Raw genomic sequence first — 69,967 nt, 5'->3', positions numbered from 1 at the left:
TTGAAAGGGAACTCTGGCAGTATGTGGGAGACAAGCATATCTTGAAGGTGTAAGGGAAGGAGAGCAGAAGAGTGGAGTCAGGTCTGTTCAGGTGGTGAGTCAGGGTTGCAGTGAACATGTCCGTTCATTCTGTTGTACTGTACTCTCCTAAACATTTAGTCCAGTGCTCTACACAGAGTAAGCACTCAGTAAACACCACTGATTAATTGCAGGAAGGAAGTGACTCTTGGAATTTCCACAGTCACAGAGAAAGACTGGAGCACAAAGAAGCAGTTTGAGTGGCCAAGAAGCCTTCTGAAATGGAGTGTTAGGCCCTTCACCCCATTATCCACTTCCCTCAAAGGAGTGAATAAGGTCAGGAAAGGGGAAAGATTATACCTCCACAAAACACCCTGCCAAGGACACCTTTAAGGAAATTACCTGGCCCAGAAGAGCCCCTAGTAAGCAAGCCAGAAAGCAGACTGAAAGTTACCCCAAACTCCACACCTCCTTCACCCACAAAACGTTCCTCTTATCCTCTTAAAATCCACAGCCCCTCACATTAAAGCCAACACACTCAACTCCAAATAGCCTCAAACTCTTCTGGTTTATATAGGGTGGGGGAAGAGACCGGGGCGGGGCCCGGCCTGACGTCAGTAATCCACCTGATTGGAAACAGCTGATTTAGAGATCAGGTGTCCCGGGAGGGAGCCCTAGCAGCTTACTGAAAGAGGGGATGGCTTTGGGAAAGATAGGGTAGGATGGGATAGGGGATCCAGGATAAGATTAGATTGAATCTCTAGCATGAAAGGATTTGTGCAAGGAAACTCCAATTCGAAACAGCTCTCCAAGGGGGGTCTCATCTCTGGTCTGACCCCCACCCCACCTTTCTTTCCTGTCTGAGTTCCCTCCTCCCAGTCCCCACATCCGACCTGTCAACACTGGACCCCAGGAGTAGTCAGATCAGTCTGGGCCTGTAAAGCAGAAAAACCATCACTCTCCCCCCGTTCAGAGCCCTCCTAAAATCACATCTCCTCCAAGAAGTCTTCGCCAACTAAGCCCTCATTTCTGCTATTTGACACACAAGAGAGTGACAGAACGAAACCGGAACGAAACGGTTCCGGGCCCAACCAGCAAGGCAAAGTTTGCCCGGCCCAAACAGTAATGAGAGGGGTTTGGGGCCAAACCTGCAATGCAAAGGCTGCAGGGCTCAAACTGGAACCAAATGGGTTCGGGATCAAACCTGCAAAGCAAAGGCTGGGAGGGTGGGGGCAAACCTGCAAGGCAAAGAAAGCTGGGCCCAAACCTGAACGAAAAGGGTTCTGGGCCAAAACTCCATGTTAAACTCTAGGGGTCCCAACAGGAATGAAATGATTTTGGGACCAAACCTGCAAGGGAAAGGCTGCGGGGCCCAAACTGGTACTAAAAAGGTTAGGGGAAAATGTGCAAAGCAATGGATGGGGCGGGGGCAAATCTGCAAGGTAAAGCCTGCCTGGCCCAAAATGGAACAAGAAGGGTTCGGGGCCCAAACTGCAGGGCAAAGGCTTTGGGACCCATACTGGAAAAAAAGGGTTGGGGGCCATACTTGCAAGGCAAAGGCTGTGGGGCTCAAAATAGAACCAAAAGAGTTCAGGGCCAATCCTGTAAGGCAAACTCTAGGGAGTCCTAACTGGAACGAGAAGGGTATGGGGTCAAACCTGCAAGGCAAAGGCTGCCTGGCCAAAACTGGAACAAGATGGCTTGGGGCCAACCCTGCAAGGCAAAGGCTGCGGGCCCAAATCTGAACGAAAAGCATTCGGGAGCTAACCTGCAAGGTAAACTTTAGGGGGCCCAAACTGGAACCAAAGGGTTCAGGGCCAAACTGGAATCAAAAGTGTTCACGGTCAAAACTGCAAAGCAACGAATAGGGGGGCAAAGCTGCATGGCAAAGGTGCGTGGCCCAAAAGGGTTCTGGGCCCATCCTGTAAAAGGCAAAGTTTGAGGGACCCAAAGTGGAACCAAAACAAAACCTGCAAGGCAAAGACTGTGAGCCCCAAACCTGAAAGAAAATGGTTGGGGGCCAAACCTACAAGACAAACTCTATGGGGCCCAAACTGGATACAAAAGGCTTTGGGGCCAAACCTGCAAGACAAAGGCTACGGGGCCTAAATTGGGATGGTGCAGGACCCCAACTGGAACCAAAGGGCTAGGGGTCAAAGCTACAAGGCAAAGGATGGTGGGGGCAAACCTGCAAGGCAAAGTCTGCAGGGCCCAAAGTGAAACCAAAATGATTCCGGGCCCAACCTGCAAGGCAAATTCTGCGGGGCCTAAACAGGGACGAAAAGTGTTCCTGGCCAAAACTGCAAGGCAAAGCCTGAAGGGTCCAAACCTGAACGAAAAGCATTTGGGACCAAACCTGCATGGTAAACTCTAGGGGGCCCAATCTGGAACCAAAAGGGTTCAGGCCAAAACTGCAAGGCAAACTCTGAAGGGGGCAAAGTGGTACCAAAAGAGTTCGGGGCCAAACCTGCAAGGAAAAGCCTGCAGGACCCAAACTTAAACGAAAAGCATTCATGGAGAAACCTGGACGGCAAACTCTGAGTGGGCCAAACTGGAACAAAAAGGGTTGGGAGCCAAACCTACAAGATAAAGGCTGCGGGACCCAAACCTGACAAAAAGAGCTCGGGGCCAAACCTCCATGGCAAGCTCCAGGGCCCCAAACGGGAACCAAATGGGATCGGGGCCAGACCTGCAAGGCAAAGCCTACGGGACCTAAACTGGAACCAAAAGCGTTCGGTGAACAACCTGCAAAGCAAAGACTGGGGGGCCCAAACTGAAACAGAAAGTGTTCGGGACCAAACCTGCAAGGTAAAGGCTGCCTGGCCCAAACTGGAACGAGAAGGGTTAGGGGCCAAAGCTGCAAGGCAAAGACTGCGGTGTCCAAACCTGAACGAAAAGGGGTCGGGGCGAAACTTGCAAGGCATGGGGTGCGAACTGGTACCAAAAGGGTTGAGGACCAAACATGCAAAGGCTGCAGGGTTCAAACTGGAAAGAAAAGGGTATGGGGCCAAACGTGCAAGGCAAATGCTGCGGGGTTCAAACCTAAGCGAAAAACATTCTGGGCCAAGCCTGCTTGGCAAACTCTAGGGGGCCCAAACTGGAATGAAAACTGTTCATGGCCAAGCCTGCATGGAAAACTCTAGGGGGCCCAAACTGGAATGAAAACTGTTCATGGCCAAACCTGCAAGACAAACGCCAGTGAGCCCAAACTGGAACCAAAAGGGTTTGGGGCCAAACCTGCAAGTCAAAAGCTGTGGGACCCAAACTGAAATGAAACGGGGTTGGGGCCAATCCTGCCAGGCAAACTCTGTGGGGGCTAAACTGGAAGAAAAGTGGTTGGGGACCATACCTGCAAGGCAAAGGCTGTGGGGCCCAACCTGTACGAAAAACATTCGGGGCCAAACCTGTAAGGGAAAGGCTGCCTGGCCCAAACTGGAATGAGAAGTGTTTGGGGCCCAACTTTCAAGGCAAAGTCTGTGGGCCCATGAATGGAATGAAAAGGGTTCAGGGCCAAACCTGCCAGGCAAAGACTGTGGGGCCCAAACCAGGAAGAAAAGCATTCGGGGCCTAATCTGCAAGGCAAACTCGAGAGGGCCCAAACTGGAACCAAAAGGGTTTGGGGCCCAACCAGCAAGGCAAAGTCTGAGGGACTCAAACTGGAACGAAAAGTGTTCGGGGCCAAACTGACAAGGCAAAGGCTGCCTGGACCAAACTGGAAGGAATATGGTTTGGGCCAAACCAGCAAGGCAAAGGCGGCCTGGACCAAACTGGAACAAGAAGAGTTTGGGGTCCAAATTGGAACAAAAAGGGTTAGGGGCCAGACCTGCAAGGCAAAGGCTGTGGGGCCCAAACCTGAACGAATAAGGTTCTGAGCCAAACCTACAAGGGAAACTCTAGTGGGCCCAAACTGGAAACAAACGGGTTAGGACCAAACCTGCAAGGCAAACTCTGGGAGGGCCAAACTGGTACCAAAGGTGTTTGGGGCTAAACCTGCCAAGCAAAGGTTGCAGGACTCAAACTGAAATGAATATGGTTCGGGGACAAACATGAAAGGCAAACTGGAGCAAAGAGTTGGGAGCCAAACCTGCAAGGCAAAGGCTGCGGAGCCCAAATCTGAACGAAAACGATTCAGGGCCAAACCTGCAAGGCAAAGACCAGGGGCCCAAAATTGGAACCAAAAGTGTTTGGGGCCAAAGCTGCAATGCAAAGGCTGTGGTGCCCAAACCTGAATGAAAAGGGTTAGGGGCCAAACCTGCAAGGCAAACTCTAGGGCATCCAATCTGGTACAAAAAGGATTCAGGGCCAAACCTGCAAGGCAAAGGAGCAGGAACCAAACTGAAAGGAAATGGGTTGGAGCCAAACCTTCAAGGCAAACTTTAGGGGTCCCAAACTGGAACCCAAAGGATTTGGGTCCAAATTTGCAAGGAATAGGCTACTGGGGCCCAAAGTGGAACCAAAAGGGTTTCGGGCCAAACTGCAAGGCTAAGGCTGAGGGGCCCAGACTAGTACCAAATGTGTTCGGGGCCAAACCTGTAGGGCAAACTCGAAGGGGCCCAAACTGGAACCAAAATAGTTGGGGCCAAACCTGCAAAGTGAACTCTGGGGACCTAAACTGGTACCAAAAGTGTTTGGGGCCAAACTTGCAAGGCAAAGATTGGCGGGGGCAAACCTCCAAGGCAAAGGGTGCAGGGTCCAAACTCGAACACAAAGGGTTTGGGGCCAAACCTGCAAGGCCACAGCAGGGGGGCCCAAACTGGTACAAAAAGGGTTCGGGGCCAAATCTGCAAGGCAAAGGCTGCGAGTCCCAAACTGGAACCAAAAGGGTTCAAGGGCCAAACCTGCAAGGCAAACTCCAGCTCACCCAAACTGGAACCAAAAGCGTTCTGTGCCCAACCTGCAAGCCAAAGTGTGCGGGACCCAAACTGGAACGAAAAGCGTTCGGGGTCAAACCTGCAAGGCAAAGGCTGCCTGGCCCAAACTGGAATGAAAAGGCTTTGGGGCCCAACCTGCAAGGCAAAGGCTGCCTGGCCCAAAAAGGAATAAAAAGTGTTCGGGGCCAAACTTGCAAGGCAAATGCTGCAGGGCCACAACTGAAAGCAACAGGGTTTGGGGCCAGAGCCTGCAAGGCAAAGGCTGCTGGGCCCAAACTGGAACCAGAAGGGTCTGGGGCCAAATCTGCAAGGCAAAGGCTGTGGGGCCGAATCTGGAACCAAAAGAGTTCAGTGCCAAACCAGCAAAGCAAAGGCTGCAGGGCCCAAACCTGAACAAAAAGGGTTCGGGGCCAAACCTGCAAGGCAACTCTAGGGGGTCCCAAACTTGAACCAAAAGGGTTTGGGGCATTAACTGCAAGGTAAACTCTTGGGGGGGCAAGCTGGTACCAGAAGGGTTTGGTAGAAGTCAAAGAATGCAGGACCCAGACAGAAACAAAACGGGTTCGAGGCCAAACCTGCAAGGCAAAGGTTGCAGGACTCAAACTGGAACCAAGAGCGTTTGGAGCCAAACCTGCAAGGCAAACTCTTAGGGTGCCCATCTGGAACCAAAAGGCTTCAGGGCCAAATCTGCAAGGAAAACGATAGGGGGCCCAAATTGGAACCAAAGGGGTTCGGGGCCAAACCTGCAATGCAAATGCTGCAGGGCTCAAACTGGAACAAAAAGTGTTCAGGGATTTATCTGCAAGGTAAACTCTCAGGGGGACAAGCTGGTAGCAAAAGGGTTCGGGTCCAGACCTTCAAGTCAAAGTCTACAGGATTCAAATTGAAACTAAACGGGTTTGGGGCCAAACCTGCAAGGCAAAGTTTGCAGGACCCAAACTGGAACCAAAAGTGTTCCGGGCCTACCTGCATGGCAGAGTCTGTGGGACCCAAACTGGAATGAAAAGGGTTCAAGGCCAAACCTGCAAGGTAAACTCTAGGGGGCCCAAACTGGAACGAAAAGGGTTCAGGGTCAAAGCTGCAAGGCAAATGCTGCCTGGTCCAAACAGGAACGAGACGGGTTCGGGGCCCCACCTGAAAGTTAATGTCTGCAGGGCCAAAACTGGAACAAAAAGGGTTCGGGGCCAAAGCTGCAAGGCATAGGTTGAGGGGCCCAAACTGGAACAAAAAGGTTTCGGGGCCAAACCTGCAAGGCAAAGGCTGGGGGGACAAACCTGCTATGCAAAGGTTGTGGGTCCCAAACTGGAACCAAAATTGTTCGGGGCCAAACCTGCAAGACAAATCTGTGGGAACCAAACCTGAACAAAAATGACTATGAGGCCAGGCCGGGAAGGCAAAGGCGAGGGAGCCAAACATGGAACACGAAGGCTTGGGGGCCGCGAAGTGTTTGGGGCCAAAACTGGAAAGTAAAGGTGAGGGAGAGAGACCTGGAACAAGAAGGGTTCAGGGCCAGGCCTGGAAGGCAAAGGCTGGGTGGAGACAAACCTGGAATGAGAAGGGTTCGGGGCCAGACCTGGAAATCAAAGGCCGGGGTGCCCAACCTGGAACAAGAAAGGCTCGGGGACAGGCCTGGAAGGCAAAGGTCGGGGGGTGGGGGCAGCAAACCTGAAACAAGAAGAGTTCAGGGCCAAACCTGGAACAAGAAGTCTTCACGGCCAGGCCAGGAAGGCAAAGGCACTGGGGGCAAACTTGGAATGAGAAGGATTAGGGACCAGGCCAAGAAGGCAAAGGTGGGAGGGGCCCAACAAGGAATGAGAAGGGATTGGGATCATGACTAGAAGAAAAAGGTGGGGGATTCCAACCTGGAAGGCAAAGGAAGGGGAGCCAAATCTGGAACGAGAAGGATTCGGGGCCAGGCCTGGAAGACAAATGCAGGGGGACCCAACCTGAAACGAGAAGGTGTCGTGGCCAGGCCTGGAAGGAAAAGGCCCGGGGGTCCAACCTGGAAAGCAAAGGGCCGGGGGGGGCCCAAAACTGAAAGGCAAAGGCGGGGGGACCCATCCTGGAACTAGAGAGGTTTGGGGCCAGAGAGGGAAGGCAAAGGAGGTGTTGCCCAACCGCAAAAGAGAAGTGCTTGTGGCCAGACCGGGAAGGCAAAAGTGGCAGGGCCAAACCTGGAACAAGAAGCCTTTAGGGCCAGGCCTGGAAGGCAAAGGCTGGGTGGTCCAACCTGGAACAAGAGGGGGTCAGGACCTGGCTAGGAAGGCAAAGGCTGGGGGGTCCAACCTGGCAGGCAAAGGTGGGGGAGCCAAATCTGGAATGCGAAGGCCTGGGGGCCAGGCTAGGAAGGCATAGGTTAGGCAAGAGTTAAATTTAGGTTAGGGGAAACGTTAGGCTAGGGAAAAGGATAGGCCGGGGACAAGGTTAGGCCATGGGAAAAGTTTAAGTCAGGGAAAAGGTTATGCTAGGGGAAAAGGTTAGGCCAGGGGGAAAGGTTAGGAAAGTCAAGCCTTTGGGAAAGGGTTAGGCGAAGTGTAAAGGTTAGGTTAGGGGAAAAGCAGGTTAGGCTAAGTGTAAAGATTAGGGAAAAAGCTTAGGCTAGGGGAAAGGGTTAGGCTAAGGAAAAAGATTAGGCTAGGGGAAAAGATTAAGCTAGGGGAGAGGTTTAAGCTAGGGGAAAAGGTTAGGCCGGGGAAAAACTTAGGTCATGGAAAAGCTTAAGCCAGGAGAAAAGGTTAGGGCAGGGAAAAGGAAAGCCGGGGGAAAGCTTAAGCTAGGAAAAAAGACTAGGCCGGGGAAAAGGATAGGCTAGAGGAAATGATTAGGTGAGAGGAAAGGTTAGGCTATGGGAAAAGGTTAGGCTACCAGAAAAGGTTAGGCTAGGGCAAAAGGTTAGGCCAGGTGTAAAATTTAGGTAAGGAGTAAGGTTAGGCTAGGAAAAAGGATAGGTAAGGTATAAAATTTAGGTTAGGAGAAAGGTTAGGCTAGGGAAAGGGATAGGTTAGGGGAAAAGATTAAGCTAGGGGAAAGGTTTAGGTTAAGGAAAAAGGTTAGGCCAGGGAAAAACTTAGGTCATGTAAAAGGCCAGAAGAAAAGGTTAGGGCAGGGAAAAGGAAAGGTCAGGGGGAAAGCTTAGGCTAGGAGAAAAGATTAGGCTAGGGGAAAGGTTAGGCTAGTGGAAATGGTTAGGTGAGAGGAAAGGTTAGGCAATGGGAAAAGGTTAGGCTACCAGATAAAGTTAGGCTAGGGCAAAAGGTTGAGCAAGGGGAAAGGTTAGGCTATGGGAAAAGGTTAGGCAAGGTGCAAAGTTTAGGTTAGGAGAAAGGTTAGGCTAGAGAAAAATTTAGGCCATGGGAAAAGTTGAAGTCGGGGAATAGGTTACGCTAGGGGAAAAGGTTAGGCCAGGGAGATAGGTTAGGCCAGGGGGATAGGTTAGGCCAGGGGGTGGTTAAGCCTTCGGGAAAAGGTTGTAAAGGTTAGGTTAGGGGAAAAGCTTAGGCTAAGGGAAAGGCTTATGCTAGGGTAAAAGGTTAGGCAGGAGGAAAGATTAGGCTAAGGGAGAGGTTTAGGCTAGGGGAAAAGGTAAGGCTGGGGAAGAGGTTAGGCCACGGGAAAAGGTTAGGCCAGGGGGAAAGGTTAAGCTAGGGGAAACGGTTAGGCTATGGGAAATAGGCTATGGGAAATAGCTACGGGAAAAAGGTTAGGCTACAGGAAATGGTGAGGCTACGGGAAGTGGTTAGACCTGGGGAAAACGTTAGGCAAGAGGATAGGTTAGGCCATGGGAAAAGGTTAGGCCAGGGGGAAGGTTAGGCTAAGTGAAGAGGTTATGCTAGGGGAAATGGTTAGGTTAAGGGAAAAAGTTAGGACAGGGTAAAAGGGGAGGCCACGGGAAGAGTTTAGGCCACGGGACAAGGTTAGGCCAGAGGCAAAGGTTAGGCTAGAGGAAGACATTAGGCAAAAGAAAAATGTTAGGCCAGGGGAAAATTTTAGGCTAGGGGAAAAGATTAGACCTGGGGAATAGGTTAGACCAGGGGAAAAGGTTACACCAGGGGAATAGGTCAGGCCAAAGGAATAGGTTAGGCCAGAGGAAAAGGTAAAGCTAAGGGAAAAGGTTAGGCTAAGGGAAAAAGTGAGGCCAGAAGAAATGGTTAGGCTAGGGTAAGACATTAGGTAAAAGAAAAAGGCTAGGCCAGGTGAAAAGTTTAGGCTAGGGGAAGAGGTTAGTCTAAGGGAAATGGTTAGGCCAGGGGGAATAGGTTAGGCTAAGGGAAAAGATTATGCCAAGGAAAAGTTTAGGCCAGGGAAAAGGATAGGTCAGGGAGAAGGTTATGCCAGGGAGAAGTTTAGGTTAGCAGAAAAGGATAGGCTAGGCATAAAGGTTAAGCCACAGGAAATGGTTAGGGTAGGGGAAACAGGTTAAGGGAAAAAGTTAGGGCAGGGGAAAAGGTTAGGGCAGGGGAAAGTATAGGCCAGGGAGACAGGGAGAAGTTTAGGATAACTAGAAAAGATAGGCTAAGTAAAAAGGTTAGGCTAGGGGAAACTGTTAGTCTAAGGGAAAAAGTTAGGCCATGGGAAATGATTAGCCAAGGGGAAGAGGTTAGGCTAGGGGAAAAGTTTAAGGTAGGGGAAAAGTTTAAGGTAGGGGAAAAGTTTAGGGTAGGGGAAACAGGCTAACGGAAAAAACTTAGGTGACGATGGGAAAAGGTTAGGCTTTGGGAAAAGGTTAGGACAGGGGAAAGAATAGGCCAAGGGAAACGTTTGGCAAGCGGGAAGAGTTAGGCTAGGATAAAGGTTTGGCTACGGGAAAAGGTTAGGCTGGGGAAATGGTTAGCCTTAGGGAAAACATTAGGCTAGGGAAAAAATTAGGGCTAGGGGAAAAGATTAGGCTAGGGAAAACGTTTGGAAAGGGGAAAGGTTAGGCTAGTTGTAAACGTTGGGTTAAGAGAAAATCTTAGGCTAGGAGAAAGAGTTGGGCTGGGGGGAAAGGTTAGGCTAAGGGGAAAAGGTTAGGCCTTGGGAAAAGGTTAGGCAAGGGTAAAATGTTACATGAGGGGAAAAGGTTAGGCCGGAGAAAACATTAGGTTATGGGAAATGGTTAAGTTAGGGGAAAAGATTAGGCTAGGGGAAAAGGTTAGGCAAGGGGAATCGGTTAGGCCTGGGAATAGCTTAGGCCAGGGGAAATGGTTAGGCAGGGGAAAAGGTTAGGCCAAAGGAATGGTTTGGGCTAGGGGAAAAGGTTAGGCCAGGGGAAAGATTAGGCTAGAGGAAATGTTAGGCTAAGGGAAAACATTAGGCAAGGAGAAAAGGTTAGGCTAGGGGAAAAGACTAGGTTATGGGAAATGCTTAGGTTTGGGGAAAAGGTGAAGTTAGGGGAAAAGTTTAGCTTTGGGGAAAATGTTTGGCTAGGGGAAAAGGTTAAGCTAAGGCAACAGGTTAGGATAGGGGAAAAGGCTAGGCCCGGGAGAAGGTTAGGCAAGGTAGAAGTTTAGGCTAACAGAAAAGGTTAGTCTAGGTGAAGAGGTAAGGCAATGGCAAATTGTTAGACAAGGGGAAAAGGTTTAGCTAAGGGAAAAAATTAGGCCCGGGGAAAAGAGTAGGCCAGGGAAAAAGGTTACACTAGGAAAAATGGTTAGGCTAGAGGAAAAGGTTAGGCTAGGGGAAAAGGTAAGCTGAGGGGAAAAGGTTAGGCAAGGAGAAAGTTTAGGCGAGGAATACCATTGGGTGAGGGGAAAGGTTAGGCTATGGGAAAAGGTTAGGCTAGGTGTTAAGGCTAGTTTAAGGGGAAAGGTTTAAGCTATGGAAAGTGGTTAGATTAGGGGAAAGGTTAGGCTAGGTGAAAAGGTTAGGGTAGGGGAAAAGATTAGGCTAAGGGAAAAGGTTAAGCCAGGGAAAAGGCTAGCCAAGGGAAAATTTAGTTTAGACTGGAACACTTTTGGTTCCAGTTTGGGCCCCACAGCCTTTGCCTTGCCTGTTTATCCCCCCCAAACTTTGCCTTGTAAATTTGGCCCCGAACCCTTTCTTTCACGTTTGGGCTCCTCAGCCTTTGCCTTTCAGGTTTGGACCCAAATGCTTTAGTTTCCAGTTTAGTCCCCATAACCTTTGCCTTGCAGGTTGAGCTCCGAACCATTTTGTTTCCAGTTTGGGCACCAAGTCTTTGCCCTACAGGTTTGGCCCTGAACTCCTTTCCTTCAGGATTGGACCCCAAAGCCTCCTTTACCTTGCAAGTTTGGCTCCCAACACTTTTTTTTTCCAGTTTGGTCCCCCCAGAGATTGCCTTACAGGTTTGTCCCCAAACTCTTTTAGTTCAGGTTTGGGCCCCATGTCCTTTGTTGGCAGCTAATGCCCCCGAATCCTTTTCATTTCAGTTTGGGCCCCACAGCTTTTGCCTTGTAGGTTTGGCTCCAACCTCTTTTGGTTCCAGTTTGGGCCCGGCAGCCTTTGCCTTGCAGGTTTGGTCCTGAACCCTTTTGGTTCCAGTTTGATCCCTGCAGCTTTTGCCTGGCAGGTTGGTCCCCCCAGCCTTTGCCTTTCAGGTTTGGCCCCTAACCCTTTGGGCTTCTGTTTCAGCCCAGGAAACTTTGCCCTGCAGCTTTATCCTGCCAGCCTTTGCCTTGCAGGTTTGGCCCCGAACACTTTTCATTTAGGTTCGGGTCCCGCAGCCTTAGCCTTGCAGGTTTGGCTCCCACTCCTTTTTGTTCCAGTTTGGCCCCTCCAGAGTTTGCCTTGAAGGTTTGTCCCTGATCCCTTTTCATTCAGGTTTGGGCCTCACAGCCTTTGCATTGCAGATTTGGACCTGAATCCTTTTGTTTAAGGTGGGGCCCTGCAGCCTTTGCCTTGCAGGTTTGGCCCCAAACCCTTTTGTTTCCTGTTTGGGTCCCGCAGCCTTTGCCTTGCAGGTTGGGTCTCAAACCCTTTTGGTTCTAGTTTATGCCCCACAGCCTTTGCCTTGCAGATTTGTCCATGAACCCTTTTGCTTGCAGTTTGGGCACCCTAGAGTTTGCCTTGCAGGTTTGGCCCCAAACCTGTTTTGTCAGGTTAGCACCCCACAGCCTTTGCCTTGCAGGTTTGGCCCCCAGTTTTTGCCTTGCAGCTTTGGTCCCAAATGATTTGGTTCCACTTTGGGCCTCGCAGCCTTTGCCTTGCAGGTTTGCCCTGCACCAATCTTTGGCTTGCATGTTTGGCCCTGAACCCTTTTATTTCCAGTTTGGGCCTCCCAGCTTTTGCCTTGCATGTTTGGGGAGTGATGACACCCTCTTTTTCACCTTCCCTCTCCCCTTACCCAGCCTCAGGGTCTCTAGAGGAATGTGACTCCCATGGCCTGGAGGGTCTCAGATTTCTCCCTGCCCCTATGTGCTTTCGTGAACAGAGCTAGAGCAGAAGGCAGGACCCTCTAGGCCCAAGAGACAGAGAGGGGGTAGAATGGGTTGGAGGCGGGCAGGGGCTCAGATTGTCCCAGGTTCCACTACCCAGTCAGTCTAGTGAATCAATCCCTCATATTGAAGTGACCCAAGTGACTTGCTGTGTGACTTAGTGGTATGTCTCAATCTTTCTGGGTCTCTGCTTCCCCTCCCCCTTTTCTAATAATAATAAGCACAACAATTGTAGTATTAAGTGCTTAAGAGCCAGGATGTCCATCCTTAATTTTTATTCATGTCCGTCTCCCCCTCCAGGCTGTAAGCTCCATGTGGGCAAGGAATGTGTCTACTAACTCGGTTTTTAACAGCAATAGTAATAATAATAATTGTGGTATTGGTTAAGTGGTTAGCATGTCAGGCACTGCAGCAAGAGCTTGGTTAAAGACACAGATATTGGGATTGGTCACAGTCCCTGTCCCATACAGGGCACCCAATCTCTAACCCCATTTTACAGATGAGGCAAATGAGGCCCAAAAAGTTGTCAGCTGCCCAAGATCACACGGTAGACAAATGGCAGAGTTGGGATTAATTGTGGTATTGAAGTGCCCATGATGTGCCAGGCACTACACCAAGTGGTGGGGAGGGCGGGGTGGAACACAAACAATTCAGGTTGGACACAGTCCCTGTCCCAGATGGGGCTCTCTGTCTTAATTGTCATTTTACAGATGAGAAAAGACCCAGTGAAGTGACTTGCCCAAGGCCACACAGCAGCCAAGGGTTAGAGTTGGGATTAGAACCCCTGACCTGATTCCCAGGCCCATGACAGGGAATTTTCACAAGGCGCACACACACAGGGAAAGGAGACAGCATAAGTGGGCATATGCGTAGGCAAGCACCCCAAAACAGAGAACTCAAAATACACAAGTACACACCCATGCAGAGATAGCGCTCAAGAACACACGTGTGTGGATGCTTGCTCACACACAAATGCACTTGTGCCCCAGAAATCCTGCTTACCTGTAATTTTCTTTTCCTGTCTGCCTCCCCCACTAACATGTATGATGCTCGAAGGCAGGGATCTTGTCACCCGATCCGTTAAACTTTCCCAAGCGCTTGGTAAATTGGTCTGCATAAATTTGATTCCTTAATTTTTACTGAGCGCTTACTGTGAACGAGGACTTTACTAAGGGCTTGGGAGGTACAATATAGCAGTAAAGAGAGACAATTTCTACCCACCACAGGCTCACAGTGTGTGTGTGTGTGTGTTAGGGGGGCGAGGGGCAAACATCAATACCAGTAAGTAGACATCAATAAATGTAAATAAAATTATAGATATATTCATAAGGGCTGAGGGGCAGGAAGGGGGGAAAGAGCAAAGTTGCTCCAGTCATGGTGACACAGAAGGGAGTGGGAGCTGAGGAAAAGTGGGGCTTCATCTTGGAAGGCCTGTTGGAGGAGGTGCACCTTCAGTAGGGCTTTGAAGGGAGGAAGAGAGATTGGCAGTTTTGAGGAGGGAAGCCCAAATCAATCAAGTGAATCAATTGGTCATATTGAAGCATTCCAGGAGGGGGTTAAGACGTGGGCTAGGGGATCGGCGGCAAGACAGGAGAGATGGAGGCACAGTGAGAATTAGCACCATAGGAGCAGAGTGTGTGGGCTAGGATGTAGAAGGAGAGAAGAGAGGTGAGGTAGGAAGGGTCAAGGTGTTGGAGAGCTTTCAAGTCAATAGTGAGAAGTTTTTGTTTGATATGGAAATGGATAGGCAACCACTGAAGATTTTTGAGGATGGAGGTGACGTGTCCAGAACGTTTCTGTAGAAAAATAAACCCTATTGGTTAATCCTGCATGTGGCCTCTTTGTCCAGGTACAGTCTGTGGAGTCAAACCACACTCCTCTACTTTACAAAGCAGGGGAAGGAGAGAGAGGACAAAAATCTGTTGAGAAACCAGCTGGCTCCCAACCCCACCTGCACAATAATAATTGTGGTGGCATTTGTTAAATGCCCACTATGTGCCCAGCACTGTACCAAGCCCTGGGTAGATTCAAGATTATCAGGTCAGGCTCAGTCTCTGTCCCACATGGAACTCACAGTATAAAAAGAAGGAGGAAGAGGTATTGAATTACCATTTTATTATTATTATTATTATTTTCATTATTAATAACAAGGGCATTAGTTACACACTTACTATGTGCCAAGCACTATATCAGGAGGTGGGGTGGAAATAAGCAAATCGAGTTGGACACAGGCCCTGTCCCATGTGGAGCTAATACCATGACTTCAGATAACTTTTACTTTTTCCAATTTTGAATGGAAAAATATCCTTATCATAGTCACTTATTTGGATGCTTATATTTCTGGATGCTGCAGGGAGTCTATCCAAATCTTTGTGGAAGTGTTATAATTGTTATGAAATCACAATAAGTTCACAATCAATCAAAGGTATCGAGAGTTTACTGTGTGCAGAGCACTGTACGAAGCACTTGGGGGAGTCCAATACATCTTAGTTGGAAACAGGTTCCCCGCTCACAACGAGCTTACAGTCTAGATGGGGAGACTGACATTAATATAAATTATAGAGAGCTGATAATAATAGAATGGACTCATAATTGATGACTTGAAGATACTGTACGGAACGAAAAAGCTTTTCTCACTCTCAAGCGGCGGATGATTGGGGAGATGAATTTGGGAGTCATTCATACTGACGTGGTAGCTGAAGCCATATCATTCTTGTTATTATAATGGCATTGAAGTGCTAAGCAGTGTGGCCTAATGGAGAGAATCTGGGCCCGGGGGGCTTCTGATCCCAGCTTTGCTACTTGTCTGCTGTGTGACCTTGAGCAAGTCCCTTCACTTCCCTCTATCTCGGTCACCTCATTTGTAAAATGGGGATAAGGATTGTCAGCTCCACGTGGGACATGGACTGTATACAACCTGATTAGCTTGTATCTACTTCTGTGCTTAAAACAGTGTATGGTACATGGTAAGCACTTAACATATACCATTACCACTACAGAACTAAATGCAGGGGTAGACACTGGTTAATCCAGTCCTGTATTCCCTGCCCTCAACGATCTTAAAATAGGGATTAAGATCGTGAGCCCCATGTGGGACATGGACTTTGTCCAACCTGATCAGCTTATATCTGCCCCAGCACTTAAAACAGTGTCAGGCACATAATAAGGGGCTTAACAAATACCACTGGAACAAAAGGAACATTCAGAAAGGTGGAACGAGAGTCTTACTTCTCACTGAAGAGAACTTCCAAATCATGTCTCATCCTTTTTTCTGCTACAAACATCCGGGTAAGCGCATTGTGGGCAGGGAACATGTCTACTGACTATTGCATTGCTCTCTCCCTTGCGCTCAGTCCAATGCTCAGCACACAGTAACCTCTCAATAAGTTCGGCTGATTGACTCTAGACCATCCCTCTAAGCTGTAAGCTTATTGTGGGCAGGGAACATATCTACCGACTCTGTTCTACTGTCCTCTCCCTAGCTCTTAGTCCACTGCTCTGCACACATTATGCACCCAGTAAATTCCAACGATTTGATTGATCAAGTGGTTAAAGTCTGGGGGAATTGTGTGTCTGTTGGACTCTCTGAGTGGAGCTCATCACCGATTAATTCACGGGAGGAGTCTTTTGACATCATCACCTGGTCGCCTGCTCCGTGAACCTGATGCCAAAGGACTTTTCCTGATGTTCATGGCTTGTTTGCTGCAGAGTCAGGGCCTGTTTGACTGATGTTTCCCAACTCAGCTCCTGTCAGCAGAAGCGTCCAAAACAGCAGAATAGAAATACCCGATGACCTGCTAAGTGCAGTGCAGGGGGAAATTAACTGGCTTAATTAATTAGCTGGATGGATGGTTCCAGTGTTGCGTCTCTCCCATAAGACTGAGGATCTTCTCCCCCATCTTCAGAGGAGGCATTTATGGTGAGTTCCAAGACCCCTGATCCTGGGCCCAATTGGCTCTAAGCCTTGGGAGAAGGAAAGCCCCACAGATCTTCTCCAGAACTCTGCAGGTTGGGGCTGGATGACCAAGAGTAGAATCCAACAGACTACTGCTCCCTCTGCAGTTGCAGCTCATCACAACTCTCCACCCTTGAAGTTTATCCCCCTGCTCTTGGGCAGTTACATCAATTCCCAAATGCACCCCACCATTGAAAGATGGAGCTCTGCAATTCAGCCCCAATCAAAGGAGAGTGTGTGTGCATGTGTGCTTGCATGCATGAAAGATGGGGTTAGCATTGGGGAGAGTAATGAGGAGGGGGCTGCCACTGTCAGCAGGAAAGCTGGTTCTGGACACGTGAACTGGGGCTCAGTGCAGGGAGTTGGCTTTGGCTTGACCAACTGAGCAGACCTGGAGCCCTGCACACCCCTGCTGACAACTGGGGAGCCCCTCCACGTGTGATAGTGGTAGCTCCTATCAAATTGGAGACCCCCTCCCTATCCATCACAATGCATTTTCCAACTCTAATCCTCATGGAGTGATGGAGCCAGGAACGGTGCCGCCACCTCAAAGGGAAGGTCTTGGTGAATATGTTTCTGTTTGAATTTCCATGCTTCCAAGTTCATCTCTGGAGGAGGAGAAGAGAAAGAGGAGGGGGCTGCCACCCCCAGCACAGAGGCTGGTACTAGAAATGGGACCTGGGATTCTGTACAGGGAACTGGTTCTTTCTGACCCGACTGTGGAACGGAGAAGACCCGGAGCCCTTAATTCTCTAGATGGATTAAACCTCCCATTGCCCTCAGTCCTGTCTGCAGACTCAACTGGCATAGCTTCAAGCCCAGAGAAGGGGTATTTGTGGCCTTGCCAGTGGTAGCTTCTAGGGGTTGTGGGGAGGGAGAGATCTAGTGTCAGGAGTAGGACAGGGTGGCATTAGCATGTCACCCCTGTTCCTCTTTGAATTCTATCTAATGTATATGCAGTTCTGCACCTTCAGTCAATCAATTGGATTGATGGAGTGCCTCCTGTATGCAGAGTGTACCCAAGCCCATTCCCAGCCCATAACAAGCTAACAGTCTAGAGGGGGAGGCAGACATCAATTTAAATCAATCAATCAATCAATCAATAAAGGCACTTAGTGAGGTGGTCTGCCTTTAAACCTCACCTTTCTAGATGATAGGTTTAATGTTTGGTGGAGGAGAGGGAAAATGGTGTCTGCCAAAGAAACCTATGTTGTCTGCAATCTCCTACCCCCTCCGGCTCCAGCTATGAGTCAGCAGAATCAGCAGAAGACTGAAGGGTTTGGCCACAGAAGCAGAGGGCAGGACAAAGGGCAGGGTGAGGGAACTTGACCCCTCACTAATCTACATGTGTCACTTAAGGTCAGGTTCCTCAACTCCAGATGTGTCTCAGTCAGGACTGGTGGAGAAGCTGCAGTGACATTTTGCTTCCATTAAACCCAAACTCTACTGCCTCCTACCCAGAGGAGAGCTCTGCACTGAGTCCTGTGTTTTGGAGGGAGCAGGAGGTGGATGAGGGGGAGATGGGGAGCACGGGTCTGTCCTGTTGGCTCAGACATAGAAACAGTGTTTTCCTCCCACCCCCCTCAAAAAAAACTAAGTGGTCTGCAATCTTCTATGCCTCCTTCTCCAGCTCTGAGAATGACTAGAGACAGACATGTTCAGGGCAGTGAAACATCAAAGCACAACACACATGCACAAAATAAAACCCAAATCAGCTCTTTTCTTCTTCTCTCACTCCCTTAGGTGTCAAATAGCAGAAATGAGGGCTAGATTGGGGAAAACATCTTGGAGGTGATGTGATTTTAGGAGGGCTCTGAAGGTGGGGAGGAGAGTGATGGTTTTTCTGCTTTACAGGGCCAGACTGCTCTGACTACTCCTTGAGTCCAGTGTCAGCAGGTCGGATGTGGGGGCTGTGAGGAGGGAACTCAGACAGGAAAGAAAGTTAGGGTGGGGGTCAGGCCAGAGATGAGACCCCCTGGAGAACTGTTTGTAATTTGTGGTTTCCTGGACAAATCCTTTCATGCTAGTAGAGATTCAATCCAATCCTAGTCCTTTTCCCCTATCCCATCCTACCCTATCGTTCCCAAAGCCATTCCCTTTTCCAATGAAGCTGCTAGGGCTTCCTCCCGGGACACCTGATCTCTAACCCAGCCGTTTCCAATCAGGTGGATTACTGACGTCAGGCTGGGCCTCACCCCCTTTCCCTCCCCTGGCCTATATAAGCCTCCAGAGCATGAGACTATTTGGATGTGTTGGTTTTAAACGTTAGGGGCTGTGGAGTTTAGGAGGATAAGAGGAACGCTTTGGAGATGAAGGAAGTGTGGAGTTCGGGGTAACTTTGAATCTGCTTTCTGGATTGCTTATTAGGGGCTCTTTTGGGCCAGGTAATTTCCTTAAAGGTGTCCTTGGCAGGCTATGTGAAGGTATAATCTTCCCCCTTTCCCAACTGTATTCGTGTCTGTGAGGGAAGTGGGTAGTGGGGTGAAGGGCCTAACATTCCCTTTCAGAAAGCTTCTGGCTACTCAAACTGCATCTTTGTTCTCCAGCCTTTCTCTGTGACTGTGGAAATTCCAAGAGACACTTCCTGCCTGCAATTAATCAGTGGTGTTTACTGAGTGCTTACTATGTGTAAAGCACTGTACTACATGGTTAGGAGAGTACAGTACAACAGCTCTGCAGCTGCAGCCCTGACTCATCACCTGAACAGACCTAACCCCACTTTTCTGCTTTCCTTCCCTTACACCTTCAAAATATGCTTGTCTCCCCCATACTTCCAGAGTTCCCTTTCAATCTCATAGGTCCAGATGAATGGGGAGGACCCAATTAATACAGTGCAGGTAAAGTAAGGATCTAAGTTGAAGGATATATAACTAATTATTGTGGAGTGTATAGTTCACTGCTCGGTGGGTGTGCCTAAGTGCATGGGTGAGTTGAAAGGGTAAATAAAGTGTGTGTGTATGTGTGTGTATATGTCCTGGGGCTGGGCCTGGGGAGGATGTGAGTTTTAGTCAGGGAAGGGTTACTGAAGAAGAAACAATTTCAGTAGGGCTCTTTAAGTTCTGGAAGACCACTGGTATGTCCACTATGTAGGTGGGAGGCTGTGTGGGGATGAGTTGAGATGGATGTGGTCTACATGAGACATGGTGAGCAGGATGGATCTTACAGGAGCTTCCTAAACTCAATTCAGAGCCATCTGGAGGTGGATGTCTAAGGGGTCATGGTGATGGGAAGAGAGGGACCAGCCACTTTGCCTCCCAGAAGCTTCTTATACTACCTGGCTGTGAAGACTCTTCTTCCTCCAGGGAGGGTGCAGAGAAGCTGAGTTTCCACCTCTAAGGGAAGGTGATGGGGGCATATGTGGATGATTGAAGATGATTAGAGAAGAGCATGGGCTTGGGAGTCAGAGATCGTGGGTTCGAATCCCCACTCTGACACCTGTCAGCTGTGTGACTGTGCGCAAGTCACTTAACTTCTCTGTGCCTCAGTTACCTCGTCTGTAAAATGGGGATTAACTGTGAGCCTCACGTGGGACAACCTGATTACTCTGTATCTACCCGAGCACTTAGAACAGTGCTCTGTACATAGTAAGCGCTTAACAAATACCAACATTATTTGAGAAGCACCGTAGCTCAGTGGAAAGAGGCCGGGTTCGGGAGTCAGAGGTCATGGGTTCTAATCTTGTCTCCACCGCTTGTCACCTGTGTGACTTTGGGCAAGTCACTTCAGTTCTCTGGGCCTCAGTTACCTCATCTGTAAAATGGGGATAGAGACTAGGAGCCCCATGTGGGGCAACCTGATCACCTTGGATCCCCCCAGCACTTAGAACAGTGCTCTGCAAATAGTAAGCACTTAAATACCAACATTATTATTATTATAGCTTATGGCAGGAGAGGAAGGAGGTGGTGAGGAGAGGGGCATGAAGGCTTACCTTTTCCCCTGGCCTAAACGTTTCACCTGGCCTAACCTTTCCCCTGGCCTAACATTTTACCCTAGCCTAACCCTTTTCCCTAGCCCAAGCTTTTCCCCTAACGTAACATTTACACCTAGCTTATCCTGCTTTTCCCCTTTATACCTAGCCTACCCTTTCCCCAGGGGCTTACCTTTCCCCCTGGCCTAACATTTCCCCCAGCCCAACCTTTCCCCCGGCCTAACTTTTTCTCCTCGCATAACCTATTATGCTTAACCTTTTTGCTTGGCCTAACCTTTTCCCTGGTCTAGCCTTTTCCCCTGGCCTAACCTTTTCCTTGACTAATCTTTTCCCCTGGTTTATCTTTTTCCCCTGGTCTAATCTTTTCCCCTAGTCTAACCTTTTCCCAGGCTAACCTTTTCCCCTAGCCCAACCTTTTCCCCATGCCTAATCTTTTTCCATAGCCTAACCTTTATCTTAGCCTAACGTTTTCTCCTAGCTTAACCTTTTCCCCTAACCTAACCATTTCCCCATGCTTATCCATTTCCCATAGTCTTACCTTTTCCCCTCCTAATCTTTTCTCCTAGCATGAACATTTCACCTAGCCTAAACTTTTCATCTGGCCTAATCTTTTCCCCTGGACTAAGCTTAACCCCGGCCTAACCTTTTTCCATATCCTAACATTTTCCCCTGCCTAACATTTTCCCTAGCCTAATGTTTTCCTTACACTATCCATTTCCCCAGCCTAACCTTATCCCATTGCATAACCTTTTCCCATTGCCTAACATTTTACCCTGGCCTAACCCTTTCCCCTATCCTAACCTTTTCCCCTAGCCTAAACTTTTCTCTTTGCCTAACGTCTTTCCCTGGCCTAAACTTTTCCCCTAGTCTAAACTTTTCCCCTGCCAAACCTTTTCCCAAAGCCTAAACTTTCCCTGGCCTAACCTTTGCCTGTGGCCTCCCCTGGCCTAGATTTTTCCCTTGACGTAACCATTTCCCATAGCTTAACATTTTCACCTAGCCTAACGTTTTCCCCCGGCTTAGCCTTTTCCCCTAGCCTTAACTCCCCGAGCCTAAACTTTTCCCCTAGCCTAACCTCATCCCCTAGCCTAACCTTTTCCCTTAACCTAAATTTTTCACCTTGCCTACCTCTCCCCTAGCCTAATGTTTTCCCCAACCTAGTATTTTCCCTAGCCTATCCTTTACCCCTAGCTTAACCTTTCCCCTGGCCTAAGCTTTTCCTCTGGCTTAACCTTTTCCCCTGGCCTAAGCTTTTCCCCGGCCTGATTTATTTTCCTAGCCTAACCTTTTCCCCCTAGCCTAAACTTTCCCTTGCCTAATCTTTATCCTGGCCTAACCCTTTCCACTAGGATTGTCCATTTTCTGTAGCCTAACCCCTTCCCAGGCTTAACCTTTTCCCCTAGGCTAAACATTTCCCCAAGCCTAACCTTTTCCCTTAGCCTAACCTTTTCCCCTAACCTAAAATTTTCTTCTTGCATAACCTTTTCCCTTAGCCTAACCTTTTCCCTTAGCCTAACCTTTTCCCTTAGCCTAAATTTTATCCCTAGCCTAGCCATCGCCTAGCCAAATCTTTCCCCTTGACTAACCTTTTCCCCTAGCCTAACCTTTTCCAATGGCCTATGCTTTTCCCCTGGCCTAACATTTTCCCTTAGCCTAATCTTTTCCCCTGACTTAAACTTTACACCTTGCCTAAACATATCCCATAGCCTATTCCCTAGCCTAACCTTCTCCCTGGCCTAACATTCTTCCTAGCCTAAACTTTCCCTTTGCCTGACCTTTTCCTCTGGACTAACCTTTTCCTTTGGCCTAAGCTTTTCCCTGGCCTAACCTTTTCCCCTAGGCTTACCATTTCCTTTAACCTGTTTTCCCCTAGCCTAACATTTTCCCCTAGCCTAACCCTTTCCCCTAGCCTAAGGTTTTCCCCTAACCTAACTTTTACACCAAGCCCAACCTATCCCCTGCCCTAACCTTTTGCCCTAGCCTAACCTTTGGCCCTAGCTTATCCTTTTCCTCTAACATAACCCTTTTCCCGGCTTAAATTTATCGCATGACCTAATATTTTCCCCTACTTTAACCTTTTTCCCTAACCTAGCCTTTTCGCCTATGCTAACACTTTTTCTTAACCTTAACTTTTCCCCTAACCGAAATTTTATCCCTAACCTAACCTTTTCCCCTAGGCTAACCTTTTGCCTTGGCCTATTCTTTCACCTGGCCTAAGCTTTTCCTTTAGCCTAACCTTTTCCCCTAGTCTATCCTTTTCCCCTAACATAACCTTTTCCCGGCTTAAATTTATCCCATGGCCTAACTTTTCCCCTAGCCTAACTTTTTCCCTTGGTCTATCCTTTCACCTAGCCTAACCTTTTCCTTTAGCCTAACCTTTTCCCCTAGCCTAACCTTTTCCCCATTCCCACTCACCTTATAAAAACCACCGCCCCTTGCCTTCTCCCCTCCTTAACTTCTATTTTTAACTGCTCACTCTCCAGTGGCTTCTTCCCCTCTGCCTTCAAACATGTCCATGTCTCCCCCATCCTAAAAAACCCCTCTCTTGACCCCACTTCCCCTTCCAGTTATCGCACTATCTCCCTACTACCCTTCCTTTCCAAGCTTCTAGAACGAGTCATCTACACTCGTTGCCTAGAATTCCTTAACTCCAATTCTCTCCTGGACCCCCTCCAATCTGGCTTCCGTTCCCTCCACTTTACCGAGACTGCTCTCTCATAGGTCACCCATGACCTCCTTCTTGTCAAATCCAAAGACTCCTACTCTATCTTAATCCTCCTTGACCTCTCAGCTGCCTTTGACACTGTAGACCATCTCCTTCTCCTCCACACCTTATCTCACCTTGGCTTCATGGACTCCGTACTCTCCTTGTTCTCCTCTTTCTGACCTTTCATTCTTGGTCTCTTTCGCAGGCTCCTCCTCCCCCTCCCATCCTCTAACTGTTGGGGTTGCTCAAGGGTCAGTTCTCTTCTGTTCTTCATCTACACTCACTCCCTTGGTGAACTCATTGGCTCTCACGGCTTCAACTATCATCTCTATGCAGCTGACACACAGGTCTACATCTCTGCCCCGTCCTCTCCCCCTCCTCTGCAGTCTCGTATCTCCTCCTGCCTCCAGGATGTCTCTACCTGGATGTCTGCCCGCCACCTAAAACTCAACATGTCCCAAACTGAGTTCCTTATCTTCCCTCCCAAGCCCTGTCCTCTTCCTGACTTCCCTGTCACCGTGGATGGTACGACCAACCTTCCCGTCTCTCAAGCTTGCAACCTCGGTGTCATCTTTGACTTGGCTCTCTCATTCACTCCACATGTCCAATCCATCACCAAGACCTGCCGGTCTCACCTTTATAATATCGCCAAGACCTGGCCTTTCCTCTCCACCCAAATGGCTATCTTACTGGTACAGGCTCTCATAATATCCCAGCTGAATTTTTGTGTCAGCCTTCTCTCTGATCTCCCTTCCTCCTCTCTCTCCCCACTCCAGTCTATTCTTCACTCGGCTGCCCAGCTCATCTTCCTGCAGAAACACTCTGGGCATGTCACTCCCCTCCTTAAAACCCTCCAGTGGTTGCCTATCAAGCTCCGCACGAAACAAAAACTGCTCACTCTAGGCTACAAGGCTCTCCATCACCTTGTCCCCTCCTACCTCTCCTCCCTTCTCTCTTTCTACTCTCCACCTCAAAGGCTCCGCTCCTCTGCTGCCCAACTCCTCACCGTCCCCCGTTCTCACCTATCCCGCCTTCGACCCCTAGGCCACGTCCTCCCGCTGTCCTGGAATGCCCTCCCTCCTCACCTTCGCCAAACTAACACTCTTCACCTCTTTAAAGCCCTACTGAGAGCTCACCTCCTCCAAGAGGCCTTCCCAGACTGAGCTTCCCCTTTTCCCTCTGCTCCCTCTACTGCCTCTCTAACCCCCCCTTCACCTCCCCTCAGCTAAGCCCCTTTCCCCCCGCCTTTCCCTCTGCTCCCCCCCTTGAAGGTTTGGCTCCTTTGCCTTGAAGGTTTGGCCCCAAACCTTTTAGGTTCCACTTTGGGTCCCCTAGAGTTTGCCTTGCAGGATTGGCCACAAAATGGATTCATTTCAGTTTGCATCTCACAGCCTTTATCTTACAGGTTTGGCCCCGAATCCTTTTCCTTCAAGTTTGGGCCCCGCAGCTGTTACCTTGCAGGTTTGGCCCCGAATGCTTTTCATTCCAGTTTGGATCTCACAGACTTTGACTTGCAGATTGGGCCCAGAACACTTTTGTTTCCACAAAGGGCTCCGCAGCCTTTGCTTTGCAGGTTTGGCCCCACAGCCTTTGCCTTGCAGCTTTGGCCCTGAACCGTTTTGGTACCAGTTTAGGCCCTGCAGCCTTTGCCTTGCAAGTTTGGCTCCGAACTCTTTTGGTTCCAGTGTGGTTCCCCTATAGTTTGCATTACAGGTTTGGCCCTGAACCCTTTTCCTTCAGGTTTGGGGCCCGCAGCCTTTGCCTTACAGGTTTGGCCCCCAACACTTTCTGTCCCAGGTTGGCCCCCCGCAGAGTTTGCCTTGCAGGTTTTTCCCCAACCTGTTTCATTTCACAATGGGTCTCTCAGTCTTTGCCTTGCAAGTTGGCCTGGAACCCTTCTGGTACCAGTTTAGGTGCCCCAGAGTTGGCCTTGCTGGTTTGGTCTTAAACCCTTTTGGTACCAGTTTGGACCACGTAGAGTTTGGGTTACAGGTTTGGCCCCGAACCCTTTTTGTTCCTGTTTGGGCCCCACAGCCTTTGCCTTGCAGGTTTGGCCCCGAACCCTTTGGGATCCACTTTGGGCCCTGCAGACTTTGCCTTGCAGGTTTGGCCCCCAATCCTTTTTGTTCCAGTTTGGCCCCCATAAAGTTTGCCTTGCAGGATTTGCCGCATCCTGTTTAGTTTCAGTTTGGGTCCCGTGGCCTTTGCCTTGCAGGTTTGGCCCCGAAATCAATTCGTAGCAGTTTGGTCCCCATAGCCTTTGCTTTGCAGGTTGGGCCCCAAACCCTTTTTTTTTTTCCCATTTGGGCCAGGCAGCCTTTGTCTTGCAGCTTTGGACCCAAACGCTTTTCATTACAGTTTGGGCCCCTCACCCTTTGCCTTGCAGGCTTGCTCCCCTAGCCTTTGCTTTGCAGTTTTGGCTCTGAACACTATTGGTTCTATTTTGGGCACCACAGCCTCTGCCCTGTAGGTTTGTCCCCCCAGCCTTTGCCTTGCAGGTTTGTCCCCCCAGCCTTTGCCTCACAGGTTTGGCCTTGAAACCATTTGGTTCCAGTTTGGGCACACTTGAATTTGCCTTGCAGGTTTGGACCCAAATGTTTTCTGTTCAGGTTTGGGCTCCATAGATTTTGCCTTGTGCCGTTGGCCCAGGACCCTTTTGGTTCCAGTTAGGGACCCCTAGAGTTAGCCTTGCAGGTTTGCGCGCCCATTCTTTGCCTTGCAGGTTTGGCCCTGACCTCTTTTCATTCCAATTTGGGCCCCACAGACTTTGCCTTGCAGGTTGGGCACCGAACCCCTCTCATTCTAGTTTGGGCCAGGGAGCCTTTGCTTTGCAGGTTTCATCCCATACCCTTTTTATTCCAGTTTGGGCCCCACAGACCTGCCCTTGCAGATTGGTCCCCGAACACCTCTCTTTCAAGTTTGTGCCAGGCAGCCTTTGCCTTGCTGTTTTGGCCCTGAACCCTTTTCATTCCAGTTTGGGTCCCACAGAATTTGCCTTGCAGGTTTTTCCTGGAACAGTCTTGGTGCCAGTTTGGGTCCTGCAGCCTTTGCTTTGCAGTTTTGGCCCTGCACCCTTTGCTTCCAGTTTGTGCCGCCTAGAGTTTGCCTTGCAGGTTTGGCCCAGAACCCTTTTCGTTCAGATTTGGGTCCCACAGCTTTTGCCTTGGAGGAATGGCACCCATAACCTTTTATTCCAGTTTGGTCGCCCCAGATTTTGCCTTGCAAGTTTGTCCCCGAACGCTTTTTGTTTCAGTTTGGGTCCCGCAGCCTTTGCCTTGCAGAGTGGGCCCTGAACGTTTCTCGTTCCAGTTTGGGCCAGGAAGACTATGCCTTGCAGGTTTAGCTCCGAACCCTTCTGGTTACAGTTTGGGGCCCAAAGCCTTTGCCTTGCACGTTTGGCCCGAACCCATTTCATTTCAGTTTGGGTCCTGCAGCCTTTAACTTGGAGGTTTGGACCCAAAACCGTTTGGTACCAGTATGCCCCCCACCAAACTTTTCCTTGAAGGTATTGCTCTGAACTCTTTTGGTTCCACTTTGGGACCCGACACCTTTTGGTACCAGTTTGCCCCCCAGCACCCCCCGAATTTTCCTTGAAGGTATTGTCCCAAACTCTTTTGGTTCCCATTTGGGAGCCCTAGAGTTTGCCTTGCAGGTTTGGTCCTAAACTCTTTTCATTCAGGTTTGGGTCACACAGTCTTTGCCTTGCAGGTTTGGCCCCAAATCCTTTTCGTTTCAGTTTTTGTCCCACAGACTTTGCCTTGCAGGTTTGCCCCCGCAGCCTTTACCTTGCAGTTTGGGCCCCAAACCCATCTTGTTCCAGTTAGGGCCAGGCAGCCTTTGCCTTGCAGGTTTGGCCCTGAGCCCTTTTCATTCCTGTTTGGGTCCCACAGACTTTGCCTTGCAGTTTGGGCTCCTAGAGTTTGCCTTGCAGGTTCGGCCCCAAACCCTTTTCATTCAGGTTTAGGCCCCGCAGACTTTGCCTTGCTGGTTTGGCACTGAATGCTTTTGGTTCCAGATTCAGCCCCGCAGCCTTTGCCTTGCAGGTTTGCCCCCAAGTCTCTGTATTGCAGGTTTGGCCCCAAACCTTTTTGGTACCAGTTTGCCCCCCCCCAGAGTTTGCCTTGCAGGTTTGTCCTCTAATCCTTTTGGTTCCAGTTTGGGCACCCCAGAGTTTGCCTTACTGGTTTGCCCCCGCCCCCCCACCCAGCCTTTGCCTTGCAGGGTTGGCCCCAAACCCTTTTGGTTCCAGTTTGGATCCCACAGACTTTGCCTTACAGGTTGGGCCCAGAAGGGCCCAGAACTCAATTTGTTCCAGTTTGAGTCCTGCAGCCTTTGCCATGCAAGTGTGGCCCCCAAACGCTTTTGGTTCCAGTCTTGGCCCCATAGCCTTTTCCTTGCAGTTTTGGCCCAGTAGAGTTTGCCTTGCAGGTTTGGCCCGAACCCTTTTGGTTCCCATCTGGGTCCCCTAGAATTTGCCTTGTAGGTTTGGCCCTGAACATTTTTTGTTCAGGTTTGGGCCCCGCAGCCTTTGCCTTGCAAGTTTGGCCCGGAACTCTTTCTGTTCCAGTTTGGGCCCCTCAGCCTTTGCCTTGCATGTTGGGCCCCGAATGCTTTTGATTCCAGTTTGGGTCCTACAGCCTTTACCATGCAGGATTGGTCCCGAACCCTTTCAGTTAGTTTGGACCCCGTGGAGTTTGCCTTGCAGGTTTGCCCACCCATCCTTTGTCACAGGTTTGGCCCCGACTCCTTTTCGTTCAAGTTTGGACCCTGCAGCTTTTTTCTTGCAGGTTTACCCCCAAGCCTTTTTTGTTCTAGTTTGGGCCCCTCAGCCTTTGCCTTGCAGCTTTGGATCTGAACACTTTTGGTTGTAGTTTGGGCTCCCTAGAGTTTGCCTTGCAGGTTTGGTTGGTTGGTTGGTGTTGGTATCTGTTAAGTGCTTACTATGTGCAGAGCACTGTTCTAAGCACTGCAGGAGATACAGGGTAATCAGGTTGTCCCACATGAGGCTCACAGTTAATCCCCATTTTACAGATGAGGTAACAGGCACAGAGAAGTTAAGTGACTCGCCCACAGTCACACAGCTGACAAGTGGCAGAGCCGGGAGTCGAACTCATGACCTCTGACTCCGAAGCCCAGGCTCTTTCCACTGAGCCGCGCTGCTTCCCTGCAATCTTTGCCTTGCAGGTTTGGCCTTGAACCCTTTTGGTTCCAGTTTGGGCCCCGCAGCCTTTGCCTTGCAGGTTTGGCCCTCCAGTCTTTGCCTTGCAGGTTTGGCCCTGAAGTCTTTTTGTTCCTGTTTGGGTCCCACAGACTTTGCCTTGCTGGTTGGGCCCAGAACGTTCTTGGTTCCAGTTTGGTTCCCGCAGCCTTTGCCTTGCAGGTTTGGTCCCAAATCCTTTTCATTCAGGTTGGGCCCCAAAGCATTTATCTTGCAGGTTTGGCTCCAAACCTTTTTCCTTCAGACTTTGCCCTGCAGCCTTTGTCTTACAGGTTTGGCCCTGAACCCTTTTGGTTCCAGTTTAGGCCCCGCAGCCTTTGTCTTGCATTTTTGGCCCTGAACCCTTTTGGTTCCAATTTGAGACCCATAGAGTTTGCCTTGCAAACTTGCCTTGCCTAACCCTTTTCGTTCATGGTTGGACCCCTGCAGCCTTTACCTTGCAGCTTTGGCTCCCAAACCTTTCTGTTTCAGTTTGTCACTCCCATAGTTTGCCTTTCAGGTTTGTCCCCAAACCTTTTTCGTTTCAGTTTGGGTCCTATAGCCTTTGGCTTGCAGGTTTGTCCCTGAACCCTTTTTGGTTTCAGTTTGGACCCCGTGGATTTTGTCTTGCAGGTTTGGCCCTGAACCCTTTTCATTCAGGTTGGGACCCGTAGCCTCTGCCTTGCAGTTTTGGCCCCGAACCCTTTTCGTTCAGGTTGGGCCCCATAGCCTTTACCTTGCAGGTTTGTCCCTGCACCCTTTTGGTTCCACTTTAGGCCCCTCAGCCTTTGTCTTGCAGGTTTGGCCCTGACTCATTTGTTTCCAGTTTGGACTCCCTAGAGTTGGCCTTGCAGGCTTGGCCCTGAACCCATTTTGTTCAGGTTTGGGCCCTGAACAATACAAACCATGCAGGTTTGTCCCCAAAACCTTTCATTCGAATTTGGGTCCCGCAGACCTAGCTGTGCAGGTCGGGCCTGGAACACTTTTCTTTCCACTTTGGGCTCCACAGCTTTTGTCTTGAAGGTTTGCCCCCTCATCCTTTGCCTTGCAGGTTTGGCCCCAAACCCTTTTGGTTCCATTTTGGGCCCTGCAGCCTTTGCCTTGCAGGTTTGGCCCTGAACCTCTTTCGTTTCATTGTGGGTCCTGCAGCCTTTGCTTTGCAGGTTTGGCCCCGAACCCTTTTGGTTCCAGCTTAGGCACCACAGCCTTTGCCTTGAAGGTTTGGCCCAGAAAGCTTTTCGTTCCAGTTTAGGACCCACAGACTGCATTGCAGTTTAGACCCGGAATGCTCTTGGTTCTAGTGTGGGTCCTGTAGCCTTTGCCTTGCAAATTTGGCCCAGAATCTTTTGGTTCCAGTTTGGGCCCCACAGCCTTTACCTTGCAGGTTTGTCCCTGAACCCGTTCCATTTCAGTTTGGTGCCTGCAGCCTTTGCCTTGCAGGTGTGCCCCGACTGTTTGCCTTGCATATTTGCATGTTTGCCTTGCATATTTGCAGATTGGGTCCCGAATGCTTCTCGTTCCAGTTTGGGCCCCACTAGAGCTTCAGGAGCCTTTGCCTTGAAGGTCAGAATCCAAACCCTTTAGGTACCAACTTGGCCCCCCCGAGATTTTGCCTTGCAAGTAATGCCCCGAATGCTTTTGGTTCTAGTTTGGAGCCCCTAGAGTTTGCTTTGCAGGTTTGACCCCTGACCCTTTTCGTTCAGATTTGCCCCCACAATCTTTGCCTTGCAGGTTTGGCCGGGACACTTTTGGCCCCCCCAGAGTTTGCTTTGCAAAGTTTGGCCCAGAAACCTTTTGGTTCCAGTTTGGGCCTCCTCAAATTTGCCTCCCAGGTTTGGCCCCTAACCCTTGTCGTTCAGGTATGGACCCCACAGCCTTTGCCTTGCAGGTTTGTCCCCCCAGCCTTTGCTTTGGAAGTTTGGCTCTGAACCCTTTTCATTCAGGTTTGGGCCCCACAGCTTTTGCCTTGCAGGTTTGGCCCCGAACCCTTTTCCTTCAGGTTTGGGCCCTGCAGCCTTTGTTTTGCAGGTTTGACCCCCAACCTGCAGTTTGTTCCAGTTTGGCCCCCACAGAGTTTGCCTTGCAGTTTTTGCCCCTACCTGTTTTGTTTCAGTTTGTGCCCTGCAGCCTTTGCCTTGCAAGTTTGGCCCTAAGCCCTTTTCATTCCAGTTTAGGTGCCGCAAACTTTGCACTGCAGCTTAGGCCCGAAACATTCTTGCTTCTAATTTAGGTCCCGCAGACTTTGCCTTGCAGGTTCGGCCCTGAACCTGTTTCGTTTCACTTTGGGACCTGCAACCTTTGTCTTGAAGTTCACGAAACTTTGCCTTGAAGGTCTGGACCTGAACCCTTTTGGTACCAGCTTGGCCCCCTCAGAGTTTGCCTTGCAGGTAATGTCCCGAACCCTTTGGGTTCCAGTTTGTCCCTGCAGCCTTTGCCTTGCAGGTCTGCCCCCCGACTGTTTGCCTTGCATATTTGGCCTGAACCCTTTTCATTCCATTTTGGGTCCCCCAGGCTTTGCTTTGCAGATTGGATCCCGAATGCTTCTCGTTCCAGTTTGGGCCCCCCAGAGGTTGCCTCACAGGTTTGGCCCCTAACCCTTTTGGTTCAAGTTTGGACCCCACAGCCTTTGCCTTGCAGGTTTGCCCCCCCACCCCCCACTCCTCCCACCCCCTGAATCTTTGGCTTGCAGGTTTGGCCCCGAACAATTCTGGTTCCAGTTTGGGCCCCTCGACTTTGTGTAGCAGGCTTATCCCCAAACCCTTTTTGTTCAAGTTTGGGCCCTGCAGCCTTGGCCTTTCAGGTTTGGCCCCAAACCAGTTTCTTTCCAGTTTGGACCCCGCAGACTTTGCCTTGCAGGTTGGGTCTTTAATCCTTTTTGTATAAGTTTGGGGCAGGCATCCTTTGCCTTGCAGATTTGATCCCGAACCCTTTTCGTTTCAGTTTGAGTCCCACAGACCCTGCCTTGCAGGTTTGGCCGGAAACCCTCTTCGTTCCAGTTTAGGTCCTGCAGACTTTGCCTTGCATGTTGGGCCCCAAACCTTTCTCGTTCCAGTTTGGGTCCCCCAGATTTTGTCTTCAAGACTGGGCCCTGAACCCTTTTCGTTCCACGCTGGGCCCTGCAGCCTTTGCCCTGCAGGTTTTTCCCCCCAGCCTTTGCCTTGCAGCTTTGGCCCCCAGCCATTTTCGGTGAAGTTTGGTCCCCACAGCCTTTGCCTTGCAGCTTTGGCCCTGAACCCTTTTTGTTCCAGTTTAGACCCCACAGCCTTTGCTTGCAGGTTTGGCCCCGACCCCTTTCGTTTCCAGATTGGGCGCCCAGTCTTTGTCTTGCAGGTTTGGCCTTAAAACCATTTCATTCAGCTTTTGGCTCCACAGCCTTTGCCTTGCAGGTTTGGCTCCCAACGCTTTTTGTTTCAATTTGGACACTCTGAAGTTTGCCTTGCAGGTTTGTCCCCAAACCCTTTTCATTCAGGTTTGGTCCCCGCAGCCTTTGCATTGCAGGTTTGGCCATGATCCCTTTTCGTTTCAGTTTGGGCCCCGCTGCCTTGGCCTTGCAGCTATGGCCCTGAACCCTTTTGGTTCCAGTTTAGGCCTTGCAGCCTTTGTCTTGCAGGTTTCTCCCCCCAGCTTTTGCCTTACAGGTTTGTCCCTAAAACCTTTTCGTTCAGGTTTGGGCCCCACAGCCATTGCCTTGCAGCTTTGGCCCTGAACCCCTTTAGGTTCTAGTTTAAGCCCCGCATCCTTTGCCTACCAGGTTTGGCCCCAAATCCTTATAGTTCCACTTTGGACCCCCAGTCTTTGTCTTGCAGGTTTGGCCCTGAGCCCTTTTCATTTAGGTTTGGGCATTGCAGCCTTTGCCTTGTAGGTTTGGCTCCCAACTCTTTTTGTTCCGGTTTGGCCTCACCACAGTTTACCTTGCAGATAAATCCACGAACCCTTTTCGTTTAAGTTTGAGTTCCTCAACCTTTGCCTTGCAGGTTTGGCCTGGAACATGGTTGGCACCAGTTTGGCCCCACAGTCTTTGCCTTGCAGGTTTGGCCCAAACCCTTTTGGTTCCAGTTTGGGCCCCCTAGAGTTTGCCAGGCAGGTTTGGCCCCGAACTCTTTTTCTTTGGGCCCCACAGCCTTTGCCTTGCAGGTTTGGCCCAGAACCCTTTTTGTTCAGGTTTGGACACCGCAGCCTCTGCCTTTCAGCTTTGGCCCTGAACCCTTTTATTTCCAGTTTTGGCCCTACAGTTTTTGCCTTGCAGTTTTGGCCCTGACCCCTTTTGATTCCAGTTTAGGCACCACAGCCTTTGCCTTGCAGGTATAGTCCCTAACCCTTTTTGTTCCAGTTTGGGCCCACTCGAGTTTTCCTTGCAGGTTTGGTTCTGAACACTTTTCGTTCACGTTTGGGCCCTGTAGCCTTTGCCTTGCAAGCTGGGCCCCAACTCCTCTCGTTCCAGTTTGGGCCAGGCAGCCTTTGCCTTGCAGGTTTTCCCCCCATCTTTTGCCTTGCAGCTTTGGCCCCCAACCCATTTTGTTCCAATTTGGCCCCCACTGAGTTTGCCTTCCAGGTTTGGCCAAAACCCATTTTGTTTCAGTTTGTGTCCTATAGCCTTTGCCTTGCAGGTTTGGCCCAGAATTCTTTTGGTACCAGTTAGCCCCCCAAAGAGTTTGCCTTGCACATTTGGCCCTGAACCCTTTTCATTCAGGTTTGGGCCCCCCAGCCTTTCCCTCGCAGATTTGTCCCAGAACCCTTTTCTTTCCAGTTTGGGGTCTTTGCCTTGCATGTTTGGGGTATGATGACACCCCTTTTTTTTCCTTCCCTATCCTCCTACCCAGCCTCAGAGTCTCTAGAGGAATGTGGCTTCCATGGGCTGGAGGGGCTCAGATTTCTCCCTTCTCCTATGGACTTTGATGGGCAAAGCTAGGGCGGAAGGCAGGGCCTTCTAGGTCCAAGAGAGAGGCAGGGGGCAGCATGGGTTGGAGTTGGGCAGGGGCTCAGATTGGAGGTTGTCCCAGATTCCACTACCCAGTCAGTCTAATGAATCATTCTAGTGAATTGATAGATATCTATATATAAATAAAATTATCGATAAATACATAAGGCCTGTGGGGCGAAGAGAGGGTGGGAAAGAGCAAAGTTGTGCCAGTCACGGTGACACAAAAGGGAGTGGGAGCTGAGGAAAAGTGGGGCTTAGTCTGGAAAGGCCTCTTGGAGGAGGTCACCTTCAGAAGGGCTTTGAAGGGAGTAAGAGTGATTGGCGGTTTTGAGGAGGCAGATCCAAATCAATCAAGTGAATCAGTCGGTCATATTGAAGCGTTCCGGGTGGGAGGTAAGACGTGGGCCAGGGGATCGGCGGTGAGACAGGGGAGATGGAGGCAAAGTGAGAAGGTTAGCACCAGAGGAGCAGAGTGTGTGGGTTGGGATGTAGAAGGAGAGAAGGGAGGTGAGGTAGGAGGGGTCAAGGTGTTGGAGAACTTTAAAGTCAATAGTGAGGAGTATTAGTTTGATACGGAGATGGATAGGCAACCACTGAAGATTTTTGAGGACAGGAATGACGTGTCCAGAACGTTTCTGTAGATAATGAGCCTACAGTCTAGATGGGGAGACAGATATTAATATAAATTCTAGAGTAGGGAATAATAGAATGGAAGCATAATTGATGACTTTATGATACTGTTCGGATTGAATGAGCTTTTCCCACTCTCACGCGGCAGATGGTTGGAGAAATGGATTTGTAGTAGCTGAAGCCATGTCATTATTGTTATTATAATGACTTTTAAGTGCTAAGCAGTGTGGCCTAATGGAGAGAGTCTGGGCCCGGGGGTCAGGAGGACCTGGCTTCCAATCCCAGCCACATTCCTCTAGAGACTCTGAGGCTGGGTAGGAGGATAGGGAAGGAAAAAAATAGGGTTAACCCTATTGGTTAACCTCCCATGTGGCCACTTTGGCCAGGTCCATTCTGTGGAGCCAAACCACGCTCCTCTAGTTAACAAGGCAGGGGAAGGAGAGAGAAGACAAAAATCTGTTGAGAAACCAGCCGGCCCCCATCCACCCCTGCATAATAATAATAGTTATAATAACTATGTGCTCAGCACTCTACCAAGCCCTGGGTAGATTAAAGATTGTCAGGTCAGGCTCAGTCCCTGTCCTATATGAAACTCACAGTATAAAAAGAAGGGGGAAGAGGAATAATGAATTACCATTTCATTATTATTATCATTTTCATTATTAATAATAAGGGCATTAGTTAAGGAGATCTCCTCCCTCCTCGCAAGTGCCACCCCCTCCACCTGCGCCTCGGACCCCATTCCCTCTCACCTTCTTAAAACCATCGCCCCTGCCCTCCTCCCTTCCTTAACTTCTATTTTTAACCACTCAATCTCCAAGGGCTCCTTCCCCTCTGCCTTCAAACATGCCCACGTCTCCCCCATCCTAAAAAAAACCCGCTCTTGACCCCACTTCCCCCTCCAGTTATCGTCCTATCTCCCTACTACCCTTCCTTTCCAAAATCTTAGAACGAGTCGTCTACAATCGATGCCTAGAATTCCTTAACTCCCATTCTCTCCTAGACCCCCTCCAATCTGGCTTCCGTCCCCTCCACTCTACCGAGACTGCTCTCTCTAAGGTCACCCATGACCTCCTTCTTGCCAAATCCAATGGCTCCTACTCCATTCTGGTCCTCCTTGACCTCTCTGCTGCCTTTGACACTGTCGACCATCCCCTCCTCCTCCATACCTTATCTCACCTTGGCTTCACGGACTCTGTCCTCTCCTGGTTCTCCTCTTACCTCTCTGGCCGATCATTCTCGGTCTCCTATGCTGGAGCCTCCTCCCCCTTCCATCCTTTAACCTTTGGAGTTCCTCAAGGGTCAGTTCTTGGCCCTCTTCTGTTCTCCATTTACACCCACTCCCTCGGTGAACTCATCCGCTCTCACGGCTTTGACTACCATCTCTACGCAGATGACACGCAGATCTACATCTCCGCCCCTGTCCTCTCCCCCTCCCTTCAGGCTCGCATCTCCTCCTGCCTCCGGGACGTCTCCACCTGGATGTCGGCCCGCCACCTAAAACTCAACATGAGCAAGACTGAGCTCCTCATCTTCCCTCCCAAGCCTGGTCCGCTCCCAGACTTCTCTATCACCGTGGATGGCACGACCATCCTTCCCGTCCCGCAGGCCCGCAATCTCGGTGTCATCCTTGACTCGTCCCTCTCGTTCACCCCACACATCCTATCCGTTACCAAGACCTGCCGGTTTCACCTCTACAATATCGCCAAGATCCGCCCTTTCCTCTCCACCCAAACGGCTACCTTACTATTACGGGCTCTCGTTATATCCCGGCTAGACTACTGTGTCAGCCTTCTCTCTGACCTCCCTTCCTCCTCTCTCGCCCCGCTCCGGTCTATTCTTCACTCCGCTGCCCGGCTCATCTTCCTGCAGAAATGATATGGGCATGTCACTCCCCTTCTTAAACAACTCCAGTGGTTGCCTATCGACCTCCGCTCCAAACAAAAACTCCTCACTCTAGGCTTCAAGGCTCTCCATCACCTTGCCCCTTCCTACCTCTCCTCCCTTCTCTCTTTCTACCGCCCACCCCGCACGCTCCGCTCCTCTGCCGCCCACCTCCTCGCCGTCCCTCGGTCTCGCCTATCCCGCCGTCGACCCCTGGGTCACGTCCTCCCGCGGTCCTGGAACGCCCTCCCTCCTCACCTCCGCCAAACTGATTCTCTTTCCCTCTTCAAAACCTTACTTAAAAATCACCTCCTCCAAGAGGCCTTCCCAGACTGAGCTCCTCTTCTCCCTCTACTCCCTCTGCCATCCCCCCTTTACCTCTCCGCAGCTAAACCCTCATTTTCCCCTTTTCCCTCTGCTCCTCCACCTCTCCCTTCCCATCCCCACAGCACTGTACTCGTCCGCTCAACTGTATATATTTTCGTTACCCTATTTATTTTGTTAATGAATTGTACATCGCCTTGATTCTATTTAGTTGCCATTGTTTTTACGAGATGTTCTTCCCCTTGACGCTGTTTAGTGCCATTGTTCTTGTCTGTCCGTCTCCCCCGATTAGACTGTAAGCCCGTCAAACGGCAGGGACTGTCTCTATCTGTTGCCGACTTGTTCACCCCAAGTGCTTAGTACAGTGCTCTGCACATAGTAAGCGCTCAATAAATACTATTGAATGAACACTTACTATGTGCCAGGCACCGTACCAGGAGGTAGGGTGTAAGTGAGCCAATCAAGTTGGACACAGGCCCTGTCCCATGTGAAGCTAATACCATGACTTCCGATTACTTTTTTTTCCCAATTTTGAATAGTCACTTTTTTGGATGCTGGTATTTCTGGATGCTGCATAGAGTCTATCGAAATCTTTGTGAAAGTGTTATAATTGCTATAAAATCACGATAAACTCACAATCAGTCAATGGTATCCAGCGCTTACTGTGTGCAGAGCACTGTACGAAGCACTTGGGGGAGTCCAATACCTGTTGGAAGACAGGTTCCCCGCTCATAATGAGCCTACAGTCTAAATGGGGAGACAGATATTAATATAAATTCTAGAGTGGAGAAATGATAGAATGGAAGCATAATTGATGACTTTGTGATACTGTTCGGATTGAATGAGCTTTTCCCACTCTCACGTGGCAGATGGTTGGAGAAATGGATTTGGGAGTCATTCATACTCACCTAGTAGCTGAAGCCATGTCATTATTGTTATTATAATACTTTTAAGTGCTAAGCAGTGTGGCCTAATGGAGAGAGTCTGGGCCCAGGGGTCAGAAGGACCTGGCTTCCAATCCCAGCTCTGCCGCTTGTCGGCTATGTGACCTTGAACAAGTCACTTCACTTCCCTCTACCTCAGTCACCTCATTTGTAAAATGGGGATAAGGACTGCCAGCCCCACATAGGACAGGGACTGTTTACAACCTCATTAGCTTTTATCTACTTCCGCGCTTAAAACAGTGCATGGTACATGGTAAGTACTTAACAAATACCATTACAACTATAGAACTAAATACAGGGGTAGATACTGGTTAATCCAGTTCTGTATTCCCTGCCCTCATCGAGCTTAAAATAGGGATTAAGACTGTGAGCCCCATCTGGGACACGGACTTTGTCCAACCTGATCAGCTCATATCTGCCCCAGCACTTAAAACAGTGCCTGGCACATAATAAAGGGCTTAACAAATACCACGGGAACAAAAGGAGCATTTAGAAAGGTGGAATGAGATTCTTACTCCTCACTGAAGAGAACTTCCAAGTCAGGTCTCATCCTCTTTTCTGCTATAAACATCTGGGTAAACTCACTGTGGGTAGGAAACATGTCTACTGACTCTGTTGTATTATTCTCTCCCATGCGTTCAGTCCAGTGCTCAGCACACAGTAAGCACTCATTAAGTATTGATGATTGACTCTAGACCATCTCTCTAAGCTGGAAGTGCCCAGTAAATTCCATCTATTTGATTAATCAAGTGGTTAAAGCCTGGGGGAATTGTTGGTCTGTTGGACTTCCCAAGTGGAGCTCATCACTGATTAATTCATGGGAAGAGTCTTTGGCATCATCACCTGGTCGCCTGCTCCATGAACCTGATGCCAAAGGACTTTTCCTTATGTTCATGGCTTGTTTGCTGCAGAGTCAGGGCCTGTTAGACTGTAGAAAACTGACATTTCCCAACTCAGCTCCTGTCAGCAGAAGCCTCTCGTTCCAACTTGGGCACCTCTGCCTTTGACTTCCGGCCTGGCCTCTGCCTTTGTCTTCCCAGCCTGTCCCCAAACCCTTCATGTTCGGGGTTGAGCCCCTCTGCCTTTGTCTTCCCGACCTGGCCCTGAACCCTTCTCATTCCATTTTGGGCTCCCCGGCTTTGTCTTGCAGGTTGGACCGCCCCCACTCCCCACACTGTTGCCTTCCAGGCCAGGTCCTGAACCCTTCTCCTTCCAAGTTTGGCCGACACCCCCAGGCCTTTACCTTCCCGGTCTGGCCCTGAAGCCTTCGCGTTCCAGGTTTGGCCCCCCGGCCTTTGCCTTCCCAACCTGGCCCCGAACCCTTCTCGCTTCAGGTTGGGTCCCCTGCTTTTGCCTTTCAGGCCTGGCGCCAAAGCCTTCTAGTCCCAGTTTTGCCCCCTCCCCGCAGCCTTTGCTTTCCAGGTTGGGTCCCCCGACCTTTGCCCTCCAGGCCTGGCCCTGAACCCTTCTAGATCCAGGTTTGTCCCCACCGGCTTTTGCCTTCCCGGCCTGCCCCCTCCAGCCTTTGCCTTCCAGCTGCTGCCCTGAATCCATCTCGTTCCAGATTGGGAGCCCCCGCCTTTGCCTTCCAGGCCTGGCCATAAACCCTTCTCATTCCAGGTTTGGTTCCTATGCATTTTCCTTCCAGGACTAGCCCCGAAACCTTCTCTTTCCAGGTTGGGCCCCCCAACCTTTGCCCTCCAGTCCTGGCCCTGAACCCATCTTGTTACAGGTTTGGCCCCCACGACTTTACCTTCAAAGACTGGTCCTGAAGACTTCTCGTTTCAGGTTTGGCCCCCCAGTCTTTGATTTCCCAGCCTGGCCCCAAAGGCTTCGCATTCCAGGTTTACCCCCGACCAGCCTTTGCCTTCCCGGTCTGGCCCCTAAGCATTCGGGTTCCAGGTTTGGCCTAACATTTTTCCCGCTAACCTAAACTTCACTCTGGCCTAAACATTTCCCCTAGCCTAAACTTTTTCCCTTGCTTAACCTTTTCCCCTGGGCTAACCTACTCCCCTAGCCTAACGTTTTCCCCTAGGCTAATGTTTTCCCGAAAGCTAACCTCTTCCTCTGGCCTCATCTTTTCACATAGCCTAACCTGACCCTAGTCTAACCTTTATCCTAGCCTAAAGTTTTCCCCTTGCCTGACCTTTTCCCTTGGCCAATCCTGTCCCCGACCTAACCTTCTCCCCTAGGCTAACCTTCTCCCTGGCCTTACCTTTTCCCCTGGTCTAACCTTTTCTCCTAGCCTAAACCTTTCCTCTAGCCTAACCTTTCCACTAGACTAACTTTTTCCATCTCCTAACCTTTTTCCATACCCTGACATTTCCCCTAGCCTAAAGTTTTCCTCTAACCTCACATTTCCCCTAGCCCAACATTTTCCCTTGGCATAAAGTTTTCCCCTAGCCTAACCTTTTGCCTGGCCTAACCTTCTCCCTTGCCTAACCTTTTCACCTAGCCTAACCTTTTTCCCTGGCTTATCCTTTTCGTCTGGTCTAACCTTTTCTCTTAGCCTAACCTTTTCCCCTAGCCTAAGCTTTTCCCCAGGCTAACCTTTTCCCCAGCCTAATCTTTTCCCATCGTCTAACCTTTCCCTTGTCTAATCTTTCCCCTGAGCTAAACTTTTCTCCTGGCCTAACCTTTTCCCCAGAGAAGCAGCATGGCTCAGTGGAAAGAACCTGGGCTTGGGAGTCAGAGGTCATGGGTTTGAATCCCAGCTCTGCCATTTGTCAGCTGTGTGACTGTGGGCAAGTCACTTAACTTCTCTGTGCCTCAGTTACCTCATCTGTAAAATGGGGATTAAGACTGTGAGCCCCAAGTGGGACAACCTCATTACCCTGTATTTACCCCAGCGCTTAGAACAGTGCTCTGCACATAGCGCTTAACAAATACCAATATCATTGTTATTATTATTAGGCTAACGTTTTCCCCTAACCTAACGTTTTCCCCTAACCTAACCTTTTCCCCTGCCCTAACCTTTTCCCTGAGCCTAATCTTTTCCCTTGGCCCATCTCTTTCCCTGGCCTAAACCTTTCCCAATGCCAAACCTTAACTTTTTCTCAGAGCCTAACCTTTTCTCCTAGGCTAAACTATTCTCCTAGCCTAACGTTTTCCCTTATCCTCACCCCTTCTGCTAGCCTAAGCCTTTCCCCTTGCCTAACCTTTCCCCCTTGCCTAACCTTTTCCCCTAGCCTAACCTTTTCCCTTAGCCTAATGTTTTCCCCTAACCTAACCCTTCCTTTGCCTAATCTCTCCCCTGGCCTAACCTCTTCCCCTGGCTTAACCTTTTCCCCTAGCCTAACCTTTCCCCCTAGCCTAACCTTTCCCCCAGCCTAATCTTTTCCATTAGCCTAATGTTTTCACCTAACCTAATCCTTCCCTTGCCTAATCTCTCCACTGGCCTAACCTCTTCCCCTGGCTTAATCTTTTCCCCTAGCCTAACCTTTTCCCTTAGCATAACTTTTTACCCAGCTTAAACTTTTACCCTGGCCTATCCTTATCCCCTAGCCTTAACTTTTCCCCTATTCTTTTCCCCTAGCCCAACCCCCTCCCATAGCCTAACCTTTCCTCTAATGTAACCATTTCCCATAGCCTAACCTTTTACCCTAGCCAAATCTTTCCCCCTAAACTAAACTTAAGACCTTACCTAACTTTTTCCTGTAGCCTAACTTTTTCCCTCGCCTAAACCTTTCCCCTCCCTCGCCTTATCTTTTCCCCTAGCCTATCCTTTTTACTGGGCCTAATCTTTTCCCCTGGTGTAAGCTTTACCCTGATCTAACCATTTTTCATATCCTAACCTTTTCCTCTAGCCTAACATTTTCCCTAGCCTAACCTTTCCCCTCCCCAACCTTATCCCATTGCCTAACCGTATCCCATAGCCTAACCTTTCCTGTGGCCTAACATTTTACCCTGGCCTAACCCTTTCCCCTATTCTAACCTTTTCCGCTAGCCTAAACTTTTCTCTTTGCCTAACAGCTTTCCCCAGCTTAACCTTTTCCGCTAGCCTAACCTTTTCCCCTGGCCAAACTGTTTCCCAAAGCCTAACCTTTCACCTAGCCTAACCTTTTCCCCTGGCCAAACTTTTTCCTCAAGCCTAACCTTTCCCCTAGACTAACGTTTTCCCTTGGCCTATCCTTTCCCCTAGCCTAACCTTTTCCCTTGACCTATTCTTTCCCCTGGTCTAACCATTGTGCATGGCCTACCCTTTTCCCCGGCCTAACCTTTTCCCTAAGCTTAATCATTTCCCATAGCCTAACATCTTCACTTAGCTTAACGTTTTCCCCTAGCCTAACCTTATCCCCTAGCCTAACCTTATCCCATAAACTAATCTTTTCACCTTGCCTAACCTTTTCCCCCAGCCTAAACCTTTCCCCTAACCTAACCTTGTCACCTAGCCTAAGCTTTTCCCCTAACCTAAACTTTTCACCCTGCTTAACCTTTTCCCCTAGCCTAATGTTTTCCCCTACTCAATATTTCCCCTAGCCTATCCTTTTCCCCTAGCTTAACCTTTTTCCTTGGTCTAACCTTTACCCCTGGCCGCAGCTTTCCCTGGCCTGACCATTTCCCCTAACCTAACCTTTTCGCCCTAGCCTAACCTTTCCCTTGCCAAATCTTTCCCCTGGCCTAATCATTTCCCCTAGCCTATCCCCTTTCCATAGCCTAACCTCTTCCCTGGCCTAACCTTTTCCCCTAGGTGCCACCCCCTCCACCTGCGCCTCGGACCCCATTCCCTCTCACCTTCTTAAAACCATCGCCCCTGCCCTCCTCCCTTCCTTAACTTCTATTTTTAACCACTCAATCTCCAAGGGCTCCTTCCCCTCTGCCTTCAAACACGCCCACGTCTCCCCCATCCTAAAAAAACCCGCTCTTGACCCCACTTCTCCCTCCAGTTATCGTCCTATCTCCCTACTACCCTTCCTTTCCAAAATCTTAGAACGAGTCGTCTACAATCGATGCCTAGAATTCCTTAACTCCCATTCTCTCCTAGACCCCCTCCAATCTGGCTTCCGTCCCCTCCACTCTACCGAGACTGCTCTCTCTAAGGTCACCCATGACCTCCTTCTTGCCAAATCCAATGGCTCCTACTCCATTCTGATCCTCCTTGACCTCTCTGCTGCCTTTGACACTGTCGACCATCCCCTCCTCCTCCGTACCTTATCTCACCTTGGCTTCACGGACTCTGTCCTCTCCTGGCTCTCCTCTTACCTCTCTGGCCGATCATTCTCGGTCTCCTACGCTGGAGCCTCCTCCCCCTCCCATCCTTTAACTGTTGGAGTTCCTCAAGGGTCAGTTCTTGGCCCTCTTCTGTTCTCCATTTACACTCACTCCCTCAGTGAACTCATTCGCTCTCACGGCTTTGACTACCATCTCTACGCAGATGACACGCAGATCTACATCTCCGCCCCTGTCCTCTCCCCCTCCCTTCAGGCTCGCATCTCCTCCTGCCTCCGGGACGTCTCCACCTGGATGTCTGCCCGCCACCTAAAACTCAACATGAGCAAGACTGAGCTCCTCATCTTCCCTCCCAAGCCCGGTCCGCTCCCAGACTTCTCCATCACCGTGGATGGCACGACCATCCTTCCCGTCCCACAGGCCCGCAATCTCGGTGTCATCCTTGACTCGTCCCTCTCGTTCACCCCACACATCCTATCCGTTACCAAGACCTGCCGGTTTCACCTCTACAATATCGCCAAGATCCGCCCTTTCCTCTCCACCCAAACGGCTACCTTACTATTACGGGCTCTCGTTATATCCCGGCTAGACTACTGTGTCAGCCTTCTCTCTGACCTCCCTTCCTCCTCTCTCGCCCCGCTCCGGTCTATTCTTCACTCCGCTGCCCGGCTCATCTTCCTGCAGAAACGATCTGGGCATGTCACTCCCCTTCTTAAACAACTCCAGTGGTTGCCTATCGACCTCCGCTCCAAACAAAAACTCCTCACTCTAGGCTTCAAGGCTCTCCATCACCTTGCCCCTTCCTACCTCTCCTCCCTTCTCTCTTTCTACCACCCACCCCGCACGCTCCGCTCCTCTGCCGCCCACCTCCTCGCCGTCCCTCGGTCTCGCCTATCCCGCCGTCGACCCCTGGGTCACGTCCTCCCGCGGTCCTGGAACGCCCTCCCTCCTCACCTCCGCCAAACTGATTCTCTTTCCCTCTTCAAAACCTTACTTAAAAATCACCTCCTCCAAGAGGCCTTCCCAGACTGAGCTCCTCTTCCCCCTCTACTCCCTCTGCCATCCCCCCTTTACCTCTCCGCAGCTAAACCCTCATTTTCCCCTTTTCCCTCTGCTCCTCCACCTCTCCCTTCCCATCCCCACAGCACTGTACCCGTCCGCTCAACTGTATATATTTTCGTTACCCTATTTATTTTGTTAATGAATTGTACATCGCCTTGATTCTATTTAGTTGCCATTGTTTTTACGAGATGTTCTTCCCCTTGACGCTGTTTAGTGCCATTGTTCTTGTCTGTCCGTCTCCCCCGATTAGACTGTAAGCCCGTCAAACGGCAGGGACTGTCTCTATCTGTTGCCGACTTGTTCATCCCAAGCGCTTAGTACAGTGCTCTGCACATAGTAAGCGCTCAATAAATACTATTGAATGAATTGAATGAATCATTTCCCTGAGCCTAACCTTTTCCCCTAGCCTAACCTTTTTCCCTAACCTAAAATTTTCACCATGCATAACCTTTTCCCCTAACCTAACATTTTTGCCTAGCCTAATCTTTCCCTAGCCAAACCTTTCCCCTTGTCTAACCTTTTCCCCTAGCCTAGCCTTTTCCAATGGCCTATCCTTTTCCCATGGCCGAACATTTTCCCTTAGCCTAATCTTTTCCCCTAATTTAAACTTTATACCTTGCCTGAACTTATCCTGTAGCCTAAACTTTCCCCTCGCCTAACCTTTCCCTGTAGCCTAACCTTTCCCATGGCCTAAACCTTTCTCCTAGCATAACCTTTTCCCATGCCCTTAGCTTTTCCCTGGCCCAATCTTTAACCCTAACTGAACCTTTTCCCCTGCCCTAATCTTTTTCCTAACCTTAACTTTTCCCCTAGCCTAACATTTTCTCCTAGCCTAACCTCCTTGGCCTAACATTCTCCCTAGCCTAACCTTTTCCCCAGCCTAACCTTTCCCTTGCTTAATCTTTCCCCTGGCCTAAGCTTTTCCCCTTGCTTATCCATTTCCCACAGTCTAACCCTTTCCCTGGCCTAACCTTTTCCCCTAGCCTAAACATTTCCTCAAGACTAACCTTTTCCCCAGACTAACTTTCTCCCTGGCCTAACCTTTTCACCGAGCCTAATCTTTTCCCCTAGTGTAATCTTTCTCCCTAGCCTAACAATTTTCCATAGCCTAACCTTTTCCCTGGCCTAACCTTTTCCCTAGCCTAACCTTTTCCCTAGCCTAAGCTATTCCCCTGGCCTTTCCTTTTTCCTGGCCTAACATTTTCTCAAGGCCTAACCTTTTCTCAAGGCCTAATCTTTTCCCCTGGCCTAAGCTTTTCCCCTACCCTAAGCTTTTCCCTGGCCTAAGCTTTTCCCCTACCCTAAGCTTTTCCCCTAGCCTAACCTTTTCCCCTAGCCTAATCTTGTCCATGACCTAAGCTTTTCCCTGGCCTAACCTTTTCTCCTAACCTAATCTTTTCCCCTAGCCTAAACTGTGCCCCGAGCCAAATCTTTTCCCCCTGCCTAACCTTTTACCCTAGCCTAACCCTATTTCCTAGCCTAACTTCCTTTCCTGCTAACCTAACCTTTACATCTAGCCTAACCTTTTCCCGAAGGCTTACCTTTCCCCTGGCCTAACCTTTCCCCCGGCCTAACTTTTTCCCCTAGCATAAGCTATTCCCTGATTTCAACTTTTTCCATGGCTTAACCATTGCCCCTGGCCTATCCCTTTCCCTAGCCTAAGGTATGCCCTATCTTAAACTTTACTTCTTGCCTAAACTATGCCTTCCTGGCCTGGCCCCAAGGACTTTGTTTTCCAGGTTAGGCCCAACTGCCTTTGCCTTGCAGGTTGGACTCCTCTCCACCTTTGCCTTCCAGGCCTGGCCCCGAACCCTTCTCGTTTCAGGTTGGGCCCCTGCGCCTTTGCCTTTGAGGCCTGGCCCCAAACCCTTCTTGTTCCAGTATGGGGCTCCCGACCTGTGCCTTCCGGGTTTAACGCCCCACCCCACCCCCACCCCCCGCTTTTGCTTCCAGGCCTGGCCCTGAACCATTCTCATTCCAGGTTTGGCACCACCGCCTTTGCCTTCCAGGCCTGGCCCCAAACCATTCTCGTTCCAGATTGGGACCCCCGCCTTTGCCTTCCCAACATGGTCCTGAAGTCTTCTTGTTCCACGTTGTCCCCCCAGCCCCACCCACCCTTTGCCTTCCCGGCCTGGCCTGAAACCCCTCTGGTTCCATTTTGGGACCCCCAGCCTTTGCCTTCCAGATTTCCTCACCCAGCCTTTTCCTTGCAGGTTTGGCGCCAAACCCTTTTCGTTCCAGTTTGGTCCCCCAGCCTTACCTTTCAGGTTTGGCCTGAACCCTTTTCATTTCAGTTCGGGGTCCCCTACTTTTGCCTTCCAGGCCTGGCCCCGAACCCTTCTCATTCCATTTTGGGACCTCCAGCCTTTGCCTTCCAAATTTGCCTCCCCTCCCTTTGCCTTGAAGGCCTGACCCTGAATGCTTTTCTTTCCACTTTTGCGACCTCCCCACCCCGCCGCCCCCCCAGCCTTTGCCTTGCAGGTTTGGCCCCGAAACTCTTTCGTTCTAGTTTTGCCCATGCAGACTTTGCCTTGCAGGTTTTATCCAAAATCCTTTTTGTTCCAGTTTTGCCCTCCCAGCCTTTGCCTTGCAGGTTTGGCCCCAAAGCCTTTTCAGATCATTATGGGACCCCTGACCTTTTCCTTATACGTTTGGCCCCCAAACCCTTTTTGTTGCAGTTCGGGTTCCCCAGCCTTGGTATTGCACGTTTGGCCCAAAGCCCTTTTCATTTCAGTTTCGGCCCCCCAGCATTTGCCTTGCAGTTTTGGCCCTGAATCCTTCTCGTTCCATTTTAGGAACCCCTGCTTTTGCCTTCCAGGCCTGGCCACGAACCCTTATCCTTCCATTTGGACGAACTAACCTTTAAATGCAGGCCGGGCTCTGAATGCTTCTCGTTCCAGTTTGGGCAGCCCTGCCTTTGCCTTCAAGATTGCCCCTCCCACCCCCCAGCTTTTGCCTTGCAAGCCTGACCCTGAACCATTTTGTTCCAATTTGGGTCCCTGAGTTTTTGCCTTCCAATTTAGCCCCCCAAGCCTGTGATTGCAGGCTTGGCCCTGAACCCTTTCATTCCAATTTGGGCCCCCCAACCTATCTCTTGCAGGATTGGCCCTGAATCCTTTTCCTTCCAGTTTTGCCACCCTAGCCTTTGCCTTGCAGGTTGGGCCCAAAACCCTTCCTGTTCCATTTTGGGGCCCCCAGCATTTGCCTTTCAGATTCGTCACCCAAGGTTTGCCCTGCGGGTTTGGCCCTGAACCCTTTTTATTCTTTTTTGGGCCCCATATCTTTTGCCTTGTAGGTTTGGTCCCCAGCACTTTTTGGTCCAGTTTGGGCCCCACAGCTTTTTTGCCTTGCAGGTTTGGCCCCGAATCCTTTTCATTCCAGTTTGGACCCCGCAGCTTTTGCCTTGCAGGTCTGGCCCTGAATCCTTTTCATTCCAACTTTAGGCTCCACAGCTTTTGCCTTGCAGGTTTGCTCCCTCAGCCTTTGTCTTGCAGGTTGGGTCCAGAACCCTTTTCATTCCAGTTTGTGCCCCTCAGACTTTGCATTGCAGCTTTGGCCCTGAACCCTTTTCGTTCAAGTTTGGGCTTCACAGGCTTTGCCTTCCAGATTTGCCTAACCAGCCTTTGCCTTGCAGGCCTGACCCCAAACTCTTTTTGTTCCAGTTTGGGTCCCCCAGTTTTTGCCTTCCAGTTAGGGCCCCCCAACCTTTCCCTTGAAGGTTTGGCCCCCAACCCTTTTTGTTCCAGTCTGGGCCCCACAATCATTGCCTAGAGGGTTTAGGCCCAAACCCTTTTCGTTCCAGTTTGGTCCCCCCTGCACATGCCTTCCAGGTTTGGCCCCGAACCCTTTTCATTCAGGTTTGGACCCCACAGCCTTTGCCTTGCAGCTTTGGGCCTGAATCCTTTTCATTCCTTTTTAGACCCAGCAGCCTTAGCATTGCAGTTTTGGCCCCAAACACTTTTGGTACCAGTTTGGCCCCCAGTTTGCCTTGCAGGTTTGGCCCCAGACCCTTTTGGTTCCAGTTTGAGCCCCACAGCCTTTGCCTTGAAGCTTTGGTCCCGAACCCTTTTGGTCCCAGTTTAGGTCCCACAGCCTTTGCCTTGCAGGTTTGGCCCCAAACCATTTTCATTCAGGTTTGGGCCCCGCAGCCTTTGTCTTACAGGTTTGCCCCCACATCCTTTGCCTTGCAGTTTTGGCCCCAAACCCTTTTGGTTCCAGTTTCGGTGCTGCAGGCTTTGCCTTGGAGGTTTGGCCCCAAATCCTTTTGGTACCAGTTTGGACCCCCTAGAGTTTGCCTTGCAGGTTTGGCCCTGAACCATTTCCATTCAGATTTGGGCCCCGCAGCCATTTCCTTGCAGGTTTGGCCCTGAATCATTTTCATTCAGGTTTGGGCCCCGTAGCCTTTACCTTGCAGATTTGGCCCCGAACCCTTTTAGTTTCAGTTTGAGTCCTGCAGCCTTTGCCTTGTAGGTTTGGCTCCGAACACTTTCGGAACCAGTTTGAGCCCCCTAGAGTTTGCCTTGAAGCTTTGGCCCCGGACCTTTTTCATTTCAGTTTGGGCCCTACAGCCTTTACCTTGCAGGTTTGGACCCAAACGCTTTTGGTTCCAGTTTTGGCCCCGCTGACTTTGCCTTGGATGTTTGGCCCCAAAACCGTTTGGTTCCAGTTTGGATCCCTCAGCCTTTGCCTTGCAGGATCTTCCCCCCAGCCTCTGACTTGCACATTTGGCCCCAAACCCTTTTTGGTCAGGTTTAGGCACCGCAGGCTTTGCCTTGCAGGTTTGGACCCGAACCCTTTTCATTCCATTTTGGGCTCCGCACCCTTTGCCTTGCTGGTTTGCCCATCTCAACCTTTGCTTTCCAAGTTTGGCCCCGAACCCTTTGGGTTCAGGTTTGTCCTCCCAGCCTTTGCCTTGCAGCTTTGGCCCCGAATGCTTTTAGTACCAGTTTAGACCCTGCAGGTTTTACCTTGCAGGTTTGGCCCTGAACACATTTGGTTCCAGTTTTAGTCCCGCTGTCTTTGCCTTGGATGTTTGGCCCTAAACACTTTTGAAACCAGTTTGGCACCCCCAGAGATTGTCTTGCAGGTTTATCCCCCCAGCCTTTGCCTTGCATGTTTGGCCCTGAACCCTTTTCGGTCAGGTTTGGACCCTGTAATCTTTGCCTTCTGGTTTGACCCCAAACCCTTTTGGTTCCAGTTCAGACCCCGCAGCCTTTGCCTTGCAGCTATGGCCCCCAATGCAATGTGGCCGCTCCCAGAGTTTGCCTTGCAGATTTGGCCGAGAAACCTTTTCGTTCCAGTTTGGGCCCCGCAGACTTTGCATTGCAGGTTTTCCTCCACACCCTTTGCTGTACAGGCTTGGCCACAAATCCTTTTAGTTTCAGTTTGGGCCCCACAGCCTTGCCTCCCCATTCCCTTTTGGTTCTAGTTTGGGCCCCACAGCCTTTGAATTGCAGGTGGGGTCCCGAACCCTTTTCATTCCTGTTTGGGTTGGGCAGCTTTTGCCTTGCAGGTTGGGCCCCTAACCCTTTTCATTCCAGTTTGGGCCCCGCAGCCTTTGCCTTGCAGCTTTGGCCCCAAACACCTTTGGATCCAGTTTGGGCACCATAGAGCTTGCCTTGCAGGTTTGGTCCTGAACCTGTTTTGTTCTGGTTTCAAACTCACAGCCTTTGCCTTGCAGGTATGTCCCACAACGCTTTTTGTTCCAATGTGCCCCCCGCCCCCAGAGCTTGCTTTGCAGAATTGGCCCCGAACCTTTTTCGTTCCAGTTTGGGCCGTGCAGCCTTTGCCTTGCAGGCTAGCCCCACCAGTCTTTGCTTTGCAGGTTTGGCCCCGAACCTTTTGGTTCCTACATGGGTCCCACAGCCTCTGCCTTGCAGGTTTACCCCCTGCAGCCTTTGCTTTACAGGTTTGGCCCCTAATCCTTTTGGTTCCAGTTTGGGCCCCAGCCTTTGCCTCACAGGTTAGGCCCTGAAATCTTTTCTTTCCAGTTTGGGCCCCTCAGCCTTTGCCTTGCATGTTTGTCCCCGAATGTTTTTTGTTCTGGTTTGGGCTCCACAGGCTTTGCCTTGCAGTTTTGTCCCCCTAGCTTTTGCCTTGCAGGTTTGGCCCCCAACCCTTTTGTCTCAGTTTGGGCCCTGCAGCCTTTGCCATGCAGCTTTGGTCCTGAATCTTTTTGGTTCCAGTTTGGGCCCCCTGGAGTTTGCCTTGTGAGTTTGGCCAGTAACCTTTTTTGTTCAGGTTTTGACCCCATAGCCTTGGCCTTGCAGCTTTAGCCCTGAATGCTTGTGATTCCAGTTTGGGCCCCCTAGCTTTATCTTGCAGGTTTGGTCCCAAAAACTTTTCGTTCAGATGTGGGCCCTGCAGCCATTACCTTACAGGTTTGGCCCCCAATCTTTAAAGTTTCAGTTGGGCTCCGCAGCCATGGCCTTGCAGGTTGGGCCCGAACCCTTTTGGTTCCAGTTTGGGTCCCCTAGAGTTGCCTCACAGGTTTGGCCCCAAACCCTTTTGGTTCCAGTTTGGGCCCCGCAGCATTTAGCTTGCAGGTTGGGCATGGAACGTTTTTGGTTCCAGTTTGGGCCCCACAGCCTTGTCTTGCAGGTTTGGTCCCTAACCCTTTTTTTACAATTTGGGTCCCCTAGAGTTTGCCTGCCAGGTTTGCCCCCTCCCGCACCCCCCTGCCAAATCCTTTGCCTTGTGGCTTTGGCCCAGAACCCTTTTGGTTCCACTTTGTGTTACAAAACTTTTGCCTTGCAGGTTTGGCCCTGAACCCTTTGGTTCTAGTTTGGGCAGCGCAGCCTTTGCCATGCAGTTTTGGCCCCGATCCCTTTTTGTTCAGGTTTGGGCCCCGCAGCCTTTGCCTTGCAGGTTTGGCCCTGAACCCTGTTTGTTTCAGTTTGGGTACTGCAGCCTTTGCCTTGCAGATTTGGCCCGGAACCCTTTTGGTTCCAGTTTGGCCTCCCAAGAGTTTGCCTTGCATGTTTGGCCCTGATCCCTTTTTGTTCCAGTTTGGGTCCCCCAGACTTTGCCTTGCTGGTTGGGCCCCGAACACTTCTCATTCCAGTGTGGACCCCCTAGAGTTTCCCTTGAAGATTTGGCCCTGAACACTGTTCGTTTCAGTTTGGGTACTGCTGCCTTTGCCTTGCTCCGGTTTGGCTCTGAAGAGCGCGGGCTTGGGAGTCAAGGTCATGAGTTCGAATCCCGGCTCTGCCACTTGTCAGCTGTGTGACTGTGGGCAAGTCACTTAGCTTCTCTGTGCCTCAGTTACCTCATCTGTAAAATGGGGATTAACTGTGAGCCTCACGTGAGACTACCTGATTACCCTGTATCTACCCCAGCGCTTAGAACAGTGCTCGGCACATAGTAAGCGCTTAACAAATACCAACATTATTATTTTGCTTCCAGTTAGGGCCCCACACATTTTGCCTTGTAGGTATCGCCCCAAACCCTTTTTGTTCCACTGTCCCCCCTCACCCAGAGTTTGCCTTTTAGGATTGGCCCAGAACCCATTTCATTTCAGTATAGGTTCCACAGCCTTTCCTTGCAGGTTTGTCCCTAAACCCTTTAAGTTCCAGTTTGGGCCAGGCAGTCTTTGCCTTGCAGGTTTGGCCCCGAACTCTTTTCGTTCAGGTTTGGGCCCTATAGTTTTGCATTGCAGGTTGGTCCCGAACCCTTTTTGTTTCAGTTTGGGTCACAGCCTTTGCCTTGCCTGTTTGCCCCCAAAACCTTTTTCGTTCCAGTTTGGGCCCCGGAGCCTTTTTCATGCAGGTTTACCTGCGCCCCGCCCCCCCATCCTTTGTCTTGCAGCTTTGGACCTGAACACTTTTCGTTCCACTTTGGGCCCCACAGCCTTTACCTTGCAGGTTAGGCCCCACACCCTTTTGGTTCCATTTTGGGCCCCACATAGTTTGCCTTGGAGGTTTGGGCCTGAACCTTATTTGTTCAGGTTTGGGCACTGCAGCCTTTGCTGTGCAAGTTTGATCCCCAACCAATTTTGTTCCAGTTTGGCCCCCACAGAGTTTGCCTTGGAGGTTTGACCCCAACCCGTTTCTCTTCAGTTTGGGTCCCACAGCCTTTGCCTTGCAGTTTAGGCCCCAAACCCTTTTGGTACCAGTTTGGACCTCCTAGAGTTTGTCTTGCACATTTGGCCCCAAACCCTTTTCATTCAGATTTGGCACCCATAGCCTTTGCCTTGCATGTTGCACCCTGAACCCTTTTGGTTCCAGTTTGGCCACCCTAACATTTGCCTTGCAGGTTTGGCCCTGAACTCTTTTCGTTCAGGTTTGGGCCCCGGAACCTTTGCCTTGCAGGTTTGCCTTCCCAGCCTTTCCTTGCAGCTGACCCCGAACCCTCTTTGTTCCAGTTTGGCCCCTTCAGACTTTGCCATGCAGGTTGGGCCCCGAATTCCTCTCTTTACATTTCGGGCCAAGCACTTTGCCTTGAAGGACCCGAAAACTTTTGGTACCAGCTTGGCCCCCTCAGAGTTTGCCTTGCAGTTAATGCCCTGAACCCCTGGGGTTCCAGTTTGGGACTCCTATAGTTTACCTTGCAGTTTTGGCCCCAAGCCCTTTTGTTCATGTTTGGGCTCCGTTCCCTTTGCCTTGCAGGTTTCCCCAAACCCTTTTCCCTGAATGGACTACACTGTTACCCCAAAGAGAAGGGGGGTGTGGTGTGGTGTGTGTGTGTGTGTGTGTGTGTGTGTGTGTGTGAATAATGGGGGGAAGAAGAGTGATGAGACAGATGTCACTCATGGGAGGAAAGGGACCTGGGCTCTGTGCAGGAAGCTAGTTCTGTCTGATTTGCCAAGGACTGAGAAGACCCAGGGCCCTTAATTCTATGGATGGGTCAAACCTCTCTGGGACTCCAGTCCTGACTGGAGGGTCACTGCACAGCTTCACTCTCCGGAGAAAGGACCCTTTTGGGCTCTTTGTTGAAGTTTGTGGTTTCTAATATCAGGAAGAGATCAGGGTGTCTCCCCTATTTCTCTCTGAGAAGCAGAGTTGTGCAGATTCCTGCCTGAAATCGAATTCATGGCAGTGTGGGCTGGTAGGATAGAAGTCAGGTATTGTACCAGAAACTGAATTCTATGCAGTGTGCATGCAGTTCTGCACCTTCAGTCAATCAATTGGATTGATGGAGTGCCTGCTGTGTGCAGAGCACTGTACTAAGCTCTTGGAAGAGTACCCATAGGACAAACACATTTCCTGCCCATAACAAACTTACAGTCTAGAAGGGGAGGCAGACATTAAGTTAAATACATAAATAAGTAAATAAATGAGGTCAGATTGTTGCAGTCATCTTAGTGAGTGGTCTGCCTATATGCTTCACCTCCCCAGATGATAGGTTTAATGTTTTGTGGACAAGAGGGAAAATGGTGTCTGCCAAAGAAACCTATATTGTTTGCAATCTCCTACCCGCCCCCCCTTCTCCAGCTATGAGACAGCAGAATCTGCAGAAGACTGAAGGGTTTGTCCACAGAAGCAGAGGGCAGGGCAAAGGGCAGGGTGAGGGAACCTGGCCCCTCGCTAATCCTCATGTGTCTCTTAAGGACAGGTTCCACGACTCCAGATGTGTCTCAGTCAGGACTGGGGGAGCGGCTGCAGTGACATTTTGCTTCCATTAGACTCAAAGTATACTGCCTCCTACCCAGAGGAGAGCTCTGCAGTGAGGTCTGTGTTTTGGAGGGTGCAGGAGGTGGGTGAGAGGGAGAAGGGGAGCACGAGTTTGTCCCGTAGGTTCAGACATAGAAACAGTGTTTTCCTCCCAACCCCCTCAAAAAAACTAGGTTGTCTGCAATTTTCTATACCTCCTTCTCCAGCTGAGAAAGACTAGAGACAGACAAGTTAAGAGCAATGAAACATTAGAACACAAAATACATGCACAAAATAAAAGCTAAATGAGCTCTTTTCCTCTTCTCTCACTACCTTCTGTGTCATATAGCATAAATGAGGGCTTAGTTGGGGAAGACTGTTTCGGGAAGATGTGATTTTAGAAGGGCACTGACGGTGGGGAGAGTGATGTTTTTTCTGCTTTACAGGGCCAGACTGCTCTGACTACTCCTGGGGTCCAGTGTCAGCAGGTCGGATGTGGGGACTGTGTACAGGGAACTCAGACAGGAAAGAAAGGTGGGGTGGGGGTAAGGCCAGATATGAGACGACCCCCCCCCCTCCCCGGAAAGCTGTTTGGAATTTATGTTTCCCTGGACAAATCCTTTCAGGCTAGAAATTCAATCCAATTTAATCCCTTATCCCCTATCATATCCTACCCTATCTTTCCCAAAGCCATCCCCTCTTCCAATGAGCTGCTAGAGCTTCTTTCCGGGACACCTGATCTCTAACCCAGCTGTTTCCAATCCGGTGGATTACTGACTTCAGGCTGGGCCCTGCTCCTCTCCCCTCCCCCGTCCTATATAAGCCTCCAGAACCTGAACCTCTTTAGAGTTGAGTGTGTTGGCTTTAATGTGAGAGGCTGAGGTGTTTAGGAAGATAAGTGGAACGTTTTGGGGGTGAAGGAGGTGTGGAGATTTGGGGGGTAACTTTGAATCTGCTTTCTGGCTTGCTTACTAGGGGCCCTTCTGGGCCAGGTAATTTCCTTAAAGATGTCCTTGGCAGGCTGTTATGTGGATGTATAATCTTTCCCCTTTCCTGACCTTATTCATGCCTGTGAGGGAAGTGGATAGTGGGTGACTGGCCTAACACTCCATTTCAGAGGGCTTCTTGGCCACTCAAACCGCCTCTTTGTTCTCCAGCCTTTCTCTGGGAAAACTGTGGAAATTCCCAGAGACACTTCTTTCCTGCAATTAATCAGTGGTGTTTCCTGAGTGCTTACTATGTGTAGAGCACTGTACTGCATGGTTAGGAGAGTGCAGTACAACAGTACAACAGAATTACCAGACATGTTCACTGCAGCCCTGACTCACCACCTAAACAGACCTGTCCCCACTTTTCTGCTCCCCTTCTCTTACACCTTCAAGATATGCTCGTCTCCCACATAATACCAGAGTTCCCTTTCAATCTTATATGTCCAGCATCAGTTGAATGGGGAGGACCCAATTAATACAATACAGAAAAGGTAAGGATCTAAGTGGAAGGATATACACCTAATTTTTGTGGGGTGTATAGGTCAGTGCTTGGTGGGTGTGCCTTAGTGCACGGGTGAGTTGCAAGGGTAAATAAAGTGTATGCGGTGAGATTGAGTGTGGGGAGGATGTGGGTTTTAGTCAGGGAAGGCTTACTGAAGAAGAAACACTTTCAGTAGGGCTCTTAAAGTTTTGGGAGACCACTGGTATGTCCACTATGTAGGTAGCAGTCTGTGTGGGGATGAGTTGGGATGGATTTGGTCCACGTGAGATGCAGTGAGCAGCCTGGATCTTGCAGGAACTTCCTAAACTGAACTCAGAGCCACCTGGAGGTGGATGTCTAAGGGGTCCTAGTGATGGGAAGAGAGGGACCAGCCACTTTGCCTACCAGAAGCTTCTTATACTACTTGGCTGTGAAAACTGTTCTTCCTTTAGGGAGGGTGCAGAGGAGCTGAGCTGAAACTCTTTTCGTTCCAGTTTGGGCCAGGCAGCCTTTGCCTTATAGATATGGCCCCATACCCTAACCTTTTCCCTAGCTTATCCATTACCCACAGTTTACCTTTTCCTCTGGCCTAACCTTCTCCCTTGCCTAATCTTTTCCCCTGGCTTACTCTTTTCCCCTGGTCTAACCTTTTCCCCTAGCCTAACCTTTTCTCTGACCTAACCTTTTCCCTTAGCCTAACCTTTTCCCTTACCTAACCTTTTTCCTTAGCCTAACTGTTTTCCTGGGCTAAACTTTTCCCCTAGCCTTTTTTCCCCTAACCCAACCTTGTCCCCTAGCCTAACCTTTATCCTAGCCTAACCTTTATCCTTTCCCTTAGCCTAATCTTTTCCCCTAACTTAAACTTTACACCTTGCCTAAACTTATCCCATAGCCTAACCTTTCCCCTAGCCTAACCTTCTCCCTGGCCTAACATTCTCCCTAGCCTAACCTTTTCTTCTTGCCTGACCTTTTCCTCTGGACTAACCTTTTCCCCTGGCCTAAGCTTTTCCCCGGGCCTAACCTTTTACCCTAGCCTAACCTGATTTTCCCCTAACCAAATCTTTACACCTAACCTACCCTTTCCCAAAGGCTTACCTTTCCTCCAGCCTAACCTTTTCCCCTAGCATAACCTATTCCCCGACTTAAACATTTCCCATTTCCTAACCTTTTCCCTGGCCTCTCCTTTTGCCTAGCCTAACCTTTCCCCTAACATAAACTTTTCTCCTTGCATAATCTTTTCCTGTAGCCTAACCTTCTCCCCTTGCCTGCCCTTTACCTTTGCCTAACCTTCTGCCGTAGACTAACATTTTCCCTGGTGTTACATTTTCCCCTGCCCTAACCTTTTCCCTGCCCTAAGTTTTTCCCCTAGCCTAACCTTTTCCCCTAGCATAATTTTTTCCCTTAGTTAACCTTTTACCCTAGCCTAACCCTTTCCCCTAGCCCACGATTTTCCCCTTACCTAACATTTACATCTAGCCTAACCTGCCTGTCCCCTAACCTAACCTTTACACCTAGCCTAACCACTTCCCAAATGCTTCATTTCTCCCTGGCCTAACTTTTTCCCCTAGCATAACCTATTCCCTGACTTAAATGTTTCCCATGGCCTAAGCTTTTTTCCTGGCCAATCGTTTTCCCTAGCCTAACCTTTCCCCTAACATAAACTTTTGCCCTAGCCTAACATTTTTCTGTAGCATAACCTTTTCCTGTAGCCTAACTTTTTCCCTAGCCTAAACTTTCCCCTCACCCAAACTTTTGCCCTAGCCTAACCTTTTCCTGTAGCCTAACCTTTTCCTGTAGCCTAGCTTTTTCCCTAGCCTAACCTTTCCCCTCACCTAAACTTTTGCCCTAACCTAACATTTTCCTGTAGCCTAACCTTTTCCTGTAGCCTAACCTTTTCCTGTAGCCTAACTTTTTCCCGTAACCTAACCTTTCCCCTCACCTAAACTTCTGCCCTACCCTAACATTTTCCTGTAGCCTAACCTTTTCCTGTAGCCTAACTTTTTCCCTAGCCTAACCTTTCCCCTCATCTAAACTTTTGCCCTAACCTAACATTTTCCTGTAGCCTAACCTTTTCCTGTAGCCTAACCTTTTCCTGTAGCCTAACTTTTTCCCGTAACCTAACCTTTCCCCTCACCTAAACTTCTGCCCTACCCTATCATTTTCCTGTAGCCTAACCTTTTCCTGTAGCCTAACTTTTTTCCTAGGCTAACCTTTCCCCTCACCTAAACTTTTGGCCAAACCTAACATTTTCCTGTAGCCTAACCTTTTCCTGTAGCCTAACCTTTTCCTGTAGCCTAACTTTTTCCCGTAGCCTAACCTTTCCCCTCACCTAACCTTTCCCCTCGCTTAACCTTTTGCCCTAGCCTAACATTTTCCCTGATATAACATTTTCTCCTGCCCTAAACCTTTCCCCTGCCCTAACATTTCCACTGACCTAATCTTTTTCCCGGCCTAAGCTTTTCCCCTAGCCTAAAGTTTTCACCCAGCCTAATTTTCTCCCTGGCCCTAACCTTTCCCCTAGTCTAATCTTTTCCCTTAGCCTGACCATTTACCATAGCCTAACCTTTTCCCTGATTTAACCTTTTCCCCAGCCTAAACATTTCCCCTAGCCTAACCTTTCCCTTGCATAATCTTACCCCCGGCCTAACCTTTCCCTTGCATAATCTTACCCCCGGCCTAACCGTTTTTCCTTGCTTATCCATTTCCCACAGTCTAACCCTTTCCCTGGCCTAACCTTTTCCCTTAGCCAAAACATTTCCCCGGCGAATCTTTTCCCCTAGCCTAACTTTCTCCCTGCCCTAACCTTTTCCCTTAATGTCAACTTTTCCCGTAGCCTAAGAATTTATCATAGCCTCACTTTTTCCCTGACCTAACATTTTTCCCCAGACAACCATTTTCCATAGCCTAACCTTCCTTGGCCTAACCTTTTCCTCTGGCGTAATGTTTTCCATGACCTAAGTTTTACCCCAGCCTAATCCTTTCTGTGGCCTAAGCTTTTCCCCTACCATAACCTTTTACCCTATAGCCTAGTCCTATCTCCTAGCCTAGGTTTTGCCCTGAACCTAAACTTTAAATCTAGCCTAATTGCCTTCCCCTAACCTAAACTTTACACCTAGCCTAACCTTTTCCTGAAGGCTTACCTTTGCCCCTGGCCTAATCTTTTCCCTGAGCCTAAACATTTCCCAAGGCATAAACGTTTCCCCTAGCCTAACCTTTTCCCATAGCCAAATCTTTTACCCTAGGCTAACCGTTTCCCCTAGCCCAAGCTTTTCCCTTTACCTAAACTTTACATCTAGCCTAAACTGCTTTTCCCCTCATCTAACTTTTACACATAGCCTAACCTTTTCCCAAAGCCCTACTTACCTGTCCCCATGGCCTAACCTTTCCCCCGGCCTAACCTTTCCCACTGGCCTAACATTTCCCCGTGACCTAAACTTTTCCCCCTGGCCTAATCTTTTCCCCTAGCATAACCTATTCCATGACTTGAACTTTTCCCCTGGCCTAACCTATTCCCCTGGCCTAACCTTTTCCCCTAGCCTAACCTATTCCCCTAGCCTAACCTATTCCCCTAGGCTAATCTCTTGCCCTGGCCTAACCTCTTCCCATGGCCTCACCTTTTCAAATAGCCTAACCTGACCCTAGCCTAACCTTTATTGTAGCCTAAACGTTTCCCCTAGCCTAGCCTTTTCCCTTGGCTTATCCTTTCCCTGACCTAACCTTTTACCCTGGCCTAACCTTATCCCTGGCCTTAACTTTTCCCCTGGTCTAAACTTTTCCCCTGGTCTAAACCTTTCCCTTGGTCTAACCTTTTCCCCTAGCCTAAACTTTTCCCCTAACCCAACCTTTCCCCTAGCCTATTCTTTCCCCTAGCCTAACCTTTTCCTCTAGGCTTACTTTTTCCCTCTCCTAACATTTTCCCCTACCCCGACATTCTCCCCAGCCTAAAATTTTCCCCTAATCTCACATTTCCCCTGGTCTAATCTTTCCCCAAGGCTAACTTTTTCCCCTCAACTTACCTTTTTTCCCAGCTTATCAATTTCCCACAGTCTAACCTTTTCCCACAGTCTAATCTATTTCCTTAGTCTAACCTTTCACCTCACCTAACCTTTCCCCTTGCCTAACATTTTGTCCTAGCCTAACATTTTCCCTGATGTAATATTTTCCTCTGCCCTAAGCTTTTCCGCTGGCCTAAGCATTGCCCTGGCCTAAGCTTTACCCTTAGCCTAAAAGTTTTCCCCAGCCTAACGTCCCTATGACCTATCCTTTTCAGCTAGCCTAACCTTTTCCCCTAGCATATCTTTTCCCCTAACCTAACCATTTACCATAGCCAACCATTTCCTTGACTTAACCTTTTCCCCTAGCCTAAACATTTCCCCAGCCTAACCTTTCCCTTGCAAAATCTTTCTCTCGGACTAATCTTTTCCCCTTGCTTATCCATTTCCCATAGTCTAAACTTTTCCCTGGCCTAACCTTTTCCCCTAGCCTAAACATTTTACCTAGCCTAACGCTTTCCCCTAGCCTAACGCTTTCCCCTAGCCTAACCTTTCCCCTAGCCTAACTTTTTCTACTAACCTAAACTTCAATCTGGCCTAACCTTTTCCCCTAGCCTAAGCTTTTCCCCTAGCCAAAGCTTTTCCCCTGGCCTTTCCTTTTCCCTGGCCTAACCTTTACTCCTGGCCTAAGCTTTGCCCCTACCCTACCCTTTTCCTCTAGCCTAACCTTCCCGTGACCTAAGGTTTTCCCCTAGCCTAAGCTTTTCCATGACCTAAGCTTTTCCCTGCCTAACCTTTTCCCCTAGCCTAATTGTTTCCCCAAGCCTAACCTTATCCCTAGCCTAAGCTTTTCCCTGAACCTAACCTTTACACCTAGCCTAACCTGCTTTTCCCCTAACCTAAACTTTACACATAGCCTAACCTTTTCCCAAAGGCTTACCTTTGCCCCTGGCCTAACCTTTCCTCCTGGCCTCACCTTTTCCCCTAGCATAACTTATTCCCCAACTTAAACTTTTCCCATGGCCTAACCTTTTCCCCGGCCCATCCCTTTCCCTAGCTTAACCTATCCCCTAACCTAAACTTTGCATCTTGGCTAACGTATACCATCCTGGCCTGGACCTGAAGCCTTTGCGTTCCAGGTTGGGCCCACCCAGCTTTGCCTTGCAGGTTGGACCCCTCCCCGCTTTTGCCTTCCAGGCCCAGACCCAGGCTCAGGCGCTGAGACCTTCTCGTTCCAGGTTCCCTCCTGCCTCCCGCCCTCCCCCCGCAGCCATTGCCTTTCCAGCCTGGCCCCAAAGCCTACGTGTTCCAGCTTTGGTCCTCAAGCCCCTGCTGTCCCGACCTAGCCCTGAAGCCTTCTTGTTCCAGGTTTGGTCCCTCCCCCTTTGCCTTCCAGGCCTGGCCCTGAACCCTTCTACCAAGTTGGACCCCAGCACCTTTGCCTTTGAGGCCTGGCCCCAAAGCCTTCTCGTTTCAGATTGGGTCCCCCTGCCTTTGCCTTGCAGGCCTGGACCCGAACCCTTCTCGTTCCAGGTTTAGCCCCTAGGCCTTTGCCTTCGAGGTTGGACACTCCCACCGTTTCCTTCCAGGCCTGGCCCCGAAGCCTTCGTGTTCCAGGTTGGGCCCACCCTGCCTTTGCCTTCCACGCCTGGCCCCGAACCATTGTCGTTCCAGGTTGCGTCCCCCTACCTTTGTCTTCCAGGCCTGGCCTCGAAGTCTTCTCGTTCCAGGTTTGGTCCCTGCACCTTTGCCTTCCAGGCCTGGTCCCAAACCCTTCTTGTACCAAGTTGGGTCCTCCTCCCTTTGCCTTCCAGGCCTGGGCCCGAAACCTTCTCGTTCCAGGGTGGGCCCCTGCACCTTTGAGTTCCTGGCCTGGTGCCCTGCACCTTTGATTTCCAGACCTGGTCCCTAATACTTCCTAAAACAGGTTGGGCCCCCACACCTTTGCCTTCCAGGACTGGCCCTGAACACTTCTCTTTCCAGGTTTGGCGCTCTCCACCTTTGCCTTCTAATAATGTTGGTATTTGTTAATAATGTTGGTATTTGTTAAGCGCTTACTATGTGCCGAGCACTGTTCTAAGCGCTGGGGTAGACATAGGGGAATCAGGTTGTCCCACGTGGGGCTCACAGTCTTAATCCCCATTTTACAGATGAGGGAACTGAGGCACAGAGAAGTTAAGTGACTTGCCCACAGTCACACAGCTGACAAGCGGCAGAGCTGGGATTCGAACTCATGAGCCCTGACTCCAAAGCCCGGGCTCTTTCCACTGAGCCACGCTGCTTCTCTGCTTTGCTCTGCTCTTCTTTGGGGCTTCTAGACCTAGCCCCAAATGCTTCTCGTTCCAGGTTTGCCCCGTCCCCTTCAGCTTGGGCCTTCCCGGACTGGCCCCCCACCTTTGCCTTCCAGTCCTGGCCCCAAACCCTTCTCGTTCCAGGTTGGGCCCCCCTGCCTCCACCATTGCTTTCCATGCCTGGCCCCAAAATCTTCGTGTTCCAGGTTTGGCTTCTCTGCCTTTGCCTTCCTGGACTGGCCCTGAACCCTTCACATTCCAGTTTCAGCCTCCAGCCTTGGCTTTCCTGGCCTGGCCCCAAACCCATCTCGTTCCAGGTTGGGTCCCTTTGCCTTGAAATTCCCGGCCTGTCCCCGCCACCTTTGCCTTCCTGGCCTGGTGCCAAAACCTTCTCTTTCCAGGTTGGGCCCCCCGCTTCTTTGCCTTCCAGACCTAGCCACGAACCTTTCTCGATCCAGGTTTGGTCCCCACATATTTTCTCTCTAGGTTTGGTCCTGAATCCTTTCGTTCCAGGTTGGGCCCCCTCCCCTTTGCCTTCCAGCTTAGGCCACCTGGACTTGGCTTTTCAGGTTTGGCCCCCCTGCCTTTGACTTCCGGGCCTGACTCCGAACCTTCTCATTCCAGGTTGGACCTCCCTCGACTTTGCTTTCTAAGTTTGGCTGTGAACCCTTCTTGTTCCAGGTTGGGCCCGCCCACCTTTGCTTTCCAATTTGAACTCCTCCGCTGTTTCCTTCCAGGTCTGGTCCCATAGCCTTCTCTTTCCAGGTTAGCCTCCCCCACCTTTAATTCCAAGCCTGGGTCCGAACCCTTCTCGTTCCAGGTTGGGTCCCCCCACCTTTGCCTTCCCAGCCTGGCCTCGAACACTTTTGTTCTAATTTGGGACCCCCAGCCTTTGCCTTCCATATTTTGCCCCCCAAGGCTTTGCCTTTCAGGTTTGGCTCCAAATCCTTTTCTTTCCAGTTTTCCACCCCCAGGCTTTGCCTTGAAGGTTTGGCTCCAAACCCTTTTAGTTCCAGTTTGGGCCCCTCAGCCTTACTTTTCAGGTTTGGCCGAACCCTTTTCGTTCCAGTTTGGGGCCCCCTGCTTTTGCCTTCCAGGCCTGGCCCCGAACCCTTCTCGTTCCATTTTAGGACCCTCAGCCTTTGCCTTCCGAATTTGCCCCTCCCCCTTTGCCTATAGACCTGACCCTGAACCTTTTCCATCCTGTTTTTACCGCCCTGACCCTGAACCTTTTCCTTCCTGTTTTACCGCTCCCCCACCCCCCATCGAAGCCTTTGCCCTGCACGTTTGGCCCCAAACCCTTGTCGTTCCTGTTCTCCACCCCCACCCCTATCCCCTGCCCCGGTCTTTGTTTTGGAGGTTTGGCCCCAAAGCTTTTCGTTTCAGTTTGGGCCCCCCAACCTTGTCTTGCAGGTTTGGCCCTGAACCCTTTTTGTACCAGTTTGGATTCCCCTGCTTTTACCTTCCATGCCTGGACTTGAACCCTTCTCTTTCCATTTTGGGACCCCTAACCTTTGCCTTCCAGATTTTCTCCTGAGCCTTTGCATTGCAGGCCTGGTCGCTGAACACTTTCCGTTCCACTTTTGCTCCCCTAGTCTTTGACTTGCAGGTTTGGCCCCGACCCCTTTTCGTTCAAGGTTCCTACTAGCCTTACCCTTGCAGGTTTGGCATCAAACCCTTTTCGTATCATTTTTGGACCCCTGTCTTTTGCCTTGCAAGTTTGGCCCCGAACTATTTTCATTCCATTTTGGGTCCACTAGTCTTTGCATTGCAGGCCAGGCCCCAAACCCTTTCCATTGCAGTTTGAGCCCCCCAGCATATGCCTTGCAGGTTTGGGCCCCCCAGCCTTTGCTTTACAGGTTTGGACCTGAACCCTTTTCATTTCAGTTTGGGACCCCCAGCCTTTGCTTTACAGGTTTGGCCCCAAACACTTTTGCTTCCAGTTTGGGCCAGGCAGCCTATGCATTGCAGGTTTGGCTCCGAACCCATTTGGTTCCAGTATGGGCCCCGCAGCCTTTGTCTTGCAGGTTTGGCCCCCCAGCATTTGCCCTGCAGGTTTGTCCCCAAACCCTTTTCGTTCCAGTTTGAGCCCCCCCCAATTTTGGCTTACAGGTTTGGCCTCGAACCCTTTTGTTCCAGTTTGGGCCCCCCTGCTTTTTCCTCAGAGGTTTGGCCCCGAAAGCTTTTCGTTCCACTTTGGGCCCCACAGTCTTTCCCTTGCATATTTGACCCCATACCCTTTTCTTTCCGGTTTATGCCCCACAGCCTTTGTGTTGCAGGTTGGTCCCCTGAGCCTTCACCTTGAATGTTTGGCCCTGAACCCTTTTCGCTCCAGTCCAGACCCCTCAACCTTTGCCTTTCAGGTTTGGCCCCAAATCATTTTCATTCCAGTTTGGGACCCCTGGCTTTTGTCTTGCAGCTGTGGCCCCGAACCCTTTCAGTTGCAGTTTGGGCCCTGCAGCCTTTGCCTTGCCCCAACCCATTTTGCTCCAGTTTGGGCCCCCAAAGTTTGCCTTGAAGGTTTGGCCCTGAACCCTTTTCGTTTCAGTTTGTGTACCGCAGCTTTTGCCTTCCAGGTTTGGCCCTGAACCCTTTTGCTTCCAGTTTGACCCCCCACAGAGTTTGCCATGCAGGTTTGGCCCCGAATCCTTTTCATTTCAGTTTGGGTCTGGCAGCCTTTGCCTGGCACGTTTGGCCTTAAACACCTTTGGTTCCAATTTGGCTCTCCCAGTTTTGCCTTGTAGGTTTGGCCCCGAACCCTTGTCGTTTCAGTTTGGGCCCCCTAGAGTTTGACTCGCAGGTTTGGCCCTGAAGCTTTTTGGTTTCAGTTTGGGCCCCACAGCATTTGCCTTGCAGGTTTGGCCCCGAGCACTTTTCGTTCCCCCAGCATGGAGCACCTGGGTTAGCCCTGCTGACCTAATCCAGCAGATCCAGTGTCCCAGGGTTATTTCTGGCCTTGGATGAGCCCCACATGATTGACCAGAGGGCTCATGCCCGAGGATCTAGCTCAGATCTGGGCTGTTGGAAACAACACAACCATCTTCTGCACCCTCCAATCTATCAAAGGATAGGATTCACTGAGCACCTTCTGTGAACAGAACACTGTACTGTATGGTTGGAAGAGTACAGTGCTGCTCCCCCTCTGCTTCCCCTCCCCTCCCCCTCCCCGTCCCTCCCTCTTCCCTTCTTCTCAGCACCATGCTCATTTGAATATATTATTTATTATCCTATTTATTTTGTTAATGAAGTGTACATCCTCTTGATTCTACTTATCTTGATAATGTTGTCTTTTTGTTCTGTTCTGCTTTACTGTGCTGTCTCCCCTGTTTAGACTGTGAGCCCATCATTGGGCAGGGATTGTCTCTATCTGTTGCCGAATTGTACATTCCAAGTGCTTAGTACAGTTCTATGCACATTCATTCATTCATTCATTCATTCAGTAGTATTTATTGAGCGTGTGCTATGCACATAATAATCACTCAATAAATATTACTGAATGAATGAACGAATGATGAAAGGTTTAGGCTAGGGGAAAAGTTTTGGCTTGGGGAAAGGTTTATGCTAGAGGAAAAGGTTAGGCCAGGGAGAAGGTTAGGTCAGGGCAAAGTTAGGCCAGAGGAAATGTTTAGGTCAGTGGAAAGGAGAGGCCAAGGGAAAAGGTTATGCTAGGGGAAAAGGTTAGCCTAGGATAGAGGTTAGGTTAGGGTTCAGATTATTCTATGGGAAAAGGTTAGGCAAGGTAAAAGTTTTAGGCTAGGGGAAAGATTAAGCTAAGGGAAAGGTTAGGCTAGGGAAAAATGTTAGGCAAGGGAAAAAGGTCAGGCTAGGGGAAAAGGTTAGCCTAGGGGAAAGATTAGGCTAGGGGAAATGTTAGGTTAGGGGAAAATATTAGGCTAAGGGAGAAAGTTGGGGAAGAGGAATTGGTTAGGAAGGGGAATAGGTTAGGCTAGGGGAAAAGGTTAGGACATGGGAAACGATAGGCCAAGGGAAAAGGGTAGGCGAAGATAAAGGTTAGGCTGGTGGTCAGATAAGGCCATGGGAAATGGTCAGGCCAGGAGAAGAGGTTTGGCCAGGGGAAGAAGTTAAGCTAGGGGAATAGGTTAGGTTAGAGGAAAATGTTAGGCTAGGGGAATAGGTTAGACCAGGGGAAACGATTAGGCCAGGGGAGAGTTTAGGCAAGGGAAAAGGTTAGGCAATGAGAAGGGTTAGCCTAGGGGAAAATATTAGGCAAGGTGTAAAGTTTATGTTAGGGGAAAGGTTAGGTTAGGGAAAAGGATAGGCCAGGGGAAAAGCTTAAGCCAGGGGAAAAGGTTAGGCCAAGGAAAAAGGGTAAGCATAATAGGTTACGTTATGGGAAAATGTTAGGCCAGGGGGAAAGGTAAGCCTTTGGGAAAAGGTTAGGCTTGATGTAAAGGTTAATTTAGGGTAAAAGCAGGATAGGCTAGGTGTAAACGTTAGGTTCGGAGAAAAGCTTGGACTAGGGGAAAGGGTTAGGCTAGGGGAAAAGGTTAGGCCAGTGGTAAGTTTTATGCCTTGAGAAATGGTTAGGATCAAGCAAAAGGTTAGGCCAATGGAAAAGGTTAGGCCAGCTACAAAGTTTAGGCCTGGTGAAAAGTTTAGGCCGGGGGAAATGTAAGCCTTCAGGAAAAGGTTAGGCTAGCTGTAAAGTTTAGGTTAGGGGAATACAGATTAGGCTAGGTGTAAAGGTTAGGTTCTGGGAAAAGGTTAGGCTAAGGGAAAAAGTTAGGCTAGGGGAAAAAGTTAGGCTAGGGGAAAAGGCTAGGCTAGGGTGAAAAGTTAGGCTAGGGGAAAAGGTTAGGCTAGGGAAAAAGGTTAGGCTGGAGAAAAAGTTAGGTCATGGAAAAGATTAGGCTAAGGGAAAAGGTTAGGCTAAGGGAAAAGGTTAGGCTAGGGAAGGTTAGGCTATGGAAACTGGTTGGTCTGGGGGAAAATGTTATGTCAGGGAAAAGGTTAGGCTATGCAAACTGGTTGGTCTGGGGGAAAATGTTATGTCAGGGAAAAGGTTAGGCTATGGTAAATTGTTAGGTTGGGGGAAAAGGTTACACTAGGGGAAAAGTTTACACTGGGGGGAAAGGTTAAGCTAGGGAAAAAGGTTACACTGGGGGGAAAGGTTAGGCTAGGGAAAAAGGTTAGGCCAGGGAGAAAGTTAGGCTAGGGGAAAAGGTTAGTCTCGGGGAAATGCTTAGGCTAGGGAAAAAGGTTAGGCCTGGGAAAATGTTAGACTATGGGAAATAGATAGGCAAGGGAAAAGCTTAAGCCAGGGGAAAGATTATACAAGGGAAATGTTAGGCTAGGGGAAATCTTTAGGCTAGGGGAAAAGCTTAGGCCGGGGTAAAGCTTAGGCCAGAGGAAAAGGTTAGAGCAGGGGAAAAGTTTAGGGTAAGGAAAAATGTTAAATCAGGGAAAATGTTAGGCTAGGGCAAAAGACTTGGTGAGGGCAAAAGTTTAGGAGAGGGAAAGGTTAGGCTACAGGAAAAGATTAGGCAAGGTGTAAAGTTTATATTCGGGGAAAGGTTAGGGTAGGGAAAAGGACAGGCCGGGGAAAAGGTTAGGCCATGGGAAAAGTTTCAGTCAGGGCATAGGTTATGATGAGGGAAAAGGTTAGGCCAGGGATTTAGGTAAGGCTTTGGGGAAAGGTTAGGCTATGTGGAAAGGTTAGTTTAGGGGAAAAACAAGATAGGCTAGTTGAATATGTTAGGTTAGAGGAAAAGCTTGGGCTAGGGGAAAGGATTAGGTTAGGGTAAAAGGTTAGACTAGGGGAAAAGGTTAGGCCGTGGGGAAAATAGGCCAGGGAGAAAGGGTAGGCCAGGGGGAATGGTAAGCCTTTGGGAAAAGGTTAGGCTAGGTGTAAAGGTTAGGCTAGGGGGAAAGATTAGGCTAGGGGAAAAGTTTAGGCTAGGGAAAAAGGTTAGGCTAGGGAAAAGATTAGGCTCAGGGAATAGTTTAGGCCAAGGGAAAAGTTAGCCCAGGGTAAAAGGTTAGGCCAGGGGACAGGAATAGGCCAGGGTTAAAGGTTAGACTAGGGGAAAAGGTTAGGCTAGGGGAAAAAGGCTAACGGAAAATGTTAGGCTAGGTGAAAGGATAGGCCAAGGGAATAGGTTAGGCTAGGGGAAAAGGTTAGACTAGGTATAAAGGTTTGGTTAGGGGAAATGTTAAGGCTAAGAAAAAATGTTAGCCTAGGTGATAAGGTTAGGTTAGGGGAAAAGATTAAGCTAGGGGAAAAGAGTAGGCCATGGGATAAATTTAAGCTGGGAAAAAGGCTATGTTGGGGAAAAGAATAGGCTAGGGGAAAAGGTTAGGGCAGGGGATAGGTTGGGCTCCATGTAAAGGTTAGGTTAGGGGAAAGGGTTAGGCTAGGGGAAAATCTCTCTGGCCGGTCATTCTCGGTCTCCTTCGCAGGATCCTCCTCCTCCTCCCATCTTCTAACTGTTGGAGTTCCTCAAGGGTCAGTTCTTGGTCCTCTTCTGTTCTGCCTTTACACTCACTCCCTTGGTGAACTCATCCACTCTCACAGCTTCAACTACCATCTCTATACAGATGACACACAAATCTACATCTCTGCCCCTGTTCTCTCCCCTCCCTTCAGGCTAGTAGCTCCTCCTACCTCCAGGACATCTCCACCTGGATGTCTGCCTGCCACCTAAAACTCAACATGACCAAAACTGAGCTCTTCATCTTCCCTCCCAAGCCTGGTCCTCTCCTTGACTTCCCTAACACTATGGATGGTATGACCATCCTTCCCGTCTCTCAGGCCCGCGAGCTCGGTGTCATCTTTGACTCGGCTCTCTTGTTCACTCCACACATCCAATCCGTTACCAAGACCTGCCGGTCTCACCTTTATAATATCGCCAAGATCCGCCCTTTCCTCTCCACCCAAATGGCTACGTTCTGGGCATGTCACTCCCCTTCTTAAAAACCTCCAGTGGTTGCCTATCGACCTCCGCACAAAACAAAAACTTCTTACTCTAAGCTTCAAGGCTCTCCATCACCTTGCCCCTTCCTACCTCTCCTCCCTTCTCTCTTTCTACTGCCCACCCCGCACACTCCGCTCCTCTACCGCCCACCTCCTCACCGTCCCTCGGTCTTGCCTAACCCGCCATCGACCCCTGGGCCACGTCCTCCCGTGGTCCTGGAATGCCCTCCCTCTTCACCTCCACCAAACTAATTCTCTTCCCCTCTTCAAAACCCTACTTAAAGCTCACCTCCTCCAAGAACCCTTCCCAGACTGAGCTCCCCTTTTCCCTCTGCTCCCTCTACCCCCCCTTCAGCTCTCCTCAGCTAAACCCTCTTCTCCCCCCTTTCCCTCTGCTCCTCCCCTCTCCCATCCCATCCCCTCAGCACTGTACTTGTCCTCTCAACTGTATATATCTTCATCACCCTATTCATTTTGTTAATGAGAGGTGCATCACCCTGATTCTATTTATTTGCTATTGCTTTAATGAGATGTTCTTCCCCTTGATTCTATTTATTGCCATTGTTCTTGTCTGTCCATCTCCGCCGATTAGACTGTAAGCCCATCAAAGGGCAGGGACTGTCTCTGTTACCGTTTTGTGCAATCCAAGCGCTTAGTACAGTGCTCTGCACATAGTAAGCACTCAATAAGTACAATTGAATGAATTAAGCTAAGGGAAATGGTAAGCCTAGGAGAATAGGTTAGACTAGGTGAATAGGTTAGGCTACGTGAAAAAGGTTAGGCCAGGGAAAAGGTTAGTCCAGAGGAAAAGGTCAGACAACGGGAAAAGTTTAGGCTAGGAAGAATGTTAGGCCAGGGAGAAGGTTAGGCTAGGGGAAAGGTTAGGCTACAGAATAAGTTTAGGCAAGGTGTAAAGTTTAAGTTAGGGCAAAAGCGAAAATGTTAGGCCAGGGGAAAAGGATAGGCCATTGGAAAAGGTTAGGTTAGGCTAGGGGCAAAGATTAGGCAAGGGGAAAGATTTGGCTAGGGAACGGCTAGGCTAGGGATAAAGGTTAGGCTAAGGGAAAAGGTTGGGCTAAAGGAAATGGTTAGACTAGGGGAAAAGGTTATGCAAGGTGAAAATTTTAGGTTAGGGGAAAATATTAGGCTAGGGGAAAAGGTCAGGCTAAGGGAAACGATTAGTCTTGGGGCAATGTTTGGCCTAGGGGAAAAAGTTAAGTCAGGGGAGAGGTTGGGCTACAGAAAATGGATAAGCCTAGTGGAAAGGGTTAGTCTAGGGAAAGATTAGGCAAGGGAAAGGTTAGGCTAGGGGGAATAAGTTAGGGTAGGAGAAAAGGTCAGGCCAGGGAGAAGCTTAGGCCAGGGGAAAAGGTTAAGCTAGGGGTAAAGGATAGGCTAGGGGAAATATTAGGTTGTGGAAAACATTAGGCTAAGGGAGAGGGTTAGGCAAGGTGAAAAGTTTAGGTTAGGGGAGAAGGTTAGGCTACGGGATAAGGTTAGGCCAGGGAAAGACGATAGGCAAAGAGAAAAGTTTAAGCTGGGGAAAAGGTTAGGACTGGGGAAAAGTTTAGGCCAGGATAAAATGTTAGGAAATGGGAAATGGTTAGGCTATGGGAAATGGTTATGCAATAGGTTAAGGTTAGGCTGGGAAAATGGTCAGCCTAGGGAAAATGTTAGGCTAGGGGAAAATGTTAAGATACAGATAAAGGTTAGGCCAGGGTTAGCCTTGGGTCAGGGGAAAAGATTAGGCCAGGTGAAAAGTTAAAGCTAAGGGAAAATATTGGGCTAGTGGAAAAGGTTAGGCGAGGGAAAAGGTTAGGTGGGGGGAAAGGGTTAGATGGGAAAAGTTTGGCTGTGGGAAAAAGTTAGGCAAGGTCTAAAGTTTAGGTTGGGGGAACAGGATTGACTAGGGTAATGGGTTAGACTAGGGTAAAAGGTTAGGCTATGGGAAATGGTTACATTATAGGAAAGGATAGGCTGGGGAGGGGGTTGGGCTAGGGGAAAAGGTTAGAATAAGGGAAAAGTTAAGGCTGGGGAAAAGGATAGGGCATGGGAAAAGTTTAAGCTGGGTAAACAGTCATGCTAGAGGAAAAGGTTACGCTAGGGGAAAAGGTTAAACCAGGGGAAAAGGTTAGGCTAGGATAAAGATTAGGCTATGGGAAATGATTAAACTAGGGGCAAAGGTTGTGCTAGGGGAAAAGGTTAGCCCGGGGGAAAGGTTAGACTAGGGGAAAGGGTTAGGTCAGGGAAAAGGTTAGGCTCGGGGAAAAGGTTAGACCAGGGGAAAAGGATAAGCTGGGGAAAGGTTAGGCAAAGGAGAAGGTTAAGCATAATAGGTTATGCTAGGGGGAAAGGTTAGGCCAGGGGGAAAGGTTAGGCCAGGGGGAAAGTTTAGGGAAAAGCGGGATAGGCTAGGTGTAAATGTTAGGTTAGGGGAAAAGCTTGGGCTAGGGGAAAGGCTTAGGCTAATGGAAAAGGTTAGGGAAATGGTTAGGATCAAGGAAAAGGTTAGGCCAGGAGAAAAGGTTAGGCCTGGTCCCGAACCCTTCTCGTACCAAGTTGGCCCTCCTCCCTTTGTCTTCCAGGTTTGGTCCCACCACATTTGCTTTCCAGGTTTGGCCCCAAGCCCTTCTCATTCCAGGTTTGCACCCCTTGGCCCCCCTCTCCGGCTTTTGCCTTCCCAGCCTGGCCCTCCATCTTTGACTTTCAG

This window comes from Ornithorhynchus anatinus, chromosome 16, assembly GCF_004115215.2.
Source record: "Ornithorhynchus anatinus isolate Pmale09 chromosome 16, mOrnAna1.pri.v4, whole genome shotgun sequence".
Taxonomy (NCBI): domain Eukaryota; kingdom Metazoa; phylum Chordata; class Mammalia; order Monotremata; family Ornithorhynchidae; genus Ornithorhynchus; species Ornithorhynchus anatinus.
Note: the sequence above shows the minus strand (reverse complement) of the source record.